The sequence below is a fragment of the Solanum pennellii genome, chromosome 3 (genome assembly GCF_001406875.1).
Source record: "Solanum pennellii chromosome 3, SPENNV200".
Taxonomy (NCBI): domain Eukaryota; kingdom Viridiplantae; phylum Streptophyta; class Magnoliopsida; order Solanales; family Solanaceae; genus Solanum; species Solanum pennellii.
This window is the reverse complement of record NC_028639.1, coordinates 27054342-27123126: the sequence shown is the minus strand read 5'-3', so window position 1 is coordinate 27123126 and position 68785 is coordinate 27054342. Positions and strand designations below refer to the sequence as shown.

Below are 68785 nucleotides of genomic sequence, written 5' to 3'. Positions count from 1 at the left end.
ATAATAGGAAAAGAATTATCAACATAGATTTAGTGTATACTATCTAATAGGCTAGTATTGATTGGTACGAGGTAATAACTTAGTCAAATATCGAATACGATGCTTAATATGAGGTAAAGATAAGGGTTAGTATAGCAACACACGTAGCTGGACCAAGGTGCGGAGTGAAATTTTCTAGATGCCGGACAAATGATTTAGAAATAAATAACTTATCACTTTGCATGCAAGATACTAGGAAAGAATTGTTATAGTTAGATTTATCAAGTTATGAACCTGTGGGGAACACGTAAACCCTAGTTACTTTCATTAATTGATTAAACTCCAACATTTGAAGCTGTTAGTTGTCTCTTTCAATTTCGCTAGTTATTTTCATTTATTTAGAAATAGAAAACCCCCCTTTTATCATTTTTGCTTTCCAAGGAAGTAATTGACTGAACAATAGTAGTAATAGATTGAAGTTAAGTCTAAACTATTTTCCTCGTTGGAACGATTCCAACCTCACTAGTTGGGTTATTTACTTGACACGACCGCTTTACTTCTTATTTGAGAAGTAAGTTTGAGCGTATCAGTAAGTGAGTTAGCAAAAAGGAGAAAAAAAATTATGGTGTATTGAAGAGTTAAAATTATTTGAAATTTCCGTCGTGGAAAGATTTTAAGAAAGGCAAAGGAACAATAATACCTCTCGTACAAACATTGGATTCGGAGGTGATGGTTGTAGCGATTTCACCTTTGAGTTTAGATATGACTATGAGATGTGAACTAGTTCGACACCTACTTACTATGGGTTTATTATTAACTTTTCTAAAATTAAGTTTTGGTTGGGTTACAATAAATGACGTATGGAAGATTATACATGGTTATGTCGAGCTAGATTGTTCAGAATGTGATTAAGTAACAAATGGATGTTAAACAGTATGGACCTATAGTTTTACATGGTTAATGAGGATTGGAGGGGATTAAAAGTATTTTGTTGACGAGACAAAATAGATTGTTATAATGTGTTAGATAGGCATTTTATGGTGAGTAGAGGTTATGAGATTACAGTATACATAAATATTGGAGTGATCAAGGGTTTCTTTGAGTTATTGCATGAGGTAAATGATGGTACAGATGGTGGTTGAAAATGGTATGTGAAAGTTTAGGTGAAGTTGACATTAAGTGTGACTTAATTATTTTACCCTAAAGGAGAAATATAGATTTGAAATTAGTGTTATCGGTCTTGGGTGTGACTTATATCTATCATGGAACGCTTCAATGGAAAGATAAGAAACCATAGTTCAAAGTCTTGGAGACTACAATGTGCTTGCTAAGAAGAATGTGATACTACTGACAGTGTGAAAGTAAGGTAAATGGTTGGTGTGGTTATGATATTTTTTAATATTAAGAGTGTTGGGTTTGATGGAGTACTGTGAGAAGTATGCGGGGTTTGGCAAATCCAGCATGTGTAAAATTGTAATGGAGATCAGACTTGTTGATTTTGGGTGGAAAAAAAATTAAATTAAATAAAATAAAATTGAGGGATGTAGTCAGATGAATGAAAATATTGATATGGGAATTATGGAGAAAGTATCTATTGTTATTCGACCTTGATACCGTATATTCTTAAGTTGACCACCTACTTCGTTTCGGACATGATTTGGAGTATGATTCATTGCATATGCCCACATTTTTTTCTTACATCTATGGGTGAATTCCTAGTGGTGGATCGGATGTACCGATCCTCTTATGTCCTCTTGATAGAGTAGGAACCTTTGACAGACTTGGTCATTTCATTTATGATAAATTTGGCGTTGTTGAAATAGTTAAAGTATCTCAATATCTCTACAGATACAACCTTGCTTATGAAAACTTACAGAAGAGCTTCCGTGAATAGTTACAGTTATTTGATAGTGTTGTTAGAGGTTCTATACGCATGAGTTTATCATTTGCTAGGTGTTTACTGGATAATTTTCTTCTTTGGGTTAGGTAAGTTTGATTTTTTCTCAATAGGTACCCGATGCTAAAAAAAATATTTTTATAACTTAGGCTCGTGAAAAGATTGTGTTGTGAAAAGGGAATCATGATAAAATATGTGATGGTATGTGCATTATGAGTGTGTGGTCGCTGATTCAGGCTCACTTTTAGTTGTATCCATTATTTATTTAAAAGGATATCTTAGTTTTGGAAGTAAAGATTCATCATAATAGTTGTGTTAAGGTCAAAATGAGGTTGAGTTGAGATGAAGTCCATGGGTTAGTCCGTGGCTTGAAAAACACTCCCAATTTGTAGATATTTCAAAGTTTGATTCGAAATTTTATTTATCATTAGTTGATCTTGATGAAATGGACTTAAGGAGAAGTCACTCAAAGATGAACACCGACTAATAGGTCATAACTGAGTTTTTGATAACATTGATTATTTTTCCTTCTTCTTTTTTATGTTCGAGGACGAACATGATTTTTAGTGGTGGATAATGTAATGACCCGGATCTAAAAGGTCATTTTTGATAATTTTGAGTAGTCATTTAACAATAGTTAATTAATTTGTGGATAATTTGTTTATTGTTAATAATAATGGGTCAAGTCTGAAATATTAAAATAGGTTAAAAAGAATTACTACTTTTAATACAGAATTAATTTAGAAAAGAAATAAAGAGAAGGAAGAAAACTAACCTGTGCATCGGCGGCACAAAAATGAAAAACATAAATTTGTCAGGTAATCTCTCAAACCTCTGTACTGTTGTATACATATATAATGATAAGATATCATAATATTATTGTATTATTATTAGTATAGTCAATTATTAAAGAAAAAAATGATTAACAACCAAATGGGTTTAAAGTTTGAGGAATTGAAAATATATTACTGTATGGCCGTCTTTTTTAAGGGAGAAAAAGGGGTGATGGCCAATCATTATGTAATGATTTAGCATATTATTAGTCAATAATGATTAAATTGGTAAATACAAAAACCTAGGGTGCTTCAATGTAAGGTTTGGAAACGGTAAGTGTTTTCTCGTTGTTTCTTTAGATTTTATTATTATTATATTATTATTATTCAAGTTTTGATAGATTGGTAATGTAATTAAGTTTTTGGTGTATGATATTATGTGAATATCTTAAGATTTATGATATTGGGAAAAAATTGAGACTTAATCCTAGGCTTGAAACATAGGAACTTCACCATAGATGTGAGTGAGTTTTTGAATCTAGGCTAGACATATTATAATATGGGCATTGTTGGATTACAAATCTTACAGTGATTAATTGTGTGAATAGATTGCATTGATTTGGAAGCTCAAGAAAAGTGGAAGACTCAAGTTTCAGAGTGAATTTTTGATTGATTGAGGCAAGTGGATTTCTAAACTCTTGTTAAGTGTATGAAATGCGTGTATTTCCTTGTGGTATATGTTTGGGAGTAATGGGATTGGTGATGGGTTGACTTGTCTAAATTTATTAATTCTAATGATGAAAAAAAAGGGATAAAAAAAAAAGGCAATGTGATTAATTGTTTGTGTGATGTGTTCATAAAGGGTTGAAGCTTGTTGAATCATTGTTGATGTGATTTCATGTTTGTGTGGTTGTGAACTGTGCAATGTTATGAAAATGCTCATCTCCTCATTATTTGTGTGAACTTGTCATCTGCATTATTATGAGGCATTGGTTGTGACAAGTGTTATGTGCATTGAGAAAGAATGAGTACTTAAGAGGATGTACCATTTCGAGGGATGTATCGCGCGCCGCGATGGATACTATATTTCGAGGGACGTATCGCGCGCCGCGATGGTTACTATTATCGAGGGTCGTGTCGTGCGCCTCGACAGATGCATGGATAGATATGTCCCCTATGGGTCCCGGACTGAGAGACAACGGGTGTGTATCACTAGGTCAGACATGCATCATTATATTTGACATTGAATTCCATTGCATTGCACATATTTATCATTAGTGAATTTGATATCGTGTATTGCTGATCTTCTGATTGTCTTTCTGCGGAACTTGTGATTGGTCAATATTGAGCTTGTTATTGCGGATATATAATTTGTTGAAGTAATGTTGTTGAGGATATGTAATTTGTTGAAGTGTTGTTGTTGATGATACATAATTGGTCTAAGTGTTGTTGTTGAGCTACGTGTTATGTAAACTGTGAGCTGTTAGGTTGGGTTGATTTTAATGCAGGTTGTAGTTGTGGAGGTTCAGTTGGGGGTGGTAGGAGTACCCGTATTTCATCCCCTTTGCTTGTGTTTAGAGGTTTACTTGTTGAGTACCGTGTGGTTTGGTACTCACCCCTTGCTTCTACAAATTTTTGTAGGTTATGAGCCTGGATTTTTGTTGTACTTGTCATTCTCTTCTTTTCCGAGGCTTCTTGGAGATATGTGAGGTAGTTGTTTCCATCTCAGCAGACTTTTTTCTCCTTAATTATGATCTTGTTCTATTCTAGAAACAAGTTCATTTGAGACTTGAGTTTTTCTTTTGAATCAATTGTAATACTTTAGAGGCTTGTACACGTGACTACCAGGTTTTGGGGATTTTATTAAGTTACTTATATTTTATTTCCGAACTTTATTGTAATGGTTGAGTTTTAGGTTGACTTGTCTTGGTGGGATAAGGTGAGTGCCATCACGTCTAATTTTGGGTCGTGACAGTTAATCTGTTACGGTAGGATTGACATCTGATGCATCGAGACACATAATTTTTACTGCAATTTCATATATATCCTCTGTATATATCATGTGCTTCCTCGATCGAGCCACTTCTTCTTCCACTTAAATCTATTTCCATGAACACACATATGCGCATGTCATCTAAAAGTTTTAAATTTTACATTATTAATGTATGTACCTCAATATACCAACCATTCAACTGGCTTGGTGAATGAGCTAGGTATGTAATATCCGAGTGATCGAGGCTGGTGTTTGGGGACTGGATGATAGTAGCTAGTACTACTGCTACTGATTGATTCTTCTTCTTCTTGTTTAATAGGTATCTAATAACTTGTCCAATGAATCTTTTCTCTAGTGATCATAAACAATACCTTGAGGTTGTGTTTCTTAACTGTTAATGAAAACAGCTTAGCTAGTATCATGTTTTATTAACTCTAAAACTGTCATTGATTATAGACGTAATTGTTCACATATTGCTTTTCAGTAACTTGACTTACAACTTTGGAAGGACTTACGGGATGTACTGTCCATGGACAACCCACATGCTTGTTGATATTTTGTTCAATATTTACACTTCCATTTGCTTTTTCTTTTGTTTTTTTGGACCCATATTGTTTCCTCAAAGTTATATGCCTAGCTAGATTTGAATGACAACCTTCCCCTTATTCCTAACTAAATTAGCATATATTTTTTTAATGCTCTATTTCTTCAACAACTCATAGTTTTCTCATTTTGTTATCAGTCTAGTATATATTACTTTTTTCCAATATGGCTGGCGTCTACTCAGCGGACACTTTTGTTGTTGACAGTGTGGATTTTGTTGCTATTTCTTGCAAACTGTCAGGTACTTAAATCTTGCAATCACACTCCACATTTACTCCTCCCATAATTATACTAAATTCATCTTTTCCTCTTATTCCAGGCATACTTTCTGGCGCTGAATAATACTGAAAGAAAGGCCAAAATGTAGCATTATGTTAATATATATACATACATACATACGCGCACACGCGTGTCTTCATGAATGCACTATCATTACACATTCAACTCGCAAAATATTGCAACAATGGGCCCGTGCTTGTACGGGCAACTCTTACCTAGTATGTATATATTAAGGTTTAACGGTAAACCATTTCCTACTAAAAAGTGTTATATTCACATTTCTAAATCACTCATTTCCTACTAAAAAGTGTTATATTCACATTTCTAAATCACTGAAGATTTTTAATTCTAGGTAAGAACGGTTAGAGACGGATCTAAAATAATTTTTATAAATTATTGAATTGGAATCGTGGTAAATTTTCACATGTTAGGGTCAAAAAACTGTTAGTTGGGTTTAATCTAGCCGATTAAATGAAGTTCAAATTATGTACCAACAAAGAAAAAGTGGATTCAAAGGGAAAAGTTTATCTTGGTAGGGGCACAACCAACAAAAGTGTGTGAGCATTATTTACCTTTTAACACATGGAGAAGTGAGTCATTTATGTACTTAACACCTAAATTGAAATAACAAAAAAGTAAAATAATATTTATAATTAATATGTATCGCATCAGATATTATATAACTCACTGAATAATTATAAAAATATAATAAAAATGACTGTAGAATCCACATTTTGTACTCGTTGAGTGCTCATTTAAGCAATTCTTTGTAAAGTTGTTTCTTAAATAAAACCATGGCCTTGTTAATTTTATTAAAAATCAAAATTACATATTTTGATGTTCAAACTGAATGTTTTTTTTTTAATAAAAAATTAACATTTTCGTTGATGTTTAAAAAAAAATTGACATCTTTGTTGGTGTTGAAAAAGAAATAAAAACTTAGTTTTTCAGATCTTGATTCTCTTTTTATTTCTAGCCATATTTAAATAAAATAACTTATAATAACACAAATCTAACAATAATCATACAATATTTTTAATAATTAAAATAAACAAGATGTACTTGAGAGAATATTTTAAATAGTATTATATAAAAAAATTCAATGATCAAATTGTAATGATGATAAAAATAAAATATAAACTATATTAAATCATACTATATCAATCATTTTACACAAATTGATCTGAAAAAACGTTATTAGGATAACGATCTTTTTTAAAATTATTTCTTTCAATAGCGATACTTTGTTTTAAAAATCATCTCCACAATAATAATATGATTAACTTTTTTTTTTCTTTCCTTCAAAAGGTCTAAGGTAAAATCAACATTTCATATCGTAACAATTAAAATAAAACGACTATATTTTAAATTCATAATAATTATGAAAGATTTTTTGATTTTTTAAAAAAAAAACATGAATACACGAAAAAAAAAATCATATCAAAATAAATTTGTCAAACTAACATACAACTACAACAACAATAATATATGTGATATAATTCCACAAATCATATATCATATATTATTATAAGTGGGAAGCTCCTAACCTCAAAGTTGAATTACCATTTTGTCCTTCATTTAAATATTCTTTTTTTATGTACAAAATAAAAAATATATTCTAATAACTAAATACAAAACTAGATATAAATGGGATCAGTTTTAAGGCATTCAAATGTGCATTATATTATGTATTAAAGATAGTGGAAGATAAAAAGTTATTTAGCGGAAGTCCAAGCATTTTAGAACTGAAGAATTATCTTGATGACACTTATTTCACATTATTATTGTCAACTTCAATGTAATTGTTAACAATTATATATATGGGATGTTTATAGATTATTTGATAAGCATAACTTGTGAATCAGTGAATTAAAGATGGAGTCAAGCCACTCAAGAATTATTTTTCCATTCTCTCTTTTATCGGTAAGTTAAATCAAACAAACAATATGTTGCTTCTATTTTCTTACATAAATATTTCATATTTATAAGCATTTTCGCATGTATTCACCATCTTGAAATGTGTATGCATGTTTACTTATGAATCATGATTTGAAACATGTAGGTTAAATTATCTCATTATTTTATATCATTTCATGAATTCATATAAAAGAATTTTAAATTCTTTAAAATAAATTTTACACATTTATAAATTACAATCAAAAGTGAAAGAAAATTCACTTTTAATTATTTTGTGTTTGTAGATAATCCTTTAATTTATTTATTTTTTATGAATGAAAATGTGGATGTAAAAAATAAAACAACAAAAACAAAATGGATGGAACATATATAAACGAAAGGGGAAGGCAAGAATTAAGTCAAAGGATACAAAATAGTAATGTTAGAGAAAACAATAATAAAGTAAGAAAAAAAAGGATAAAAAAAATTAAAGAATGATAAGAAGTATGAAAAATAACCATGATCAAACTATTGAAATTTTTGTTTATGCTACAAAGAAGAATAAACACACTATGTCATGTGAATGTAATATGAAGACAACTTATATACTTGTTACAAGTATATAGGTTAATTCAAACTTTGGTACAAATTGAGAATGGTATGTTATGTTTGTATTATCCCTTTCTTAGAGAGAAGTAACAAACTAATATATTGTAGGTTTCGACCTAATAACATAAAAAGGCAAATTATTTATCACATTAAATTTCGTTGTCCAAATTTGACAGGTTACCGAAATATCTAATTATTTGACATTTACATTTTACGACAAAGAAGTCATTTATAAAGGTTGATTGTTCATTTATTTCATTTATATATTTTTTCGTTAAATCATTTCTGAAATTCATCACAATGTGATTTTAATGTACCTTCTACAACATATTATATTTTTCTGGGTCTCACGTGCAAACCACGTGTTCAGGACTAGTGATTAAAAAAATAGCAAAGACAGATAATTTTTATATTTATTCAACTTGTCTCTCTTGTTAGTTGTAAAAAGTTGTTGATTTAAGGTAGAAAAGTACATACATAAATGACCCGCTTATTCATGTGTCAAAAATTAAATGGAGGATTCGTTTGATTTGATAAAAATTTGGGGTTGGAAAAGCGATATACTGACAACAGAAATATGGATGGCTATTGGAGCGAGCGAGTCAAAAGCAATCGTTATTACCGAACGAACACATGAAGAATAGCCCAGATCCGAACACCACTGCATTACTACTTGTCACGAAGACCAAATCAACACCATGGACGCAAAGTTGAAATTATACCACATAAACGATCTGTGTATTATTCCGGGTGACAATGTCTTCCTAGATATCATACTATTTCTCAAAGCACTGTTCCAAACAATGGTGTTATTTCATTTCCAAATGAGATCAGAATCTATTAGAATGTACATACATATAAAATGGAATACAAGTCTGAAACCTACACCCAACTCATTGAGCTTCAATTTGCTACACCAAAACTCATGCCTCCAAGCATCATGCACTTCTAAATGGAGCACATCACTACTCATGTACTGGAACACTCCAATACAGCATTAACTTCTACTCCTGGCATCGTAGATATCATCTCTAACTTCTATAGATGCATACTGTACATGTTAGTGTTACCTCTAAGTATTTACTTACATTCACAGGTGCTGCCTTAACCTGCTACTGCTTCTTCTGCCACTATTACTACTCTTCATTCCACTACCCCAATCTTCATCCTCTTCATACTCTTCATCCTCACCACCACCCATCATTCGACCAGATTTCCTGCTTCTTCTTGGAGCAGCGCGTTTCCTTTTAATGTTCGCCGTGTAGATTGCATAGTCCACTGTATCTTCCTTCAAGGCATTCTTGAATTCCTACCAACAAAAGATGAAATAAATGCTAAAAATGGAAGGTGGCGACCAATGGCACATGATCATATAAAATGCTTATCTATTTGAATAAGCCAAATTACAAACTGCATGCCCTTGATATGCAACACCAGCAAGAAACAAATAAATGCATATGCAAAATAGAGTGCAGAAATGAAAGACAAGTCTCACATATTTAACCATGACAGCTTCAAAAGTATAGGGTGGCAAATCATCTAGCAGATAAATGTGTGAATAATTTGTCAAGGCAAAATATAGCAACACATAATGGAATATGTTTGTTCTCAAGATCTGAAAACTATCAGAGAGAATCAAATATGAACGTTGGTGGAGACATAGATAGAATATGTTACTGCACTCAAATTACCTGATATCTCCGGACAAAGTCTTCATAATTCTTTGGGTGCTCAATGTTAATTTCATTCACATTGAAAGGAAGACTTTGCTTTGAAAGACTTTCCCCAGGTTTTAGGGGATCATTTGGAGAATATGCCTGATGAAACCAACCAATATGAGATAAGTATCATGAGATGCCGCCAAGGGTTCATTTACATAGTCTCATGCACAACTAACAGCCAATTCAGAAAGCCAAACCTGGCAACGGGCATCATTTAGATCATACAGAATCTTGAGGTGCCTCTTTAGCCTCAGAAGTAACTGTAAAGCACCAGCTGCCAGACACTCCACCTGTATAATACTCATATTTGTTAAACAGAAGAATCGAAAAAGAGACTTAACCAAAAAAGAACTCATCAGCTATCAGTGATGAAAGTTAGGAGGGACATGTGGCCTATAAAAAAGACAACAGTTAAGCTTGTGACATATCTCATGTGCTCTGCATGCAACGCCACACCATGCTCATTAGACTCAGTTTGATGGAGAGAGCATACCTGGATCATCTGCAAATCAGTATTTGATATGCCATGTGGATTTAATGATGCCAAATGGGGCATATATGGCTTCACTGATCCATAATCTACACCAACATGGTCACCTTCCAACACTTCCTCAACTTTTGTGCTGGCAACCATTGTTTCAGTCTGACACCTAATAGGTTGATTAGACTCTGTTTGAATGCCCCCACTTCCATTTAATTTTTGATAGCCTGCTTGTAAGAATTGTAAAAATCCCTTCATATTTGCCTCCACCGTGCCAGCCCTAACTTGAATAATCCGATTTATAGAATAGATCAAATAAAGGGGCTCATCAGGCGATGTGAATGGAAGCGAAGCAAGGATTTCAGTGCAGTATCTGGAAGAGGAAAAATACAATTCAGTATCAATAGTCCAGATTAGTACAAACAAAGTAAATATTGAAACAGTAACCAACTTCAGGTTTAGTACACCGGATTGGTGCATACATCAAAAATGGGCCCACTAAATCACCCCAGCTTGGCGTATCAAATTTGCGCACAACTGAGGCCATAAATTTGTTCCTTGAAATACGATTTCCACGGATGAGCTTGTAGATTCGAGATACCCCGAGCCTTGCATGGGTAAATGAGCCAGGCTCTGACTTTCCTGACATGATACCTGGAGCTTTGGACTGCGGTTTTAAACTTTGAGAATCACCTTTATTCATGGCCTGTATGAACATAAATGACATTTGTAGACCATCACCAAGACGACTCTCAAAGAAGGATGGATACCTAGAAAAAAAAAACAGCAACGTTAACATAAACTCATCAATATCAAGAGGTAATTCTATAACTCTAACAACAAAGAGAGTGTACTTCTCATTCATGTTCATCAACAAATGATGAGCCAGCTTTGAGTTCACCTCCTGCGGATCTGTTTCAAGAGCTATCAAAGAGGGAACACAGGTAATAGGATGAACAAGACCTTGACGCAGTACAACTTCCACAATCTGCTTGAACAAAATCAGAGGTTGATTAGAGTAGGAATCTACCCTGTAGTTCGAATGGGTAAAAGGATTGACATAACTTTGAGAATAAATAATCCATGCTTTAGAAATTAGGCATCGCATAGAATTTCCAAATAAATGAGGATCGCGTAGTCAGGTAAATGAACACCAGCAGTAAACTGACCGGCTCTTACACTAAAATGTCCCCTAAGTGGCAGTGGATGCAATCCATACAAGCAGCTTAATGAATCATTTTTTACAGGAAACGGAAACTAAAAAATTAGGGAATTACCTTAAGAGAAGACTGACGCACTTGTTCATTCACATCCAGGCATCTTTCTAAAATTTTAGACCAATACAACTGAATTATTCCCCCACAAATGTTGGTATCACCAGCCCCTGCAGCAACAGGCACACTAGGGCCACCAACTGCTGTGTTAGCAACTTCATTCTCGCTTGCATTATTTGTTCCCATTTGACTTTCAGCATCAAGAAGATACTCATACATGTTTTGCAGAGATTGCATCTGGCCGACAAATGATTCAGTATACAGCATATCATAAGTGTGAAACAAGAAGAAAAGAAGTTACCTTGAGCCGTGTATCAGTATTAGAAGAAAGTGTGGCCTCCAAAATTCTTCCTACATCCTTTTCCAGCATGCATTCAGGGCGAGCAATAAAAACATAGCCCAGTGCCTGAAAGTAACATAGTTGCATAGGTGATGATTATGACATACATGCAGGACTTGAAGGAAATAGGAAGTCTCACCTGCAATGAGCGGACCTTGATAACAAAGTCTTCGGCCTGAAGATATTTCTTAAATAGGTTGAGGCTGCTAGAAACATGTAAGTTGTTACTGGAAACAGATGCATGCAATAATGAGCTACTGTAACGTATTAACAAACCCAGGCAGAAAAGAGACCGGCCCACTTGCTGAAAGTGCTGAAAAAGAAATAAAGTAAGCAATAATGCCATACAGATCTTATAACAAAATACAAAGAGAAACATCTGTTTTTTCCTAGTAATGACCAGAAACTTCATGGGGTTTCATATACCTGCTTGTTACTGAAACCTAGGGCATCAAGGCGTTTGAAGAATAACTGGATAAGGTGTTCAACGATAGTTGAGCCTCTTCCAGCAACATTACTTACAGAGCAGAGGCACCTATAATTTTGTAAGCAAAAGCTTATAAGGAAAAAAGTGAATCATGGAATATGAAGTTGTGAAAAATATATGAAGGGAAATGGCTAGTCCCAATTTATTGAAAAGAGGGTATTAATGAAAGAGTAGATACTTGATGCAAGCATGGACAACTGTCAAGAAAGAATGCCGAACAATCATTTGCTTCAGATCTTGTTCAAGTTCTTCAGCAACACTTTCAGGAAGCTTCCTTAGTAAAGGCAAAACAGAATCAATCACAAAGATTATACTCTCCAAAAGCTGGGCAGCAACTCGATTATCAGCCTAACAGAAGCCATAAACAAAGTATATCATAAATTTGTTTGGAGTATTTAACATTTACAAGTACAGCAAAAGAAAAGTAGGAATCAGGTGGCCGTGCAGTAGCAGTGACTCAACAAGCACGTACAGTGACAACCAGGATAAATAGCTTTAGTATAGAGGTACATCCACACACTAATGCATACACTCCAGACTGATATATTCAAAGCTCTTAGTAGGACATAGTCGAACCATCTCGTGCCACCTCTCAGTTTTATCCTCTATGTGTGTTACTTGAACCATATTAATAATCATTTCTAATCTAATCCAATTTTAAATGATTGTACAACATGATTGAACAATCTCATGTGAACTCACTTTATCCTCTATGGTGTTACTTGAACCTTTTTGATAATAATTCCTAATCACGTCCAATTTTGAATGATTCATCCCAACATTGCATTTCCACGACACCCCTCTTCGGGATTTGTTGCACCCACATTACATTGTTGGTATCACAATCGTTCTACGAGACTTTTCTTCAAAGTGCATTGCAGCCTGTAACACACTCCCATGTAAGTTACCTTATCTTGATTCTGAATTCATCTTTCCCTGTAATTCTATTTTCCAAGAAGATTAGCCTGTACATCTAAATTATATGCATTAAGGCGGCATAATCTCATACAAATCAATTCAGTTTCGTTCATTGAATGAAGGCTAAACTTGCATTGCATATATTCTCTTACTTTTACTTGTCATAAAACTTATTCTCCAGAGTGTTTCTCATGATCTCCATGAGTCCAAATTTGATAGAATTCCCTACTACAATTTCATCTAGTAGTGCAACATCATTTGCAAATGGCATAAATTACCTCACCCTATGTACAATCAGTTAAGTTATCAATAACTAAGGCAAACAAATATGGCTGAAAGAATATCTCTAGTGCAACCCACGATGATGGGGAACTATTCTCACACTTATGATCACTTGCTTAGTTACTAGTACATACTCTTTCTGTTATTTTTATATATGAATTTGTTTCTTCTGTTTTTCCATCGATAATTTTTTCTCAAGCACCCAAAAGAGTTTGTTCATACATCAATCATATACTTTTTTAGGTACTATCAACATTCAGCAAAATGTAACCTTTGTAGTAGATTTACCATGCATAAATCCCAACTAGTTCTCTGTCACCATCGCAACAACTGTATGTTTATGCTCTTATCATTCTTCCCAAAGATTCATTTGCATGAATCAAAAGTTCATTACCACTACCATTACATAGTTTTGAATATCCATTGTGTTTTCTAGTATTATCTGAACCTAGATATTCTGTCTTCACTCATTTGATAATTTTCCACTTCTTAACATAAGATTACATAGCTTGTTTTCAGAAAATAGTGTAAAACATGGTTGGTATAAATGATAACACACCAGTCTTCCCTGTGCTTCTTTATAAACCAATCGATAGGTGCATTGCGCTTGGAAGTTGAAACCCAAGAGCTATTTGTACTATATCCCTTTCAAGTTAGCACATAGACAAAAACACGCATTAACCGGTATTTTGTGCTTTTTGACCGAAACGAGCCTCATGTACTATATCCATTTCAAGTTTGCTAATATACAAACTTAGTAGTGCATGCACCAGACGCATATGAACACAAAGTGCACAGCCAATCATCAGTAGAAAAGCAAATTTTCTCACATAGAAGACAATAACCTAGAATCACTGTGGAGTGCCTTAAAAGCAATGTTTCTCGGACTCTTAAAAAATGTCAACAGGTGTGTGTCGGAATCGCCAAACGTAGTGTGTTTTTGGAGAATCCGACACAGGTGTGGCATCAAAAGTGAAGAGTCCACAACTAAGCTTAAAACCAAATAGATGCACAACCTGACTCTTCAAATAAGGTTGTAGCGTGATCACAAACTGGGAAGGATCAGAAGCTGGTGCACATAGAGTAGGATCAACAACACAAAAGGCATGCAAGAGCCTCATGTATGGTAGCATAAGCACCTCTCCTTCTCCCGTATTCATCTCTATCACCTGGAAGAACAAGATACTTGAACATTCTATTTACAAAAAAGAAGTCTAAACATTTAAGAGGCACCATCCAACAAATCAAATACCTGCAGTATTTTCTCAAGTAAGCACTTGCACATCAACTCGCAGCGCCTACGGACTGAGGCAAGGGACGCGGGGTTGATACCGACAGCTTTAGCAGATTGTGAAAAGAAATCAAGGGCTAAGTTGCGTTTAATCACAGTTACAAGAAGTTGAAGACTGGGCATCCTTCTCAGCATCTGAACAATTTGCTCTGTTTTCTTAGCCACCTCAAGTGGAACAGAACTTCCATCTCCGAAATAATGATGTTGTGAACCAGAAGGTTCTTCAAACCAAAACTCATAAAATGTCTTGCAGACCAGGTCCTATATGTAAGAAAATAAAACAGAATCTAAGGATTCCTTGTATGGTTCTGGAATCTGACCAAATAAAATTGTCCACATCAAGATATAGAAAGGTGTCATCCTTTTCTGCTATAAGCAAAAGGTTGTCATATAAAATGGAACATGAAGTAACAATCTGAGGTTCTAATTTCACACTAATATAACCCAATCTTTTACTTAACCTTCACCTGTTACTATATTAATGATTTTTGTATATTTTCGATTGTATTTTTCGAAAGTAAATCTTCAATATTACACTTCTTCAGTCCTCGACTCTAAAATAAGTTTAAATACTTGAATCTTGTTAAATAAATCAAAGTTCAAAATTCTTTTAAAGAATCAGGCCACTACCCAGTCCATCCAACTGGAGCCTTTGTGGGCAGGACTGGGCCCCTACCCATGCAGAATGACTGGCTTGGGACTGGCCTATGAATCGCACCAAGAATCGTGTGCCTTGTTCTAGGTCAGCCACTTGTCAGGTCTAAAGTGTAACGATGATTATAGTCGATCATCAGAAGAACCTTGCACGTTCTACATTCATCTAGGGCAGATATTTTTATGGTCAGGGTTCTTGTATCACTATTTAACCAAAGAGAGGACAGAAGAACAAAGAGAATCAGCTCAAATGTTAAAATGGTAAGGAAATTGATATGGACTACTTCTACCTGTACACTGGATTCCTCATCATTAACTCGGGAAATAATTTCAACGCAAGCAGTAGTTAACTCTGAGAAGTTAGAATTTGAAGTGCACATGTCCCGTATGATTTTGATAGCACGCTTTCGCACGCTTACTCCAGTATCCTTTATTCTCTCCGCCAACTTCTCAAAGTACTGCGCAACCCAAAGACGCGTTAGGAGGACAAATATAGCCATCCTGAAAGTGTCACCACAAGCATGTTGGATCAATAGATCTAAATTCAATACCTTCAGACCAACATCAGGATATGAAGCAATATGCCTGCCTACAAGTTCCAACGCAGCTTCTCGGGCAGATATAGCAGAGTCACAAAACCTCCCTTCCACTGCTGTTTGGACAAGCTTATCACCCAAAACCTCTGGGTCAGCCTCAACAATGATACTAACCTGCTCTCAATTATGACACAAACAAGTAGAGCAGAAACTAAGTACTCCAGAAGTTGGAACAGAAGAAATCTAAATTTTAGAATGTTTATGCAACCCACTTACTGCTCGCAATGCCTTTGCACGAATTATTGGAGAGTTCTCCCGCAAACTTGCCTGTAAAGCATCTTATAATGAGTATAAAAGACTATGTGCTCGAGTAAAAGTGGGGAAGTGTTATTTCACCAACCAGAAGCACTTGCAGAATCTTGTCAAATCCTCTAGAAAAAGAACTATTCTGTCCCAATGCTAAAGTTATCTTTTTTGCCGACTCTCTTGTCATTAGCGAAGAAAGAGAACCAGAGTCACGCACAATTGCTTGTGACTTTAATCGTGCAACATAATACATGAACTTTTGCTCTGAATTAGGGTCATCTTTGTACCAAAGACAAAGATAGAACCTGCAATTGTTTTTCTTGTCAGGGTTATCAAAAACAGAAAGAAAAATACTAATAGCATTAAAATATCAATTTCACAGAAGCACTGACCAGCGAGTAAATAGATGTAAATCATCCACAGTTGCAGCATCACGGAGATAATTCAGTAGTAGCTGCTGAACAATCTCCAAATTTGTGATTGCCTCAGCAACTTGTGACATTTTTCCTGAGTTAGTACGGTTATTTTGCCCAGCATCATTGGACTGAGACTCGCATAGTGATTTCAGTACAAGAAGTTGCTTCTTGGAGATACACATCTGGCAATGAAAGCCGCGATTCGGAATATCATGACCCCTGATTCCAGTACAGTTAAGATGAAATAGTCTCTGACAACCATGGCATTGAACAAGTGATTTTTCAATCCTGGTATCCGAACAAACAGAACATGCATCCTTGGGAGGATTCCGGTCAATCATTTCCCCACTTCTCAACTCCTTTACTATCCAGAATTTCTCCTCCCTACAGCGGACTGCATCTTGTTTCAGCCTTGCAGCAATTGTGCCAAGAAGGTCAATGGCCATCGAACGAACAGAAATATCTTTAGATTTCAACCCAGCATTTTGAAGGAGTAAAACACAAAGAACCTGCATATAAGTGTGTCTTTAATATATAGCCAATAAAGAGGATTCGGAAATATAACCACATCTCTAATACCTCCAAAAGAGGAGCAGAGGCTGGATATTCAGGCAAATTCAAAGTAGTTAACAGATCAATGACAAGATTCTCAATCATTGTCTTCAACTCAGCTGCCTCCTGATTTTTTGTGTTTGTTAGACGTTGAAGAACACGACTCCAGAAAAGACAGCACGCTTCCGTGACTGACTCACAAGATTTGGTAGGGTAACTGGCATCAACTGAGACTTCTAGAGAAGGACTGTCAGATGATTCCCTCAAAACATCTGGAAGGTTTGAACTGCTGTGAACTATTTGAATTAAAAGAGCAGTGATGAACTGGATTTGCCTCTGCTCTTCATCAGGTAGAGGATAAGTTCTGGGCATGCGCTTAGAAGAGGGTAATTTCAAAAGAATCAGAAGTGCTTCATCCATTATAGAAGCACGATGCTGTGTGTATGCATAAAATATCTGCAAACTCAACAACACATACACAACTAAGTTCCACAGTAGATATGATTCATTTAGACTAAAAAGACAAACTTCAAGTAAATGAAGTTTCATTACCCCACTTATTAAGCTTATTGATTTCATTTGCAAAAGCTGGATGTTTTCAACCACAAATGTTGTGAAACAAGTCTTAATAAGTTGAATAACGCAACTGTCTGGTAGATGCTCTATAGTGCACAACTCCTTAAGAAAACCAAGAATCACATCAAGCTTCTGAAGTATATTACCAACAGCAGAAGAAACCCTACAAATTTGATAATACCAGCATGAGGTTATAGGACTTTTCATATAAGAGACCAAAAACACATTATCAAGGACACCAATATTTACAATCATACTTGTTTGATGTTGATTTCCTTGGTTTTGCACTCCTAGTAGATCTCTTCTTCCTATTTGGTGAAACAAAATCCCCATTGACCTCTTCATCTTCTTCACCTGGAAGCATATGAAAACATAGATATAGTCTAAGTAAAGGACTGGACTATATCTAGCATATACAAAATAGGTTTAATTTATAAGCCAATTAACAGAGACGAAACTGAACCCTTATACCTATCACACAAATGGGAATCAGAATTCACAGTTTGAAAACTACAAGATAGAACAGTGTCATAGAAGAACAGAAAGAAAGGAGTATGGTAATTGATAAAGCTAAAATGCTTTACTTCCCCAGTGATGATCCAAGCCATACTGAAACAATAAACATTAGAACTATTCCACAGGTTAACCCTTTCATATCATCGCAATTTTAGACTACAAGTTTATAACAACTAAGCCTCGGTCCAAAACAAGTTGGGCTCGGGAACGAATGGTCACTGTTCCATTTAAACTTAACTCATGTCATCATTACACCAAATAAAAATAAAGAGAAATAATAGGTTAAATATGCTTAAATAAATATAACAATAATGTAATAATATTAGAGGTCCTCTAAAAGACTAAAACCTATTCTCAACTAGTGGATATCATCTGGATCTTTTTCCTTGGTTGTGCCCTATCTTTACCTAAGTTTGCATTAATTCCAAGAAACTAAGCCAATTTTAGACTGATCTAATTAAATACTCATCAACACAAAACGATTCCAGAACATCGGATAGTTTCGTCACTTTCTCAGAAGGATTGTAAACAGTGAAAGCAAAGATCGGAAAGGTAGAGTGATGAGAGAAAAGGACCTGCAATAGTTATGGGCAGCACAGAAATTCAAAATATGGACTGAATTAGAGGTAAAATACTTCAGACTGAGGATTGATGGTTAGATCTAATTATATATACTGTATCTCCATCCTTTTTTAAGTTAGGAAAACTTCAAAACTCCTTTCTAGGGTTCCCAACCTATTTTTCAGCTCTGCAGAAGATTCATTAAACGATCTCCAATCAACTCAAAGGCAGACAATTTAATTCCAGACACCACCGAGAAGTTTCAAAATCATAAGATACCATTACACTAAAATTAGCTTTAACTTTCCTACATTTAGTATTTTGTTCAACAAGAACGCCTAGGGGTAAACACTTCTAAATTCTACTTCCTATGTATTCTGCAAGCTATAGAACTTCTCTCCATGTCATTTTATAATTTAATATGATTCTTTCGTTTACTTGACTTCACAATCATCGAGAAGTCAATTTTCTAATGACTTCAATAAATATTCAAATAGAGTCCTAGTACACTAATAATCAATAATCTAGTACTCAGAATTCTACCTTCAGGAATCCCCCTCTCGGGTGGTTTGTGCAGTGCACGGTACACGGGATCACTACCAAAGATAACATCCATAACTTGGTGCCGGGAGAACTCCACGATTCTTTCAATAATCTGGTATCAAAGACAAAGGTCAGCTTAAAAGTTAACATACTAAAAGGAGACGTGCAAAGATACCAACACAAGAATCAAAATGAAATCTGTATTTGTAATTTTCAAGATATATTCAATAAAGGAAAAAACAAAAAAGAGTTAAGAGCATACTTCTTCCTTATACAATTGCTTAGGCATCCCATTGTAAGCCATTATAGCTAAAGCTGCATGAATGGACTCTAAAGCACAGAAAATCGATGACACAACCTCTGCATCCATCTGCACAACATGGGAAAACCAAAACCTTATTATTAACTATGGCCATGACAATGTTATTACGATCGTTAACAAATTCAAAAGTGTGCCATGTTGACAAGAGCCATGATTTCCAGACAGTGGCATGACCCACTACCAGCCCATAGGTAACAAACAGAAAAAGGCCAGTTACAAGAAAATAATGGAAGCCAAAGTCAGTTTCAAAAAAAAATAATGGAAGCCAAAGTCGGTACTTGCAATTTTTAACTGGAAAGAGAAAACTATATAGGAAACTAAAGAGGCATTATCTGTACTGGAAGTCTAAAGAATAACATGAAATGCATAATTGCTAACTTACATGTTCACTATCATTAATTGATAAACCTTCTGCTCGATGAATCTGGTGATCTAAGACCCTAAGAAATCTTACTAGATTATCAACTGGAATCGAATTCAGTGCTTTCTTTGCTCGGATGGATGTGATCTCCCTCAGAACAACTTTAAGATCTGCCACAGACACTGCTAAAAATTCTCTTTCCTCCCGCTCCTCACTAAAAATTTCTGCCCTGCCACAAAAATCTTCCAACATCTCACAAAAACCTGCTGCAACTGCATCTAATGACAGGAAATATTCCCAATTCATTGAATAGCCATCTAGAGAGGTAAGGAAAAAGAAAGTGCAGTGACGAAAAGGGAACCTTGACATTCAGAAGCATCAGGGCCACTTGATAGTAAGGTGCTCTCCCTTCCTTTCTTCTTGACTTTTGGTTTCCTAGAAGATGCAGTAACATCCTGCAATCAATTGCTTGATTTTAGTAAACACAATGACTTAGCCACTAAATCGGCCGTTTTCAAACTTACACTAATAACATGGTCGTGCTGATAATTGTGGATCTCTACAGTGCCTTGTTGTGGAAGTTGGACAGCAGGTACACTCTCAAGAGAATTTGAATTAGCCTTGCGACTTCGTGCAGTCTCCTTAATGGGGCCTGAGAAACTTGAACAATGTGCTATATAGTAAACCTAAGTAACATCAAACACTTAATGAAACATCTCACTCAAATGCAGAAATAGAGAAACACTTCTACAGAACCCAAGACAATAACATGTTCTAAAGTAAATCCCATGATTAGCTTTTCTGTGGATGCTGATTATCCGTTTACAGTTTTGGAACCACCACATTTGGAATGTAAACTTTTGAAGACAATTCTTTGACTAGGAAATACAATGGCCAAGCTGCTTCATATTTTGGAAGAAGTGTCTTTGAATCGTGACACTTCAGATTCTCTGCTAGGAGGGACAAATACAGGAAGCTTTATCTTTTAAGTCTTGCTACATATGGCTAAGCAGAAAAGAAACAATTCCCAGAATTGGTTTCGATGAAAATATGCAAATCAAAAGCACAACCACACAAAGTGGCAGTTTTTGCGGGAATTGGCATATGACTCTTGCTTCATGAGGGGAATCACATTATGCGATAGACGCTACTTGTGCAGCAATCAGGAACAAAGGGAAGCCACTTTTCCTACACTGTTGGGTTGCCAATCAACTTTGGAGCATGTTCCCAAGTCTGTTCAAAGTGAATTTTCTGATGCCTCACTCTGCAATGAGCTACTGCTATGTTGACGCTCAAAGGAAGAAACAAATCACTGAGAGTATTATGGAAGACTATACCAGCTGGCATGGATTGGGTACTATGGAGAGAGGAACTCCAGAGCTTGAGGGAAAGGCAACTACTGTACTGGACTTGAAGTTCAGATGTTTATGTATGCAGTATGCTGGCACAATGGTGTAAGCTCCACTATGTGGATGATACATACAAAATGCTAGATTTTGTTACTTCGCCGTGGGACTAGAACCAACTTTTTACAGAGGTTTTCCCTCCTTTGTTTTGAGCAGGGGACTACTACTCTTATAAATCACCATCCTGGTGTCTGAGTCCTGATACTGTTAATAAGATCTCTCGCTTACTGATCAAAACAAAAAGGTAAATCCCAGGAGTAAAAGTTAAAATCAAAATCTTGTTACTGAGAAAGAATTCGAACAACCAAGCCAAAACTTTAAGGCAATGGGTGGATCTGCATAAATCGTTTTGGAAACAGTTACACTTTCATGAGATACCAACATCCAATGGAAACGTGATGACTTCAGATGGGAGTCTATCATTGTGAGCAAGGAAGCATGATATTGAGTCGATTTCAACATAGCATTTCAAACATTCTTGTCATCAAATACAACATGATTTTCTTCAAGTACAAACTCAAATCATCCAAAACAAGTAAACAACTTAACCAGAAACAAGATTTAGCCCTTGCAAAAGAATGAAGAAAAATATGGGTAAAATACTAGTTGGTGCCACAAAACAGATTAGCAAAAGGATGCTTGTACCATGAGCACAGTCAAAATGTAATGTACTTCAAATAAGAGAAAAGACTTGTACTTCTGCACAGAATTCAATTGAGCCAATTGGACATGTAAAAATCCAACACATCAGATAGAAAACAATGAAATCAACTTTATAGACCTTGTTTACCTGCATTTATTAGAGCAAAGGCTTCAGAGTTACAGTTAAGCACTTCATTATGCAGGTCAAGGTGTCCCACAAAGCCATGAGATTGTGAACTTGCATCAGCTCTAAGGTTCCTGCATATAAGGATTGATAAAGTCAAAGATACACAATGTAGAAAGTGTTCTCCTTCTACTTTTAAGGTGGGAAACTTGCATCAGCTCTAAGGCTCCTCCATATAAGGATTGATAAAGCCAAAGATACACAGAGTGGAAAGTGTTTTCCTTCTATGGTCTACTTTTCCTTCTATGGTCTACTTTTAAGGTGGGAAGGTGTGGGGTACACAAATTAGGGTAGAAGGTTAGTACTCCCTCTGTCCCTAATTACTTGTCCACTTTTTCTTTTTTAGTTGTCCCTAATTTCTTGTCCATTTTGACAAATCAAGAAAGGACAAACTTTTTTACCTATACCCTCAATTAATTACTTTGAAAAAGGTAGAACTTTTTGAAAATCTTAAGTTTTTTTTTGTGAAGGTTAATTGGTATTTTAAACAAAAGGAGCACCGATAGTGTGCTCCTACATAATTACATCAAAAGTATGAAGGAACAGCCCAAAACAAAATCTATCACCTATATCCCTTATAAATTGTCTAAAAATAGGGTCGTCCCCTATATATTTAGGTATAGAGTGGATGCACCAAAAGTTAAAGGTTGCCAAACAGTTCATCTTTATACTTTGGAAGGGAATGCTCTTGTTCTCAAAACATCTCTAGTTTCTCTCCTTCCAAATTGTCGACCAGATGCAAGCAGGGACAATCTACCATCTATCCTTGTGTCCTGACTGATTTCCATCTCTATTGTGGCAAGCAAGCATGCTACTACTTCTGAAGTATGCCTTGGCATGGCCCATCCAATACCCCTCAGATTAGTGAACCATTGCCATAATTTTTTAGTCACTTTACAATGCAGAAAAAGTTGATTTACAGTCTCTATTTCAGCTTCACAAAAAAAACATCTCGAGCATAACTGCCTTCCCCTTTCATAAGGTTGTCCTGAGTCAGGACCTCTTGATTTGCAACTAGCCAAAGTGAAACATGCCACCTAATGAGGTAGCTTCCCTTTCCAGATCATCTTCCATGGCCACCATTCCTTGGTTTCAGTAGAGATATCCAACAGCATGTAGGCTGTTTTCACAGTGAACTTGCCATCTTTGTCCAACTTCCATAACAATATGCCTTCCTCAAAATTGAGACTCTAAGCTTGTCCAAGGTAGGTATTGTAGAACTGAATCATTCTCTCCACTTCCCATGCATTGAGGAAGAATCTTCTGAAGGACAGATTCCATGTCCATTTTTGACCTCTGAGGTAGTAGCTAGCTTCTGGTGATTGAGGTTGTAGATGTCTAGAAACTGTTGCCTCAGAGGTGTTTGCCCCACCCATATATCATTCATTCCAGGTCTTTCTGCCATTGCCCTCTTTGATCACAGAATTACCCCACATTTTTTGCCACTGATTTCTGGTAGTCCTCCATACACCCTTTCCATAAGGAGTTTTCCATTTCCTGAGTAGTCCATGGTCCTTCCTTACCATATCTTGCAATGATGATTTCCTTCCATAGGCCCTGCTCATCTACCAGTCTCCACAACCATTTTAACAGAAGGCTCTTGTTTTGGGCCTTCAAATTCTTAATTCCTAGACCTCCCTCTTTTTTGGTTATAATGATAGCCTCCCACTTGACCAAATGATGCTTCTTCTCCCCTTCAGCATTAATGTTTCTCCTGATAGCATCCAACTTTTTGATGATCTTCTCATGAATGGAAAAAGAAACATTATGCTTCTGCCACCCAAAGATAAGTATTGACTTCTCCAGTTAACTAGCTTTTTTTCACACCTTTCCAACATAGAGTTCCATATGTTCATGGACTTACTCTTAGCTCCCAAAGGCATTCCAAGATAGGTGGTGGGAAGCTCCCCTATCTTACCAACTAAAATGTTTGCCAAAGTACTGATTTGTGGAACTTCATTCACAGGATGAAGTCCACAAACTGCTTCAAACGGGATGAAGATAACCCTTAGGTGTTTTAGTTGTTCCTTCCAAGGTGTCATCAACATATTGTAAATGGAAAATAGACACTCCCAGAGAATTTCCTTCATTCATAGTGAAAACCCCTGATTCTGTTATTCACATGAGCACTCTTAAGCATATCACTTAAACCTTTCATGGCCAATATGAAGAGAAAGGGAGAAAGGTGGGCTCCTTGTCTCAGCCCTCTCACGGAGGGAAAAGCCAGTTGGAGAGCCATTTATCAAAACTGAAAACTTGAAAACTTCATTGTAGTTATGCAGAACCTTATCCATTTTATCCAGGTGTTGCCAAACCCCATCCTCCTAAATGTTCTCCACATATGTCCCAATTTAAGTGATCATAAGTTTAGTCTATGTCTAGCTTGCATAGAATTCCTTGAACTTTGGATCAATATCTCATGTCCACACATCCATTAGCCACCATAATTGCATTCATAATTTGCCTACCCATTATGAAAGTCATTTGTTGCTCATCCACTAGCTTTGGCATAACTTTCTTGAGTCCCTCTGTTACAATCTTTGATATGATTTTGTAGATATTCCCAATCAAGTTAATTGGCATGGAATCTTTCAATTCAGATGCTCCCAACTTCTTGGGGATCAGGGCTATGAAAGTGGCATTGAAAGTTTTTTCGAAGTAGCCCTGATCATGAAAATTCTTGATAGAGCTACCACTTCCTGTTTTATCTCTTCCCAAAACTGTTTGAAGAAGGCCATTGTGAAACCATCAGGTCCTGGGGGGATAGCCTTATCCCCTGCACATTAAAACACACCGTTTTTAATCTCCTGCTCTTCAAATTAGGCTTGCAGAGCTGCATTATCTTCTTCATCTATCCTGGATTGACCTCTAGGGTTGAACTAAGGTCTCTATGTAAAGTTTTTGGTAGAAGGTAGTAACTTCATCTCTGACCTCAGCTAGTTTAGTCACATTGGAACCATTGATGATCAATTTATCAATGTAGTTATACCTCTTGTGACAATTAGCAATTCTATGGAAGAACTTTGTATTCATGTCTCCTTCTTTGAGCCACAAGGCCCTAGATCCTTGCCTCCAAGCCAGTTCCTCTCTCTTGGCATTTCTTCAAACTCCACTGTCAATACTGCTCTTAAATAGGACTCATCATCTGATAGGATTCTCTAATCTAGTATCATTTCCAGCTCAACTAGTTGGTTAAGGATGCTCCGTTTTGCATACCTTGGTTGCCATGTACTATTTTACTCCATCCTTTCAACTTGACTTTCAGTAACCTCAGCTTGCAAGCTAAAATATAATCCAGTTTTCCCACATAAGTTACAGAGTTCCACCATTCTTTAACTCTTTCTTTAAAGTCTTTAGTTTGCATCCCCCAATTCGCAAACTTAAAATTAGAGGTTGATCTCTCCCAATTACCACATTCCAATAACAGTGGATTGTGGTCGGAAGTTACTCTAGGTAAGATTGATTGTTTGATCTTTCTAAACGCTATTTCCCATTCCTCATATATCAGAAATCTATCTAATCTTGCTGCAATATCATGTCCATCCCCTTTCCACCCTGTGAATCTGCCATCTACAAGAGGTAAGTCTTGCAGTTAAATGTCCTCTATAAATTTAGAAAATTCTTCCATCTCCTTGTTGAATCTGCTGCAGTTTTTCTTCTCAGATGGGAATCTCACAACATTAAAGTCTCAGCCACCACCCAAGGTCCGATTAAATCGACCCCTCACTGCCCCCAACTCTCCCTATACTTCTTCTCTTTCTTCTCTACTATTTGGGGCATAGACACCTGATAAATGCCATCCCAAATCTTGTGCTTTCCCTGTGAACTAACATGTGGTGTTGTAAGCCTCTACTTCACATACTTCACCCTCCCAGATACTACTATCCCACATGATAATGATACCACCTCTTGTCCCCATGCCTCTGGGTTATGCATATTTCACCTTCCTATTTGCCCACAAATCTTTTACAATCCGACTTATATTATCATTGATTTTTTACTATTGCAAACAATATACATCTGCCCTCATGTATTCACCAAGTTTTTGATTTGCAGCCTCTTACTTGGGTCATTGAGGCCCCTTACATTCCATGAGACTATTAACCTTTGTAAAGATCATCTATAAAGCATCCCCTATACTCCCTGTACCATAGCTCACGAAATCACTTTTGGTTCCAAATTCTTGAGTTCTTTCAAGACATTTCCTACTGGAGTTATAGGAACTATTGCTCCCAAACGCCTTCTCAATAGTTTGTCTTTTACTGTCGATCGCCATAAAGAGGTCCAAAGCCACCTCTTCACATCCAATAAAATGTACCCCAAATTCTTTGCTGATTCTGATTATGTTTTATCGGACCAATTAATATGTTTTGTTGGACCCATAAAGACTTTCATTCTCCGTTGATGTATCAATTCCATGTTCATTAGAGTTCAGTGGTAAAATATCTTCAATTGTGCCTTCCCCCTCTGCCTTCTGATCCAATTTCATGTCGCTTACTATTTGTATCTCCTGATATGTTTTTTCCTTTGTTTGGATAATGGACATATCGTCATCATTATTCAGGTCGGCGACAAACACGACATTGTTTTCCTCGTCCCCCAATTCAAATAGAGTTAGGGCACCTTCTCTGCCCTGTTCCATTAGAATTCCGCAGTTTGCTTCTATTTCATCACGCAAAGGCTCAAAAAACCTTCCACTGTCACTTGGCTTCTTTTTTATTTGAGATGCATCTTTGTCTGTTGCTTTTCTGCCATCTAGGTCTCTGTTGGACTTGTTTGAAACTCCCGTATCTTGATTTCCCAGTTCCTCAAATTTGTTATTTGTTGTTATACGAGATAGTTTTGCTTGTATATCGATGTTAACTATGTCCAGACCTTGGGCTGCATTATTCTTCTGTTGTTGCCTTTTTGGGCCTGAAAAATTTGGGCCCAAATTTTCCTCTCTTAAGCTGGCCTGCTTCAGCTAATAAAGTCTCCTTTCCTTTCTATTTGCCTCACATGTAGAGTCACATGATCTCCAATTGGCAAAATAGTGTGATGGACCCTTATACTTGTATGCATTTGTATTGTGAACTCTTCTACTTACATGTTTGTCAATTAAACCCTTAAACTCAATAAAAATACAATTTAACGAACTATTCTGACCATTTACCAGACTTATGTGGCATTAGGATGTCTGAGTTGGCAAAATTGTGTAGCTACTCGCCTCAAGAGGCGAGTTAGAAGCATTTTTACTTCAAAAATTATTAAAATTTATAAAGAAATAATTTTTTCACACCATTAATTAAAAATCCTTACATCTTCACTCTCATCTCCATCCCCTGCCCATCCCTCGTTTTTTTTCTCTTTTTGTTTCCACAATCTATTGTTTTTTCTCTTTTTGTTTCCATAATTTATTGCAAAATATAACTTTCTCTTTTTGTTTCCACACCAATTTCCACTCATTATACCAATTTCCAGTCCACCACTTCACCGGCGGAGGGCTGGTGGTGCTCTCCGAACAACACTAATACGCAATAGTGTGTGTGAGAGAGAGGCGTGAATGGTAAGCAGAGAGGAGAACGAGGTGGGTGGGGTGCAAGGATCTAATCATGGCGGCAAAAATGGTGATTGCAGTCAGGATGAAAGGCGAGAATGGTGATAGTGTTCGGCTAGATCTGATGGTTGGTGTCTTAGGTTGTTAGTTTTGTGGAGGCTGAAAGAGGAAAGAAAAATGATGAAGATGTGCGGAGAAAATGAAGATATAAGTGGTATTGCCGAAAAAAATGGCGACGGCTTTGTTTGTGAAACATTGAGAATAGGGGAGAACGTAATAGAGTTTTCTGTAAAAAAAAAATATAATTAATATTTTATTATATTCCTTTAATTAAACAATTTTGATTAATAATTTAAAAATAATTATGACATGGCATCTATATATGTGATGTGGATATGACATGTCATGTATATAAAAGAGAGCAAGCTACACACATCGTTCGAGAGGTTTAAAAGACTCATTTTAATTGAGTTTACGTGTCCAGTTGACAAATGATTAAGTAGAAGGTTCACAATAAAAACGCATACAAGTACAAGGATCCATCAGACTATTTTGCCATCTCCAATTCAATCTCCTTTGGAACCATCTTTCCATCACCCTTCACCTTGATGCATGCCGTGTGATATTTGAGAGTTGTTTCTTCCTCTGCTTCGATGAAACCCCCACAGTGATCTCCGATAAGCTTGAAGACTTTCTGGGACCATAGGTTTAGGGGTAAACCCAATACTCTTATCCACACCCAGTCTCTCACTACAACTTCCAGCCAGCAACCTGTGATTGGACTCCACCACTCTAAGTTCAGATGCATCTTCTTCCAAAACCATGTTCCTGCCATGACGTGCTCTGCAGCCACTATACATGGTTCCTGCCATGACGTGCACTGCAGCCACTATTGCGGGAAGCTCGAACAGGAAGTGTCCGTTGTTAATAGCGAAAACGCCAACTACTATGGCTAACTTCCAAGAGTTGCAAGCCCACCTTCTTACATCATTGAGGGTTGGTATCTCCCGAAGTGTGCTCTGGAATTTACCGACAATACATCTCTTGAGGAGATCTGTCTTCGATGTCGATGTTACGCTCACCACATTTAGGCGGTCACCTTCCACCATTGTGTGCACCTTCTTCGTGGATTCTGTCGTCCATCTATTGTTCCTTACTGCCTCCTTAAAAGATACTCCCAGTGCCTTCTCTTTATTAGATTGTGTTTTCTCATAGGTGAATTTTGCTATTTTATGAGCAATGTTTCCCCAACTTGTGTTGTAAGATGATTCGGGTGTAATGATGACTGCTTTGTTTTGTCCTTGAATAGCAATAAACCTGATATATCTGCCATTTTCATTGTATATAAGTGTGCAAAAGAAAATTGATTACAAGTCTTTTACTTTCATCTTTTCATAGAGTCACCTTCAACGCCTCAATAAATACTAAAATCAGCCATCTCAAGACTTCAATGTGAATCTTCACTCTCCTCATTAAATTCCGGCGACGTTCAGTCCACTCGTACCATGTTTGTGCTCCTTCTTTACATCTGGTGATTTCATAAGAATTGAAACCTGCGTCATAAAAGATGGTATTTTCCCTATTGACATGATTCTGGCCAAGGTTGCCGGAAAAGGCCCCAGGATGTGAGGAAGTATGACTTGATGATGAAAGTTGGCTAACCTCAAAAATCATGTTTGAGAGCATTTTCTAAGAAATTTTCTTCTCTAATCTTGAAGATCCTAAGTTTTTAATTCATCTACTTCATAATTAATAGGGTAAAATTGTAAACTCACTATGTCAATAATCGTTTTCTTAGTAGGTGTCTCAATTCAAAAATGGACAAGTAATCATGGACAAAGGGAGAAAGTAGGAGTGCATCTATAATAGTAGGTAGAAGTGTATCGCCATACTACTCTTGTAGTTTCTTGTTATTCTATTTATGTTGCTATCTGTTGTTTTGTGTAGTTTGATTATAGGATTTTTCAGTGTGAAAAGTGACAAAAAGCGCGAAGCCTGGCAAGGAGCAAGGACTGCGCTTTTATGCTCTGCATTGAGGCGGTGCTTAAACAACAAGCGCTTCAGTAGGCGAAGCGAGAAGCACGCTTAAAGCAAAGGCGACAAAAAGCGTGCTTAAGCATTTTTAGGTTCTTTTTTTAACTTCTATATAACACACTTGTCAGCTGCAACTCAAACATTTCCCTTTTCTTCTTCTCTGACTCAAACATCTGAACATATGTTGTTGCGACTCACATGATAAGTTCTTCCTCTCTTTTCTTCTTCCTCTTTGGACTGTCTTTCAAGCTTTCAGCAACCACTTCAAGGGCTTTCTTGCCCCTGTCATGATCTGCTTTTCTTTAGTTGTTTGGTTTTGTTGTTTGCATTTGCTTAATATGTTATGATTACGAGGATTATTGACAGTCTTTTATTTACTTTTTAATTTAAGAATTGAAAGATTTGCTTAATATGTTATTTCTATTTAGTTCTTGGTTATTTCTACATGCATATTTGATATTTTTTATTTTTGTACTAAATATCGCTTTAGTAGAAAAAAAAGTGTGAGCTTCGCTTCACGCTTTGGTGAAGCAAGCCCTCGTCGCTTTTTTCGGCTTCTCACTCTCCACTCTCCAAAAGGCTGAAATTTTTGTTTTAATAATGTTCTGTTATTATTTGTTGTTTTGGTTATTATCTATTGTTTCTTGTACTTCCATTACGTCTTTTTCTAAAAAAAATCCTTGAACCAAGGACTACTGTAAACAATCTCTCTACCTTTTAGGTAGAAGTAAGGTTTGTGTACACTTTACCCTCTCCAAACCCCACTCAAGGGGACTACACTGGGTATGTTGGTGGTGGTGATGGTGGTGGTCTACTTTAAGGTAGGATGAAGGCCTAACATATTCAACTGGAATGATGTCTTCCTATTGTTTGATCTCGTATAGATTGGCTTAAAAAAGTAGCTTTTAAGTCAAAAATAAAAGTAAGGAGACCTATTTTTGGTTTTTAAATTTTTTTAAGTCATTTTTTAACTTATTTTAAGTTATTTTTAACATTGCCAAACATATCTAAACAGGCTCTTTATCTTCTCCTCTACTAGATGGTTGGTCCGTTGATCCAAAATAGCTTGTGCTTCTAAAATTAATTCTTCCTCCATTTCAATTTGCTTTTTCTACTTACCTTTTTGGTTCATTCCAAAAAGAATATCTCTTTCTTTTTTTAGCAACCCTTTAATTCCAACTTTTCACATGACATGTTTAAGGCCATACGATTCAAAAGTCCTCTTTACTTTCATAAACTCAAGTCAAAATAAGACAAACAAATTGAAGCCGTGGGAGTGACTAGTAAGAACTGCAATTTTGAGTTCACATATAATCTCTTATTCTCATTTTTCCCACTCAAGGACCTTCAAGTTTTTGGACGTCTCACATTTTCAGGCCAGCTAAAAAGATCCAGTTTTTCAATAAGTGTTCTTTGCAGCCATCAAAAAAGGGGTTAAGAAAAAATAAATTCTACTTCATCAGCAACTATTTCTCCCACCTTTTAACCTGGTCGTGAAATCTTTCTGGACAACATATGTGGATGGGAAAATAGAGAAACTGAGTTGAGCAACCCAAACTAATTACAACTTGGCAAGAAGAAGAGGTTGCTCAAACTAGGAAAATTAACTAACTTGATCATTTGCTCATAATTATCAAATGATACGGCAGAGCATCTTGATACTATAGATATAGAAAGCTTACAGATATAATAAACTACCTAGAGACCAAAAACCTTTCCGGCTATGCATGAATCCTAAAATGAGGATAAAATTTATTGGTTAAGTGACAGAACATTCAAGGAATTTGGTTTTTCATTCTTAGAATCAGGGTGTGCTTGGGTTGAAGGAAAATATTTTCCATGGAAAAAAATATTCTCCTCCATACCAAACACACCCTTAATATAGAAGAAAAGCACACTAGGAAGTTAAATATGAGGTCCATCAACTATTTGAAATGCAATTCCATTTCTGCCTATTGGTGAATTCCTATAACTCCATTTCCTCTTTTCTCTGATTGTAAAATGACCGATTTACCACAAAATATTTAAGAAATTGATACCACTTCCTAATTGCAACCCTGTAAGTTAGGATGTGAAAGTGCAATACACTCCAAAAGTTATATGAAGAACCTGAAATAATTAATTCCTAAAAGGCGGAGTCGTTCAAACTTTGAGATTTTAGATGAATAATTCTAGAGGAGGGTCACATTGATCATTTTACAGCTACTGACAACGAAGATTGAAGAAATTCATCTGCACGTTACACAAACTCAACATGTAATTCTACCAAGTCAATGTTGCAAAGCCTAAAAATTAAGCAATTTCTAAAGCCAGAGAAAAGAAGCGTTGAGCATGAGTAAAATTTAGACGAAAAATATCTTCAGAACATATGTATACAAGACTTGTATTGTGTAATTAAACTAGGTCAATATTCCAAAAGGTAAATAAATTTATCAAAAAGAAAAAAAATTACTCACAAATAAGAAATGTCTGTATTGTGAAGCAGATCAGCAATTTTGTTAGCGTGAATGAGTATGTCACTCCGATTCAACGATCTGGATTCACTCCGCTCGTCAAACAACCTAAGTTGGTGATCGAGTGCGCCGCAGAAGACAGGAAGTGACGGCAAAGGCAAAGACGGGGCAATTTCAGAGTGCACTGTATTCGATAAACTTATACCTTGAGGAACACCACTACTGCCACTTGAATTCGCCATTGGAATCGGCTTTCACACAGTCAAGTTGTAGGGAACTGAAAACAGGACAAATTGAGATTTGAGAGTATGAATCTCAGGTTTTTCAAGTTTGAGGAAAAGCAGAAAGCCCTAATCGGATAAACAAATGGCGGGGAAAGAGCAGTAGAAAAATTTGGGATTTTTTTCAGCTCAAGTAGTGGTAGTATATATTATATTATACAATACAGGACAGGAATAATAGTCTATCTTGTCAAGTTACGAAAATACCCTTTCAGTGTTCACATAAACGTTGATACTGTGTTTGCGTACCATTTCTTTTCCTTTCACCGAATTTTTGTACTAATTTGTTGGCAAAAGTTGTAATTACAATATTAATATCCGTTGGATCAAAGGGAAAAGTACAGTGCAGATTTGGAAAGAAAAATTGCTTGTGTTACCCATTCTATCTATGGTTTAGTAACTGTGTAATATATAATTGATTTAGTTTGATTATATTTTTACTTTATATTTTGTTTTTATTTACTTTCTCTGTTTCAAAAATATGATCTAATTTCTTTTTTAGGCTATTTCAAAAAGAATAATTCCTTTTTTTTTATAATTTTTTAACTTCAATTTTTTACGTGGCATATTTAAAGCCATAAGATCAAAGGTCATTTGGTACATTTGACATAATTTTTATTTAGAAACACAAGATTAAAAAGTATTTTTTTTTCTTAAACTCTGTTCTAAGTCAAACTACATCATTCTTTTAGAAATGGAGGAAATACTTAATAATCTTATTTTGATATTTTCCTTTTTTTGTATATTAGTTCTACTTCATACCCTACTTTTCTCAATAATTTATCATTTATATTGTTAATTTTTAACATTGTATAACGTAACGGAAGAACAATATAATATTTTTAATTATTATATTCATTAAAATATTACGGTACAATATGGTGCATTAGAAGAAGATAATATGTAACAAACATAGTATTGAAAGATTTTAAGAAACTAAAGGATCGGGGAAGTTAAATTGTTGTCACGAGAACAATGACGATTATGTTCACACTTTTCATGTTAGAAAACTTTCACCAATATATTATTAAATAAATCATAAGATTTAATGGTATGTATAATATGCAACTCTTATTTTTTGAAAATATTTTAAATCAAAATATGCTTAAAATGAATATAATCGGTAAAATTCATATAATTGGATCAAGCTTGTTTGGATTGAAGGCATAATAATTATTATTTTATGTAAATTGATTATTTAAAGGTAAGTAGGTCAAAATAATACCACAATTATCTTATTTACACAGTGAACGTTGATGTACCGTGGTTTCACGGTACTTTCATGTTTTTCCTTAAGATTGGTGTGTGTCTAGAGCCGTTTTGTAGTAATTTTAATATGTTTTGTCTTTGTTTTGCAGGATAGTTGTCCAAAACGAAAATACAGAAGGCTGTGAAGAATCAGTGCGGAAGTGACTCACGAAGCCATCGACGGCCCGTCCTCTCATCGACGAACCGTAGGTGGTGACTGTCGATTGAAGGTTCAGGCAGCTGGAAGCAACTCGGAGAATTCTGACTAAGTGTGGGGCTACGAAAGGATTGACGGTCCGTCGACTGATCGACGGACCGTCCTGGCAAAACGTCGATGTGATCAGAGAATTTCCAGTACCCGAAGTTGAAGAAAAGCTAAGTATGGAACGACGAGAAGCATCGACGGACCGTAGATGAATCGACGGACCGTGCTGTTGGTCCATCGATTGGATCAGAGAAGATGCAAAGTGGAGGCTGAAAAAAGATGCTAAGTGTGGACCGACGGAGGCAGTCGACGGTCCGTCGTTTCATCGACGGACCGTCTCGATTGAAGCTGCATTTTGGACAAACTTTCCTTATTTGAACTCCTTTTTAATTTAGGATTCTTTTTATTATAAATAGGGTGAAAAACCTCGTTTTGGGGGTTGAATTCTTTTACTAACTTCATAGTTTTGTTCTTCGAGATTTGTTTTTGCAATTAATTCATTTCGGATTTGGTTTTCAAGATAATTGTGTGATTTCAAGTTGAATTTCTGGATTTTCTTCGAATTTGTGAAAGTAAGTTCATGATTTATTATTTATCAATTATGAATTGTGTTCTTCTAAGCATGGGTAACTAAATCTACAACTAGGGTTGTGGGAACCATGGGTGATTAACAAAATAAACCTAGCTAAATAACAACTCAAAAATAGGTTATTGCATGCATCGATAATTCTTTTGTCTAGAAGTCTTTTTAACGAGTGCATGCGTTAGAAATCGCCGTATTGGTACTTGCCGGACCAAGGGGGTAGTTAATGGAAAAAGAATTATCGACATAGATTTAGTGGATGTTATTTAATAGGCTAGTTTCGATTGGTGCAAAGTACTAACTAAGCCAAACATCGAATATGATGCTTAATATGAAGTAAAGGTAAGGGTTAGTAACTTAGACACATGTAGGCGGACCAAGGTACGGGTGAAATTCTCTAAATGCCGGACCAAGGATTTAGAGATACATAACTTATCACTTTGCATTCAAAACACTAGGAAGGAATTGTTATAGCTAGGATTATGGCGTTATGAACCTATGGGGAACATTTACACCCTAGTTTCTCTCACAACTTAATAAACACCAATAATTCATTTTTGCTACTTGTTTGATTTTACAACATTGCAACACTTTTGTTTCACAAACCCCCCCCCCCTTTAATTACTAGTTTTCGGAAAGGACTTGACTAAATAGAGGTAACCGTACATTAAAGTTAAGTCTAAATCATTTCCTCGTGGGATCGACCCCAACCTAATATTTGGGTTCTTTACTTGATACGACCGCTTATACTTCTTTTGGGAAGTGTAATTTAAGTGTATCAAATTATGGCGACGTTGCCGGGAAAAGTGGCTTTAGATTAACTTTAATATCAATTACTGAATTTTAGTCAACAATTTCCTAATTTTACTTTTTTTCTTTTGTTTTTGTTTGTCTCAGGTCTAGCTCTAGTGTATGCCAAGTACACGGAGCCGAGAAGAACCAATCGTACCATTCGATCCTGAACTTAACCGGACACTCCACAGAATGAATGATCAACAGAATTCCGCTAATCTAGGTGATGGGATCAACCAACAACTTCCTCCGCTGGTTGATGCTCACAACTAAGTGATTATGGAGAACCCTAGTGATGGTGCTTTGAGGAGGCAACCTCCCGTCCCACGCCCTCAAGAGTTCTATAGGGGCAACATTAACATCACTGACTCTGATGGGCCTCTTGTCCTACCTCCTCTACCACAGGGTCACACATTCATGGTAACTAGTAACTTGATGTAGATGCTCACCGCCAGAGGTTTTTTTTCGGGGCTACCATCTGAGTATCCACACGCTCACATCGCTAAACTGAGGTCGGTGTGTAAGAGTTGTGTAGGGAGTCCAGACTTGGACATGGATGTCATCGGATTAAGGGTGTTCCCTCTCTCACTGAAGGGAGAAGCCGCAATATGGTTCACTGAGTTGTCCTATAATTCGATCTATACTTGGGACCATTTGAGAGATGTTTTCCTAGCACGACACTACCCAGTGTCTAAAAAGCTCAACCACAAAGATAGAGTGAAAAACTTTTTGGCATTGCCTTGGGAGTCTGTGAGTAGTTCTTGGGATAGATTCACCTCATTCTTAAGAAGTGTCCCAAACCACCACATTGATCATGAGTTGTTGAAAGAGTACTTCTATCGGGGGCAAGATGATAATAATAAGGCAGCGCTTGATACTATTGCGGGTGGTTCTTATGGTGAGTGCACATATGCAGAGATCGCGGAGAAGTTGGAGAAAATCTCTCGCAACAATAAGGCTTGGAGCACTAGGAAGTCGGACACTGGGAGAAACACCTTTGCAATGCAAGCCACACACAACCCGGCCGTAGATGAGATTCGTGAAGAGATGGCTCAAATGAGAACTGAGCTTGGGTTGATATTGAAACATGTCACTGGGGTGCAGAGAAAGTAAAAGCGGTAAATTATTTGACTAAACCACAAACACCAGTTTATGACTATTACTATGAAGAGGATTCTTATGCAGTGAATGAGCAGACGGGGGGTTTCCAACCAAACTCTCAAGGCTCCAATCAGGAGAATTGGCGTCAAGGTCAAGGAAATAAAGGTCGGAACTATGGGAATTACAACAGAGAGGGACATTATGTTCGAGATGGGAACTACAACCGCGACAACAACTTCAACTGGGGTAACTATGGTAACAGAAATGATCGAAGTGGGCCCTATGTTCCACCTCAATATCGGGAAGTTGCTCCTAGGGATGGTGGAGGTAGTATGCCGCGAATTGAAAATATGTTGCAAAAGATGATGAGGAGGTTTGATGCTAGTGATGAGCACGCCAAAGAGTTGAGAAGTGATTTGATTAATATTGGGCAAAAGGTGGATGCACATGCAATCTCAATCAAGCATTTTGAGTTGCAAATGACCCAATTGTCTACTACTGTGAAACCGCGTCAACCGGGTACTCTTCCTAGAAATACCGTCCAAAATCTGAAAAATGATGGACATTGCATGACAGTCACTAGTTGAGTGGTAAGCAAACCATTGATCCACTTATGCCATCTGGCGTGGAAGATACGATGAGAAAAGATGATGAGGTAGTGGAAGTTACTGGTGAGTTGGTAGACAAAGCAGTGAAAGAAGTAGAGATACCCCAAAAGGTGATCCCCATTCCTAGACCACCACCATCATTCCCGCAAAGATTGGTGAAGAAGACTGAGGATGGTAAATACCGGTGTTTCATTACTATGTTGAAACAGCTTTCCATCAATGCCCTTTGATAGAAGCTCTTGAACAAATGCCTAGGTATGCCAAGTTTATGAAAGAAATGGTTACAAAAAAGAGATCAGTAAGTTTTGAGGATGATGACCGAATGCAACATTGTAGTGCTATTACTACAAGGTTTCTTGTGCAAAAGAAAGAAGATCCGGGCGCTTCACTATTCCATGTATCATCGGTTTGTTACACTTTGCTAAAGCACTATGTGATCTACGTGCAAGCATAAATCTCATGCCCCTCTCTATTTACAAGAAATTCTCATGCCCCTCTCTATTTACAAGAAATTATGTTTGGGTGACCCAAAGCCCACTTCGATGCGGTTACTGATGGCTGATCGAACGGTGAAGAGGCCTATTGGGGTACCCACGATGTGTTAGTGAAGGTGGAGTCATTTATATTTTCGGCCGATTTTGTGATTCTTGACTGTGAGGTGGATTTTGAGGTGCCTATTATTCTTGGGAGGCCATTCCTTGCTACCGATCGCGCCTTGGTTGACATGGAAAAAGGGCAGATGAAGTTTCGGTTAAACAATAAAGAAGCAACTTTCAACATTTTTAGGTCCATGAAGTAGAATAGTGAGCTCCAAACGGTATCTGTTATATCCTACAGGGTTGAGAGTACGTATGAGGTACAAATTGAAGAGCACATTGGTGTTGAGGCACTAGTGGCAGTGACTATGAATTTTGAGATTGAAGAGTATGGGACGTTGGTTGCAGCACTTGATCGAGGTGAATTTTGGTTCAAACCAAAGAAATTGGAGTTAGATATGAAGCATCACGAGTCTCCACCAGCGAAACCATCTATTGAGGAGGCCCCAAAATTAGAGCTTGAGGATCCACCACCTCATCTGAGGTATGTGTTCTTGTGAAGAGATGACATTTTATCGGTAATCATTGCATCGGATTTGAATGTGGAACAAGTAGAGTGTCTGGTAGAAGTGTTAAAGAGGTTCAAACGAGCTATCGGTCGGACTATTGCGGATATTATTGGGATCCCACCCGGTATTTGTTCACACAAAATCCAACTCATGCCCAATCACAAGCCAAGTATTGAGCACCAAAGACGTTTGAAAAAATCCACCTATGAAAGAGGTAGTTAAGAAGGAGATTATTAAGTGGTTGGAAACCGGAGTCATATATCCTATCGCATATAGTAGTTAGGTATGCCCTGTTCAGTGTGTGCCCAAAAAGAGGAGAATTGCAGTGGTCCCTAATGAGAAGAATGAGCTTGTTCCAATGAGCTTGTATGGATTACCGGAAATTGAATGCATGGACTGAGAAGGACCATTTTCCTATGCCCTTCATGGATCAGATGTTAGATAGGCTCGTAGGAAAAGGATGGTAATGTTTTCTTGATAGTTATTCAGGTTACAATCAAATCTCTATTGCACCGGAGGATCAAGAGAAAACCACCTTTACTTGCCTTTATGGGACATTCTTATCACTTTGAAAATCCAAGACGAGTCTTAGAGCCTAACATAGGTTCCATGGGGTCTAATCACTGTTTTAAGACCTATTTTAATGAATATAGGTCAATTAGAAAGTTTAAGAACCAAAACGTCCAAGAACGTCCATGATGTTCGGGAACTAGTTCTAAGGGGTACTAGCGTGCCTTAGCCTATTTGACTAGCTTTTAGGAGTCAGAAATCTATGAAATTAGGTGGAAGGGTGTATAACATGTGTTTAAGGTTTCCGAGTACGACTCCCCAAGGACCAACCAAGTGTCCTTGAGGAGGACTTTTGCAAGTTGATGATACCACTGCCTAGGCAGTGTGCATCGACGAGATGCAGGCGACGGTCCGTGTATGGATCGACGGGGTGTCGTTGCCAACCATCGATCCATATTTAGAAAAATGGAGGAAGCCTCTGCCTGCACCAATATCTGACCGAGACGACGGTTGTGCAGAACGGAGAAAGGACCAACCATCGACTCACAGACGGCCCGTCGACGGGGTTCCGTCTGTGAGGGTCCATTTTTCTGCATAATTTCAGTTATGTCCAATTAAAATAATTAAGGGGTTTAGGGGTTATTTAGGGATTAAAGGAAGATTAATTAACTAATTTAACCTCCCATATAAAGACCCCAACCTTCATTAATCTAAACACAACTCACAAAATGAACTCTTTTCTTTCTCTCTCTATTTGGAAGCCACGATTGAAGACAAGCTATGGGGAGGTTTTGGGGACTGGAAAGGAATGAATTCACCATCAGATCTTCATCAAACGTTAAGGTATGAGATCTGATTCACCTTTGAGACTCTTTCCTCAAAGGGATCCTTCAAAATGGATTTCAAAAGTTGAGTTTTCATGTGGGTTTCATCCAATTAAGAAATTGATGTTGTGAACTGAGTTGTTTATGTTTTCTTTAGGGTATAATGGATAGATTAACATGTAATTTCACTTGATTATAGTAATTTGTGATGATTTGACCTAAATTGAAGAGCATGATCCTTAATCCTTAACCCTTGGTTGATCTTGATGTAAATTGGGTTGTGATTGATTCAATTGTCTTGCTTATGGGTTAAATCACTATTAGATGATGTTGTTACACCAATCATTAACAAATTAGAATGAATTGTTGTCTTTCATGCTTATCTTGAGAAAAGATCTAGGTTATGGAAATTGACCTAAGTAATCTTGTTTTAAGCATTGATTTGGTATTAAATTATGGTGTAGTGACTCTTCTAGGATTGTTATGATGTTGATTATTGAATTTTGAATTTAAACATCTAAATTGGATTGAATTGAGGTTTTCTGGTAAGGCCTAAATGATAAATCATGAAGGAGAATTGGTAAGCCTTGGAATCTCTATTTTTACTTCCTATTGTGATTAATTGTGGTCCAGTCATGATGTTATATTGGAGTATGCCTTATATAAGGATGATAGGGTGGTATGATGTTGAATTTAAATGTCTTGATCTATATTAGGATGATAGGGTGGTATGATGTTGAATTGAAATGTCTTAATTATGAATGTTAGGTTGATTGAGATGTCAATGCTAAAAGAATGGTGATGTATACCAATGTGCCTTATTATGAATTGATATGTAATCGATTAACCTCACCTATATGAATTGTGATGAAAGGATTTATGCTCATACAATTCTTATTGAGCTATTGATGATGATGATTATACAAGGGGTAGACCCTATGACCTAAATTAAGCAATGATTGATAATTAAAGGCTTAAAGACATTTCAAAAAAGGACTCTAGCTTAGCACCGAGTGAACTAGATTGAGGAGTGTCCCTTCTCACATAGGGAAGGTAGGAGCACTACATTACTCTTGAGATTGGAGACTACAATGCATGGAGTATAAAGAGGGTCCTAACTATATCTCCTAGTTCTTGAACTATGTTGCCCCCATAGGAATACTAGCTAGTGGATCCACGTAGTTGCTATGTTTTATGTTTTGGTATTACCTTGGCAAGTAGTCCGCCTTCTTTCGGTGTAGGGTTTCATGACACCGGATTCCACACTAGCTCATGTGGTCTATGTCGGTTAGGGCAAGATGTTCCCAAAAGGTAATATAAATTAAAGAATTGAACTCTAACTAGGATAACCTAAGGGTTCTAGCTTAGTCTAGGTAGGGGTATGGGACTCTACTTAAGCATTGGACTAGTTAGCCTTGAGGGGAGTCTTAGGAGGATGTATTTATATATGTTTATTTTATGATGATATATGATATGTACATGATGAACTTGCACATTGTTGATACTATATGTTGGTTAGTTCACTTATGAGTATGTATTGGGTTGTATTGTTAAAATAAGATGAAATGTATATCTAAATTTTATATTATGTGAAGTTGGACATTGGTTATGGTTTCTTGTTGAGGCTACTTGATTGAGTAAGGTTATGGGGCTTTGCTTGGTCATTACACCTGTTGACTTGATAAGGATTCATGAGTAGTTGTCTTGCTTATTATGATATGGTTAACTCTTATTGATGCTTGTGATGTTATTCCTTGATGATAGAGTTGTAGTAAATCATGGGTTCAAGTATGTTGGGATGTGACAAGCTTGGTATTAGAGCATGAGGTTGAATATCATTGAGTTATGTCCCCCTCTCTACCACGTCTATGTAGGTTTGTATTCATAATTGTGAAGCGTGCCACGCTTATGAATAGGAACCTATGTGATGCCTAGGAATCACTCTCTTTCTTGGAAATCCTATATCGTGCCATTAGAGTATACTTATGGTGTGCTTTTGCATCTAATCATATTGTTGTGCTTATAGGAATAATGAACACTCGAAGGAATGTGGTTCGAAGGCTTGAGAGAAAATTGCCAATGCGGGAGCTCCTCCCCGTGGTGAGCAAGTTCCTCCACTTAAAGAGGATGCTAATGTTGACCAAGCTCCGGCCAATCCTCTGCCCTTGACGGATGGAGATATAAGGGCTGCCCTCATTCAATTGGCTCAAGCCGCCACTATCCAAGCCCAAGCAATGACGGCCCAATCCAACCGGGAGCTTGTACCCCGTCCTCATCAACAAGTCACTACTATGAATTCCCGTCTAAGGGACTTCATTTGGATGAACCCTATTATTTTCGACGGGTCTAAGGTTACTGAAGACCCCCAAGAATTCATCGATGAAGTCTATAAGATACTATTGCTATGAGGTTGTCCACGAGTGAGAAGGCCGAGTTGTCCACTTATCAACTCAAGGATGTGGATCAAGCATGGTTTCTCCAATGGAGGGATAATATGCCCTTGAGAGGTGGTCCTTTGACTTGGGAGATCTTTAAGAAGGCTTTTCTAGATCGGTTCTTTCCTAAGGAGATGAGGGAGGCTAAAGTGGTGGAGTTCATCAACCTTCGCCAAGGAGGTATGAGTGTTTATGAATACTCTTTGAAATTCACTAAGTTGTCGAAATATGCTCCTTCCTTGGTTTCCGATCCTAGAGATGAAATGAGTCGCTTTGTGATGGGGGTGTCAGATGATTTGCAAGAGGAGTGTCATTCGGCTATGCTACACGACAATATGAACATTTCTTATCTTATGGTGCAGGCCAAGAAAGTAGAAGAGGCAAGAACTAGGAAAAAGAGTAATGATGCTAAAAGGGCAACATCTTTTGATGGAGGTTCTTCAAAGAATAGGCTTGAGATACAAGACAAGCCTAGATTTAAGAAGCGGGTTTCAAGTCAAGTCCCTTCCAAGTTCCCAAAATCTAGTGGTGATAGGGTTTCTAACCCTAAATTCAATAAAGGAAAAGGTACTAATTCACCAACCGAGAAGCCAACTTGTGGGAACTGTGGCAAGAAGCACTATGGTGATTGCCTTAAGGGGACGGATAATTGTTTTGGTTGTGGCAAGAGTGGGTACAAGGTTAGGGATTGCCCTAATGTGAGGAGTCAAGACAAGGTAGTGGTCAAGCTCAAGCAAGTGGTTCTAGTGATGCTCCAAAGAAGAACCACTTCTATGCTCTCCGCTCTAGGGGTGAGAAAGAGACTTCTCCCGATGTGGTGACCGGTATGTTGAAAGTCTTCTCTATTGAAGTATATGCCTTACTTGATCCTGGCGCTACTTTATCCTTTGTTACTCCTCCAGTAGCCAAAATGTTTGATATCTTACCCGATATTTTGCATGAACCTTTTATAGTGTCTACTCTGGTGGGCGAGTCGGTTGTTGCTAAAAGGGTATATAAAAGTTGTCCTATAATGTTGTCCAATAGAGTTTTTTATGTTGAACTTGTAGAACTCGATATGCTTGATTTTGATGTTAAATTGGGTATGGATTGGTTACATGCTTGCTTTGCTTCTATTGATTGTAGGACAAGGGTGGTGAAGTTTAACTTTCCAAATGAACCCGTTGTAGAGTGGAAGGGGGGAAACTTTATTCCTAGAGGTCGTATCATCTCTTTTCTAAAAGCATGCAAAATGATCTCTAAAGGTTGTCTATACCATATTATAAGAGTCCAAGACCTAGACTACGAAATTCCTCCCATTGAGTCGGTCCTCGTAGTGAGTGAATTTCCAAAGGTTTTTCCTAATGACCTTCCCAGTATTCCTCCCGAACGGGAAATTATTTTGGTATCGATTCGCTACCGGATACATATCTCATTTCAATTCCTCGTTATCATGGCTCCGTCCAAATTGAAAGAGTTGAAGGTTCAACTCAAAGATTTACTAGACAAAGGCTTCATAAGACCTAGTATTTCTCCATTGGTGCTTCGGTTTTATTTGTGAAGAAGAAGGATGGGTCCTTAAGAATGTGTATTGACTACCGCCAACTCAATAAAGTCACCATTAAGAATAAGTATCCTCTCCCTCGGATTGACGACTTGTTTGATCAACTCCAAGGGGCAGCTACTTTTCAAAAATTGACTTGAGATTGGGGTATCACCAACTTAGGGTGAGAGGTGAGGATATACCAAAGACGACATTCTGAACTAGATATGGTCATTATGAGTTCTTGGTAATGTCTTTCGGTCTCACCAATGCTCCGGCGGCATTTATAGACCTAATGAATAGTGTTTCGAAATTACCTAGATTCATTTGTTATTGTTTTCATAGACGATATCTTGGTATATTCAAAGAACGGGGGTGATCACATGGGTCATTTGAGGGCGGTATTGCAAACCCTTAAGGAACATCAATTGTTTGCCAAATATAGTAAGTGTGAGTTTTGGATGAAGTCGGTGGCATTTCTTGGGCATGTCATCTCTAGTGAAGAAGTTGAGGTTGATCTAAGGAAAACAGAGGTGGTGAAGAATTGGCCTAGACCATTGACTCCAACTGACATTAGGAGTTTCTTGGGTCTAGCGGGTTATTGTCGGAGGTTCGTGGATGGTTTTTCGTCCATTGCATCTCCCTTGACTACTTTGACCCAAAAGAGTAAGACATTTGAGTGGTCGGAGGCATGTGAGAAAAGTTTCCAGTTATTCAAAGATAGGCTCACTACCGCTCCGGTGTTGACTTTACCGGAGGGTACAAAGGGTTTTGTTGTGTATTGTGACGCATCTCGAGTAGGTTTGGGGTGTGTGATTATGCAACACGGGAAAGTGATAGCCTATGCCTCCAGGCAACTTAAGGTGCATGAGGGAAACTATCCCACTCATGACCTTGAGTTAGCGGTCGTGGTGTTTTCTTTGAAAATTTGGATGCATTACTTGTATGGTGTACATGTACCGACCATAAGAGTCTCCAATATGTGTTTACCCAAAAGGAGTTGAATCTCTGGCAAAGAAGGTGGTTAGAATTGTTGAAAAATTATGACATGAGTGTCCTTTATCACCCCGACAAGGCTAATGATGCCCTAAGTCGTATGACTATGGGTAGTGTATCCCACATTGATGAAGCCAAAGAAAGACCTAGTGAGGGATGTACATAGGTTGGCTAGGTTGGGGGTGCGGTTTGAAGATTCTTCGGAAGGTGGTTTCATGGTCGGTGACAACTCCGAGTCATTATTAGTAGTTGAGGTGAAGTCGAAGCAACACCTTGACAAATCATTGATGAAGTTTAAGGAAACAGTCCTCGGCAAGCTTAATGAGGCATTTTCCCTAGGGGAAATGGTATTTTAAGGTGCCAAGGGAGATTATGTGTTCCCAAGGTAGATGGGTTGAGGGACCGGATCCTAGAAGAAGCCCATGGGTCCCGCTACTCAATTCATCTGGGTTCGACAAAAATGTACCATGACCTTAGAGAGACATATTGGTGGGAAGGATGAAGAAGGATATAGCGGAGTTTGTCACTAGGTGTCCAAATTGCCAACAAGTAAAAGCCGAACATCAAAAGTCGGGTGGCTTACTACAAGAGATCCAAATTCCTACTCGGAAGTGGGAAGACATCAATATGGACTTTGTAGAGGGTTTACCTCAGACTCAAAAGTCATATGATTCCATATGGGTGGTTGTGGATAGGTTGACTAAGTCCGCTCGCTTTATTCCCGTCAAGTCTACTTATTCGGCGGAAGATAATGCTAGGATCTTCATAGATGAGATTGTGTATCGCCATGGTATTCCGTTATCCATCATATCTGATTGGGGTGCACAATTCACATCTAGGTTTTGGAGGTTATTCCAAAAAGGGTTGGGTACTAAGGTGAAGTTGAGTACCGATTTTCATCCCAAACGGATGGTGAAGCGGAACATACTATTCAAACCCTTGAGGATATGCTTAGGGCTTGCATTATTGATTTTGAAGGGAATTGGGATAAACATTTGCCTTTGGTGGAGTTCGCTCATAATAATAATTTTCATTCATCCATTTCCATGGCTCCATATGAAGCCTTGTATGGTAGGAGGTGGAGGTCTCCTATTGGTGGTTTGAAGTGGGTTGGTTTATAAGACTTTGGAAAAGGTTCATATCATAAGGAACCGGTTGCAAACGGCCTATAGTCGACAAAAGTCTTATGCCGATCATAGGAGGAGGAATTTGGAGTTTGAAGAAGGTGATAGGGTGTATTTGAAAATTTCACCAATGAAAGGGGTGGTTAAATTTGGCAAGAAAGGGAATTTGAGTCCTTGTTATGTGGGTCCCTATGAAATCTTGCAAAGGGTTGGCAAGGTTGCCTATGAATTGAAACTTCCTAGTGAATTGGCTTCAGTTCATCCGGTTTTCCATGTTTCTATGTTGAAGAAGTGTATCGGTGATCCTGAGTTTATTATTCCTATTGAGGGTCTTGGTTTCAAGGATAACCTCTCTTATGAGGAAGTTCTGGTTCAAATTCTTGATAGGCAAGTCAAGAAGATAAGGAATAAAGAGTTGGTTTCTGTAAAGGTGTTATGGAAGAATCACCTAGTTGAGGGTGCAACATGGGAGGCCGAGGCTGACATGAAGTCCCGTTACCCTCATATTTTTGATAGTTAAGGTTAGTCATTCTTTTTAACAATACGAATATTACTAGAAATTGAAGTTTTATGATTTTTGGTGAAGTCTTGCAAAAATGTGCATTTGGAAAGTTGTATTACAGTGAAGTTGCAACGAATTTGATGCCTAAGACTTGAATTTTTTCCTTTTGGTTCATTTGATTTATGTTGTGCATTTTGACATGGTGAGTCTTAGTGAAAAGTTACATGACCTATTGACAAGTTGAACTTTGTGCTAATTAACTTATGTAATGTATGTTGAGCTCATGTGTGTTGTGAGAAGGAAATACCTCATGATGACGTGTTTTGAGCATTATGTGTGATAATTGGAGTTTTGAAATTTGCCTTGTTGAAATGATATGATTTATGTTGATATGATATTGTTTATTGGTTGGACTGCTAGTCTTCAGTCTATTCCTTCCTTCAAAAGAGTTTTAGTGTCATTCGGGGATGAATGTTCCTAATGGGGGGCGGGGGGCGGGGGATAATGTAACACTTGAAAATCCAAGACGAGTCTTAGAGCCTAACATAGGTGCCATGGGGTCCAAGCACTGTTTTAAGACCTATTTTAATGAATATAGGTCATTTAGAAAGTTTAAGAACCAAAACGTCCAAGAACGTCCATGACGTTAGGGAACTAGTTCTAAGGGGTACTAGCGTGCCTTAGCCTATTTGACTAGCTTTTAGGAGTCAGAAATCAATGAAATTAGGTGGAAGGGTGTATAACATGTGTTTAAGGTGATTCGTGGTTGAAAATTCTAGGTACGACTCCCCAAGGACCAACCAAGTGCCCTTGAGGAGGACCCTTGCAACTTGATGACAACACTGCCTAGGCAGTGTGCATCGACGAGATGCAGGCAACGGTCCGTGTATGGATCGACGGGGCGTCGTTTCCAAACGTCGATCCATACATAGAAAAATGGAGGAATCCTCCGCCTGCACCAGTTTCTGACCGAGACGACGGTTGTGCAGGACGGAAAGGGGACCAACCGTCGACTCATAGACGGCCCGTCGACGGGGTTCCGTCTGTGAGGGTCCATTTTTCTGCACAATTTAAGTTAAGTCCAATTAAAATAATTAAGGGGTTTAGGTGTTATTTAGGTATTAAAGGAAGATTAATTAACTAATTCAACCCCCCATATAAAGACCCCAACCTTCATTAATCTAAACACAACTCACAAAATAAACTCTTTTCCTTCTCTCTTCTTTCTCTCTCTATTTGGAAGCCACCATTGAAGACAAGCTAGGGGGAGGTTTTGGGGGCTTGAAAGGAACGAATTCATCATCAATTCTTCATCAAACGTTAAGGTATGGGATCTGATTCACCTTTGAGACTCTTTCCTCGAAGGGTTCCTTAAAAATGGATTTCAAAAGTTGAATTTTCATGTGGGTTTCATCCAATTAAGATATTGATGTTGTGAACTGAGTTGTTTATGTTTTCTTTAGGGTATACTGGATAGATTAACATGTAATTTCACTTGATTATAGTAATTTGTGATGATTTGACCTAAATTGAAGAGCATGATCCTTAACCCTTAACTCTAGGTTGATCCTTATGTAAATTGGGTTGTGATTGATTCAATTGTCTTGCTTATGGGTTAAATCACTATTAGATGATGTTGTTACACCAATCATTAACAAATTAGAATGAATTGTTGTCTTTCATGCTAATCTTGAGAAATGATCTAGGTTATGGAAACTGGCCTAAGTAATCTTGTTTTAAGCATTGATTTAATATTAAATTATGGTGTTGATTATTGAATTATGATGTTGAACATCTAAATTGGATTGAATTGAGGTTTTGTGGTAAGGCCTAGATGCTTAACCATGAATAAGACTTGGTAAGGCTTGAAATCTCTATTTTTACTTACAATTGTGACTAATTGTGGTCCAGTCATGATGTTATATTGGAGTATGCCTTATATTAGGATGATAGGGTGGTATGATGTTGAATTAAAATTTCTTGATTATGGATGTGAGGTTGATTAAGAAATAAAAGCTATAAGGATGGTGATGTATACCAATGTGCCTTATTATGAATTGATATGTAATGTGTTAACCTCACCTATATGAATTGTGATGAAAGAATTTATACTCATACAATTCTTATTGAGCTAGATGATGATGATTATACAAGGGGTAGACCCTATGACCTAAACTAAGCTATGATTGATAATTAAAGGCTTAAAGACATTTCAAAAAGGGACTCTAGCTTAGCACTGAGTGAACTAAATTCAGGAGTGTCCCTTCTCACATAGGGAAGGTAGGAGCACTACATTACTCTTGAGTTTGGAGACTACAATGCATGGAGTATAAAGAGGGTCCCAACTATATCTCCTAGTTCTTGAACTATGTTGCCCCCATAGGAATACTAGCTAGTGGATCCACGTAGTTGCTATGTTTTATGTTTTGGTATTACCATGGCAAGTAGTCCGCCTTCTTTCGGTGTAGGGTTTCATGACACCGGATTCCACACTAGCTCATGTGGTCTATGTCGGTTAGGGCAAGATGTTCCCAAAAGGTAAAATAAATTAAAGAATTAAACTCTAACTAGGATAACCTAAGGGGTCTAGCCTAGTCTAGGTAGGGGTATGAGACCCTACCTAAGCATTGTACTAGTTATCCTTGAGGGAGTCTTAGGAGGATGTTCTTATATATGTTTATATTATAATGATATATGATATGTACATGATGAACTTGCACATTATTGATACTATATGTTGGTTAGTTCAATTATGAGTATGTATTGGGTTGTATTGTTAAAATAAGATGAAATGTATATCTAAATGTTATATTATGTGAAGTTTGACATTGGTTATGGTTTCTTGTTGAGGCTACTTGATTGAATAAGGTTATGGGGCTTTGCTTGGTCATTGCACTTGTTGACTTGATAAGGATTCATAAGTAGTTGTCTTGCTTATTATGATATGGTTAACTCTTATTCATGCTTGTGATGTTATTCCTTGTTGATAGGATTGTAGTAAATCATGGGTTCAAGTATGTTGGGATATATGTTACTTGTTTGAGTTAGTAAGCATGTTTGGTTGATTGGTATGAGTTGCTTGATTTTGCATTAGACTTTTAAAAGGGTATAATGGCATGTTTTGACTAAATGTCCCTTTTTAGCATATTTTGCTCTTATATGTGCATATGGTCTCATACTTAGTACATTTAGAGTACTAACCCCATTTTCTTCCTTTTTCCCAAACATTTTATATTCTGGTCGTTGAAGGCTCATTCGAGACGACTTGAAGAAGCTTGTATATTCTCTGTCATCCAAGTGGGTAGGTCCTCACTTTTCGACGGCGATGCCAATATCTTGCCTATGAAGTTCCTTTGTTTTTCTAAGACTTTTATGTTCATTCCACTTTTATTGTGTACGACTTGTATAAGCCTATATGTAGCTTCTTTACATTTGATGTAGGTCTATGCCCAAATTGTGATGATCGTTTAGATGGTATGAGATGAGACAATCTTTGAGACTATTTGCTATTTAAAATATATGTATGTGCAATAAAAGTAAAAGACTATGTAACCTTCCTATATGAAGGGCCTATGTATACTCGATACGACTATATTATGTGTATGTAGAGGTCTATGTAAACCTCCAAGTAGGTGTAATGAAAAGTTTTAAATTTTTCCTCATTTTCAACCTATGAGTGTAATGACATAAGACTAAGGGGCTAGTCTTAGTCCTCAAAGAGGACGACGACGCCAGTTACATCTAAGGAGTAAACTCGGATGTGACAATTCGCATTCAAGAGGATGCCTTTTGGGTTGTGTAATGCACTTGCTACTTTTCAGAGATGTATGATGTCGATATTCTCCGATATGGTGGAGGACACTATTGAGGTGTTTATGGATGACTTTTCAGTTGTTGGCGACTCTTTTGATTGTTGTTTAGTCACTTGGCCGAGGTTCTCAAAAGATGTGAAGATTACAACCTTATGCTAAATTAGGAAAAATGTCACTTCATGGTGAAAGAGGGTATTGTATTGGGCCATTGCATCTCAGAGAAGGGGATATAGGTTGATCGAGCCAAAGTTGAGGTTATAGAGAGACTTCCTCCACCCACCTCTGTAAAAGGTGTGAGAAGTTTTCTTGGGCATGCGGGCTTTTACCTGAGGTTTATTAAGGATTTCTGAAAATTTGTACATCCTTTGTGCAAGTTACTTGAGAAGGAATGTAACTTCTATTTTGATGAATCCTGTCTAAAGGAATTTGGAGAGTTGAAGGAGAAGTTGGTGTCTGCGCCCATAATTATTTCTCCAAATTGGAGTAAGCCATTTGAGGTGATGTGTGATCCTTGTGGGGTTGCTCTTGGTGTGTATTGGGACAAAGAAGGGATAAACTCCTTCACCCCATCTATTACGCTAGTAAGGCCCTAAATGAAGCACAAAAGAACTACACTGTGACTGAACAAGAGCTCCTTGCGGTGATATTTGCTTTCCAAAAATTTCGCTCCTATTTGCTTGGCACAAGAGTCATAGTGTATATTGACCACTACACTTTGAGGTATTTGATGGCAAAGAAGTATGCAAAACCAAGGTTGATTAGATGGGTGCTAGTATTGGAAGAGTTTGATTTTGAGGTGAAAGATAGAAAAAGGACAGAAAATCAAGTTGCCGATCACTTGTCAAAATTAGAGGATGAAGCCATGCGAGATTTGGATGAAAAGGATGAAATTGATGATACGTTCCTTGATGAGCATGAATTGGCCGCTTCTCATGACTTTATTCCATGGTTTGCTGATTTTGTGAATTCTGTGGCTAGTGATATAGTCCCATCAGACTTTTCCTTCCATCAGAGGAAATAGTTCATGCAATGATGTGAAAAAGTTCTTTTGGGATGAGCCTTATTTATACCGGAGTTGTGCTGATGGGCTTATTTGCCGATGTGTGTCGAAAGTTGACTTAGAGGCATGCCATTCCTCGCCTGTGGGTGGGCATCATATAGGTATCCGGATTGCCCATAAGATTTTGCAGTGTGGGTACTATTGGCCAACCATCCACCAATATGCTCATGAGTTCGCCAAGGCATGTGATAGGTGCCAAAGAGATGGAGGCATTTCGAAGAGGCAAGAGCTCCCTTTAAATCCCATTCTAGTGATCGAGTTGTTTGATGTATGGGTCATTGATTTTATGGGCCCGTTTGTGAGTTCTTTTGGGATGAAATATATTCTTGTGGCGATGGATTATGTGTCAAAATGGGTGGAAGCCATAGCACTTGCCAACAATGAAGGGAAGAGTGTCACCCCGTTCTTGAAAAAGAACATCTTCTCTAGATTTGGCACACTTAGGGACATTATAAGTAATGGGGGATCCCACTTTTGCAACAAGTTTTTCAAAGGGCTATTGGAGAAATATGGGGTTTGCCACAATGTAGCCACTCCGTATAATCCACAAACTAGTGGTCAAGTTGAGGTGTCCAACAGTGAAATCAAGCAGATCCTGTAAAAAATGGTGAATGCTAATAGAACGGATTTGTCAAGAAGGCTTGATGATGCTCTTTGGGCTTACCGGATAGCAATGTCTCCATACAACTTGTATATGGGAAAGCTTGTCACTTGCCGGTTGATTTAGTTCACAAGGTCATGTGGGCGATGAAAAAACTGAAGAAGGATTAAAATGAATCAGTGGAACAAAGACTTAAATGGTTGAATGAGCTTGATGAGTTTCGCCTAAAAGCATATGAGAGTTCAGACCTCTACAAAGAGAAGATGAAGAAGTACCATGACCAAAAGATTGAGAAGCGCGAATTTGCGGTTGGGGACTTGGTGCTTCTGTTTACTCTAGGCTGCGCTTGTTTCCGGGCAAACTCAAGTCCAAATGGACTGGTCCATTATTGATCACTAAAGTGTTCCCACATGGAGCGGTTGAGTTGGAGAACAAGGAGGGTGCAAGGTTCACGGTAAATGGGCAAAGAATCAAGATCAACCTAGGGCATGCGGAGAGTGCCCATGAAGTGGTTGAGGCATATCACATTGATAAAGTTTGAGTAATCAAGGATATTGCGTCGTGCCGCGACGTTAAATCAAGCTCTTCTTGGGAGGCAACCCAATGTGTATCCTCTAGCCAACACTAGGTTTTTCTTTTCTTTGTAGGAATATTTGCATTCTTTTGTTTCGTTTTGTTTTAATCAATTTCATGTGTTGATTTTCATTTAATTTTTTAGTATGTTGGCTAGAGAGTAGTTAGGGTCCGTGTCTAAAAAGTGTCTTGAAAACACAAAAAGAATGACTTAATGGGTGCTCAATGTGCAGGGACCGAACCACAAGAATTCTGCAGAAATTGGTCTGGTGCACAGATCTACGGACCAACCGACGGGCCGTCATTCCATCGACGGACCGTCGATGGTGCCCGTAGATCACAGGTATGTTTTAAAGTTTTGTCTAAGTTAGGGAACAATACACAGACCAGTCGACGGACTGTTAACTCACTTACGGACCGTCGACGGGGTACCATCAGTTCATAAAAACCAGTGACCCGACCCGACCGGCTATATTAAGAAACAACCATTCAGTTTCCCTCCCACACCTTTTCAAATTCCCTCCAAACCGTTTCCCTCCCCTTTTCCCCCTATTTCTACATTATCTCCCCCACTCACTTCACTCCATTCTCTTCCAAAACAATCAAACTATCCAAAAATCCCAGAATCCCCAAAACCCACGTCCCCCAGTTTCTACTCAAAACTTCATCGTTTCTCCGGACAGTGTTCGTAGGCGGCACTGATACACTCAAATTTACTTCTCAAAAAGAAGTGCAAGCGGTCGTATCAAGTAAAGAATCCAACTATGAGGTTGGGTCGATCCCACGAGAAAAATGATTTAAACTTGACTTTAACCTATTATTAGTTCTATTTAGTCAAATCCTTTTCAAGAAACAAGTAACAAAAAGGGGAGTTTTAAGCAATAAATGTAATTAGCTATTTCTAAATAAATAAGTACCATGTTCAAGGATTTGATTTTATAAAGTAATGAGAGTAACTAGGGCTTAAGTGTTCCCCACAGGTTCATAACGCGGTAATTGTATCTATAACAATCCTTTCCTAGTATCTTACATGAAAAGTGGTAAGTTATGTATCCCTAATTCCTTGGTCCAGTAACTAGGGAATTTCACTCCGCACCTTTGTCCGGCTACGTGTGTATGCTTTAATAAACCTATACCTTTACCTCATATTAAGCATCATAATCAGTGTTTGGCTTAGTTTTTACTTCGCACCAACCGACACTAGCCTATTAGATAGTATACTAAATCTACATTGATAATTCTTTTCTTATTATCTACCTCCTTGGTCCGGAAAGTAGCAATAAGGTGAGTTCTAACGCGTGCACTCGTTAAAAAGACTTCTAAACGAAAGAATTATTAATACATGCAAGACACTATTCGAGAGTTGTTATTTTATCTAGGTTTTACCCTGTTATTTACCCATGGTTCCCACAACCCTAGTTATGGAGTTTAGTTACCCATGTTAATAATGACACAATTCAAATTAATTAGATAAGAATTCATGCACTTACTTTGATGAGATTGAAGAAAATCCAGAAAATTACTTGAATTAATCAAAAACTTGCAACAAACGATTCTGGAAAATAAAGTAATTTTCACAAAATCCCAAAATTCAACACTTAGAACAATACATCTAGAAAATATCCAAGAGTCTAACCTCAAAAACGAGGTTTTACAAGTATTTATAATAATAGAGTCCTTTAAAAGAGGGAAATCTATTTAAGGAAAATCTGCCCAAAAATGCATCTGAGTCGACGACTGGAGAGACGAACCGTCGAGGTCCTCCGTCGTTCCATACTTAACTTCTTTCTCTGCTGCTTTCTTCACCAACTTTCTGTTACCATCGATGGACATGGATAACGGTCCGTTGCGTTCACAACAGTCCGTCGATGTCTTTCGATCCTCCATACTTAGAATCTTTTGAAGATGGGTACTGGGGCTACTCTTTGTTAACATTGACGGATGTGCAGGACGGTCCATCGTGGCTATGACGGTCCGTCGAGAGCCTCCGTAGCCCCACACTTAGTAAGAATTCCCCAACTACTTTTCGAAGCCTTTTTCTTCATACAACGGTGGCCACCTACGGACCATCAAGGTCACGACGGACCGTTGATGGCTCCGTAGGTCGTCACTTCTGCAATTTTCAGCACAATTTACCCACGTTCTCCTTATGGACAGATTTCCTGCAAACAAAGAGAAAACTACACAAAAACTAATACAAAAAGGCCTTAAATACACACTAAACTTAAGGAAAAAGCATTTAAAGTACCGTGAAACCACGGTACATCAGCATTTTCAACTTAAATTCGTTATTTGTCCTCAAGCGACGCACTATGACTCACCATAAAATCATTGTACAAGAGTATCCTTATTTTAGATTTTTTCAATCATAGGGCTATCAATACCGATTATTTTCAAATTAATTTATGCAGCTATCGCAATTAGGCTTGATCATGTGGATCAGACCATGACACAGTCTCACCACATACCGACACTTATCCTCTTTGATCTCTCACCAAGGTGCTAATTTCCGGTATTGCAGCTAGTGCCATTGCTTCAAAACAACATCCTCATTTTTCACAAAATGATTTCCGTTTGAGTATAAGGATTATTTTTCAACACTCGCTGGCATAACAACTTCACAGCTCATTTATAGTTATTGCCATAGGCTTGCCCTTATTTTCACTGCTTTAAGTTCACTATAATGCACTCTTAGGATCACGATAGGACTTTTTTAGCTTGTAACTTAGGCTTAGGGTCAGGTAAGGTACATTTGGATATGTTTTAGTGACTTGTTGTCCTCCTTGACATAACGGCTAAGCGTCCTACCTTTTTATCGTTTTATTCCGCCCTCTTTCTCAATTTTCTTTCACCTTGCTATTCTCCTTTCTTTTTCCTTTTGTGTAAGTGACTCTTCTCTTTTCTTGTATTTTTAAAATTTATTTATTTTACTTTTCTTTCAACTTTTCTTGAGTCACTTTTGTTTTGTTCTTTCTCTTTCTTTGTTCTTTCAACTCCATTATCCGGAGTATTCCTCATAATAGCCACCCTCAACTCATGGCTTTGCCATGAGTCAAGGTACACAATACCCAAGGTTGGTTCAGGGCCACGACAAGGTTGTTTTCTGCATTATCCTCCCTCAGCAAGGAGGGACCAGGGCCAACACATTATTCTCAGAAAAGATCTGTTGGGGTGAAAAAGAAAGGTCTATTTTAAGCAAAAATCTTTTGGATCAAGAAGGGATTAATTTCATTCAGTTTTCTATTATTTAGGCTAAAGATTGGCTATATTGAACAAGGGCCTATGATCCTTTATTACAACTTACTTTTAGTAGGACTAACCAGACAAGTTCTAGATCAGTACCAATGGTGGAATATTCAGATTTTCCTCACACTCACTTGACATCTCATTACTCTCCCAAATTATCAGAAACCTACTTCGAGTTTTAGATTTAGGGTCATGCATTGGTGTATCTCAATGTCATGCTTAAAGCCACACATTTATCAGTTACTGTGCCTAGTCATGCAACATTTTCTTTAAATTAGGATATCATTTGTTTAGCCATCATGCTTCAGATTCCATTTCTATACTATGTACAAAAGATACCAACATGCCGGTTCAACAATAAAAATAACCAGTCGCTTGGGTAAAACGAACACAGGCAAGAAAACCCCAAGAGAGGATCGTGAGTTGGGATACTCAGACTTCACCCTATCACTCACTTTCCATTTACCCCACCCCCAACAAAAAGACATGCAATTTTTCCAATGCATAAAAGTATATAAAATAGGGTGGTAGGTGAAGCAAATCTGAGGCGCAAAACGCAGGCGATCAACAAGCTCAGCAACAACAACACCATCAGTAGTGCTCCTCTCAGCCTCAACAACTCTAGAAATAGATGCCCCAGCAGCAAACTCTATAGCCCTCAACTGACGGGCCTCCTCATCAATAAGCGAGGCTCTCCTCGCAGCCTCCAACTCATGGCGCTCCTTCTTCCGAACCCGGGACTCATCCTTATCTCTAGTTTGGTGCCTCTTGGCACGCTCTCATGGGGGAGGTGGTGGCACTATGGCAGTGGAGAATAAGGTAGCCAACACTGTGTCCTCAGCGGGCTCTGCAGAAGGGGCCTCAAACTGCGGCACCCGAGCCTCTATTATAGTATCTAGGTATACTCTAGACTCTCTTCAGCATCCTCAAGAGCCGTCACATCCACTGTAGGGGATGGCCGGGAAAGAACCCGCAGCTCAGAAATGTCTAAGCGCTGGTGGACCTCCATGACCTTTCGCTCAGTGTGCTCGGCCATCTCCTCTCTAAGCGCTTCTTTGCCTTAGCAATAGACCTCTGTATCCAAGGCTGGATGTGGTGAAGAAGTGTGGCCATTTGGGCCTCAAGTTTCTGGACCCTAGCAATCAGGAACAGAGTAGCAGATGGAGTTGAGTGGGAGGAGCTCGGAGCGGTGCTACCACCCAGGATAGACTCGACCGAAGTGGTGTCGGTAGGCTCAGATGTAGACGGGTTAGCCGCTTGGGCTTGCTCTACCGTTTTTGCTAGGTTGTCACCAAGCGGCTGCACCTCCGAATGGGGCCCTCTATGGGGAGCCAACTCATTGGACTCATCCCGAATGAGGCTAATATCTACTGTTCCAGACGGGGTCTTGAGCACATCAATGTGCCACATGGGCACACCTACTAACCTGCACAAAGCAAAATGCACGGGAAGGTGTAAGTAGTAGTGTCGTTGAAAGCCCTCTCGTGCATCACCGCCTGTAGTAGCCATGCGAAGTCCACCTCGAAAACCGCAATCATCGCCACCATCAGTACCGCATGATCCCAAGTGACAATGTTGTCAGCTGCTGTGGGGGAACGACAGTGTCAGAGTAGTAACCACAAAAACATGGTTGTGAAGGTGAGGTTAGCCTTCTTGATACTTCCCTTGGGCTCCAACACCCAATCGGCAGCCTCACCATCGATTGAAAGGTACTGTGCAATCCACCGCTTGGTGGTCTCTCTCAATTCTGGCTCACGCTGGAACCGGCCATCTTTAATCAACTTCCACCGATAGTCGAACTCGACGGTGAGAGGTGTCTGGGTGGCATCAACATCCGCGCCATAGAGAAACCTACCGATGCCCGGCAAGGAAATGTCAACCCGCTTGCCGTGGAATCGGACGTAGTCCAAAGGAGCATGTTTGGCGGGGGATGCCCACCTGTCTAGCTGAGATCAGAGAGTCGCCACATAGGAGGCGTAGAACTCTCGAACCATCTCCTCACTGTAGCGGCCTACATCCCGAGCCGTCTTCTCCAGCTGATGCCTGGTGAATATTTCATGAATAGCCGGCATGGTGTGGAGACTCCCCGTAAGAACCCGCCTCTCTAGTGTCGGGGTCCGGGTCATGACCCCCTTGTCATTCGGCAGCTTGGCATCGGTGTAGACTTGATATTGCCCCTCAACAAACCATCGGTTGGGCTTATCAGCAACCGGGGTGAGGACGCTAGTCTGGGGTGCTGGAGTAGAGTCAGCACTATCAGCCTCATTAGATGAGGCAGACTAGGATGCAGTGGCGGGAGCAGAGACCTCCTCAGACCCGAAGACCTCCTCATAACCGGACACTTCCTCAGAACTGGAAACATCCTCTGAGCCAGATGCTCCCTCAGACTGTGTAGCAGACCTAGAAGGTGCGCCTGTCAGTATGCGCTCCTCTTCAGACTGGGAGGCAGTGACTCCGCCGGGCGCCACCTTTGTGGACGTGGCTCTGGTGGTGCGTGCAGCACGGGTGGGAGTGAGAGTGCCTTGTGGCACGTACTCCGGGTCGTGCTCATCGTTTGAGCCTATGACCATCCAGACGGATGGGACGACGGACTTGGATCGCCCTCGTGAGTAGACGCGGTCTTTATTTTGTGCCATTAGTACCTATAAAGAAAAGCAATTAGCACTAATATATGCAACAAAAGAAAGCAACAAAGTGGAAACAGAAATGGAATGGAAGTGCAGCAGTTGCAACACTGCATGACGGACCCATAGACGGTCCGTCAGAGGCACGAAGGTCCGTCATGGGGGTCTGTCGAGGAACACTTAGTGGAATTTTTGTATAACATCAGAAGCAAAGGTTCTGATAGTGGCAACAATTTTGCAGGACAGAACGTCGAAGGCACGACTTTCCATCATAGGGGTTCGTCGAGGGACACTTAGAGTAAACTAGGGAAGGTAGGGTTAACGGACCCCTACGATGATCCGTCGAGGGACCGATGGTCCATCGAAGGGGTCTCGTACTGACCTTCAAGGAACACAGTTTTGCAGCCAAACTTGAATACCCTATCATACTAATTTGAAGTATTCTGAGAAGACTAAGTTTACTAAACATTTACCTAGCATCCCATCATTCGTAGGGCATGAATTTTTCGAATTTGAGCATTCAATTTTTGAGAGCCTAGCAACCCTAGGTCAGAAATAGAATCAGGAAACACACGCCATTTTTTAACAAAACACCCCCATTCCTTTTCAATATCAGTGTTCTACGGGAACTTAGGACTACGGGGGTTAGTTCTAGCATGCAATAAGGGTCCAAAATTGGAGACCCACACAGTAAGACAACAAGTTTAATCAGAAAACAAAAAAAATTAACGATAGTTAATTCACAAATCAGAAGAACATACCTCATAACTGGAGTAGAGAAAGAAGAACATGAACTGAAGTAGTTGAACAGCGGCAGCAACCACCACGAACACCGATCAACAAAGGAACCGAAGAAAATGGGAGAATTTAGGAGGGAAAGGGACTGTGGGAATTTGAGGAAAATGTGGGAAATTAGAAAATGGAGAGAGAATGGGAGTTACTGGTGATGAAGTGGGGATAAATGGTAGGAAATGAGGAGAGAAATAGTTATGAGGGGTTATGTGAAGAGGTGGGAACTATAAAAGTTTAAAACTTTTAATATTCAGTCTGACGGGTCGGGTCGGGTCGGTGGGTAAAGACGCGACGATTCCCCGTCGACGGATCGTAACAGGGTCGTTGGTCCGTCATGGGGCTCCATCGAGGGTTCCCTAACTTTGAAAATTTGAAAGACATATCTGGGCATGATGGATCCCACCGACGGTCCGCCGATTATTCCATTGATGGGTGCAGTAGACCAATTTTCTGCAGATTTGTGGTGATTTGATACCTGCACATTTAACACCCATTAAGCTAATATTTTTGTATTTTTTGGACATTTTTTGGAAACGGACCCTAATTTATGCTCTATTCAACACCACTAACGAAAAAGAAAAGAGCAGTCAGACGGAACATTAAATAAATAAAAGCAAAAATAATGCAACTATGCCTAGAAAATCATGAAAAACCTATAGTTGGCTAGAGGATACATATTGGATTGCCTCCCAATCAGCGCTTGATTTAACGTCGCAGCACAACAGAGGACTCTTGATTACTTAGACTTCATCAAAATGGTATGCCTCGATCACTTCCTTTTGCCGTTTCAGCATGCCCTAGATATATTTTGATTCGCTGCCCGTTCACCTTGAACCTTACACCCTCCTTGTTCTCCTACTCAACCGCACCATGAGGGAATAGTTAGGTGATCAAATAGGGACCGGTCCATTTTGAGTTGAGTTTGTCCAGAAACAAACGCAACCTAGAATTGAACAAAAGCACCGAATCCCCAACCAAAAAATCGCGCTTCTCAATATTTTGGTCATGGTACTTCTTCATCTTTTCTTTGTAGGGGGCTGAACATTCATATGCCTTCAAGCGAAATTCATCAAGCTCATTCAACCCGTTTAACCTCTGTTCCGCAGCCTCATTCCAATCCATTTTCAACTTCTTCATTGCCCACATGGCCTTATGCTCTAATTCAACCGGTAAGTGACAAACCTTCCCATATACAAGTTGGTATGGGGACATACCTATGTGAGTCTTGTATGCTATCCGGTAGGCCCAAAGATCCTCATCAAGCCTCCTTGACCAATCCGTTCTACTAGCATTCACCGTATTTGCCAAAATTTGCTTAATCTCCCTGTTTGACACCTCTACTTGCCCACTAGTTTGAGGATGGTAAGGAGTGGCCACATCATGGCAAACCTCATATTTTTCCAATAATCCCTTAAACAACTTGTTGCGAAAATAGGATCCCCCATCACTGATAATAGCCCTTGGGGTGCCAAATTTAGTAAATATATTCTTTTTCAAGAAAGCCGTGACACTCTTCCCTTCAGTATGCGCAAGTGCGATAGCTTCCACCCATTTAGACACATAATCGACTGCCACAAGAATGTACTTCATCCATGAGAACTCACAAAAGGGCCCATAAAGTCAACTCTCCTCACATCAAACAACTCAATCACAAGAATGGGATTTAGAGGGAGCTCTTGCTTTCGCGAAATGCCACCATCTCTTTGGCATCTATCACATGCCTTGGCGAACTCATGAGCATATTGGTGGATGTTTGGACAATAGTAGCCATATTGCAGGATCTTGTGAGTAGTCCAAATACCACTATGATGCCCTCATATAGGCGAAGAATGGCATGCCTCCAAAACACTCAACATCTCAACTTCCGGCACAGAACGCCGAATAAGCCCATCAGCGCAAGTCCTATATAAGTATGGATCATCCCAAAAGAATATTTTCACATCATGCATGAACTTTTTCCTTTGATGAAAGGACAAGTCCGGTGGGACGATATCATTAGCCAGATAATTCATAAAATCTGCGAACCATGGAATCCAATCTTCGGAGGCAGCCAATACGTGCTCATCAGGGAAAGTATCATCAATCTCAGCCTTTTCACCCAACTCTCTCATTGCTTCATCTTCTAATTGGGACAAGTGATCAGCAACTTGATTTTTGGTCCCTTTTCTATCTTTTACCTCAAAGTCGAATTCTTGAAATAGTAATACCCAACGAATCAACCTCGTTTCGCATCCTTCTTTGCCATCAAATATCTCAAAGAAGAATGATCACTATTCACTATAACTCTAGTGCCAAGCAAATAGGAGCAAAATTTCTCGAAAGCAAAGACTACAACAAGGAGCTCTTGTTTAGTCATGGTGTAGTTCTTTTGGGTTTCATTAAGGGCTTTACTAGCATAGTAAATGGGATGAAGGATTTTGTCCCTTCGTTGTCCCAATACCACACCTAGAGCAACCCCACTCGCATCACACATCACCTCAAAAGGCTTGCTCCAATCCGGAGAAATGATGATAGGTGCAGACACCAACTCTTCCTTCAACTAACCAAACGCCTTAAGACAAGATTCATCAAAATGAAACTTACACTCTTTCTCAAGCAACTTGCACAAAGGATGTGCAATCTTTGAAAAATCCTTGATGAACCTCCGGTAAAAGCCTGCATGCCCAAGAAAACTTCTCACACCTTTTATAGAGATAGGTGGAGGAAGTCGCTCTATCACCTCAACTTTGGCTCGATCAACCTCTATACCCTTCTCTGAAATGCGATAACCCAATATAATACATTCTTTCACCATGAAGTGACATTTTTCCTAACTTAGCACAAGGTTGCAATCTTCACACCTCTTGAGAACCTCAAACAAATGACTCAAACACCGCTCAAATGAGTCACCAACCACTGAAAAATCATCCATAAACACCTCAATAGTGTCCTTTACCATATAAGAGAATATAGACATTATACATCTCTGAAACGTGGCCAGTGCATTACATAACCCAAATGACATTCTCCTGAACGCGAAGGTCTCATTAGGACAAGTAAAGGTGGTTTTCTCTTGATCTTCCGGTGCAATAGAAATCTGATTATAACCCGAATAGCCATCAGATAAACAGTACCACCCGTTTCCTGCAAGTCTATCCAACATAAGATCCATGAAGGTCATAGGAAAATGGTCCTTGTCGGTCCATGCATTTAATTTTCAGTAATCCATACATACCCTTCATCCAGTCACCAACCTCATCAGAACAAGTTGTTTTTTCTCATTGGGGACCACAATCATTCCCCCTTTCTTAGGTACACACTGAACAGGGCATACCCAACTACTATCAACGATTGGATATATCACTCCACCATCCAACCACTTAATGATTTCCTTCTGTACCACCTCTTGCATAGGTGGATTTAAACGTCTCTGGTGCTCAATACTTGGCTTATGATCGGGCATAAGTTGAATTTTATGTGAACAAATCCCGGGAGGGATTTTAATAATATCCGCAATAGTCCACCCAATAGCTCTTTTGAACCTTTTTAACACCTCCACCAAACTCTCAACTTGATGCACATTCAAATCTGATGCAATAATTACCGACAAAGTGTCATCTTTTCCCAAGAATGCATACCTCGGATGAGGTGGTAGAGCCTTAAGTTCTACTTTTGGAGCCTCCGCTGTAGATGGTTTCGTGGGTGGAGACTCGCAATTCTTCATATCTAAATCCAACTTCTTTGGTTTAAACCGATATCACCTCCATCAAGTGCCGCGACCAATGAGCCATACTCTTCAATACAATCACTATAAAAATTCATTATCACTGCTGCTAGTGCTTCTACACCCAGATGCTCTTCTATTTGTACCTCAAATGACTTTTCAACCCGGTAAGATATGACGGATACCGATTGGATCTCACCACTTTGCCTCATGGACCTACAAAGGTTGAAAGTCACTTCTTCATTGTTCAACCAAAATTTTATTTTCCCTTTTTCCATATCAACCAAAAATCGGTATCCGTCGGAATAATAAGCACCTCAAAATCAACCTCACAATCCAGAATCACAAAATCGGTCGGAAAAATGAATGACTCCACCTTTACAAACACATCGTGGAATATTCCAATAGGCCTCTTCACCGTTCGATCGGCCATCAGTAGCCGCATCACATTGGGCTTTGGGTCACCCAAACCAAACTTCTTGTAAATAGAAAGAGGCATGAGATTTATGCTTGCCCCAAGATCACATAATGCTTTTGCAAAGTGTAATAACCCGATTGTACATGGAATAATGTAGGCACCCGGATATTTTTTCTTTTGCACTGGAGACCTTGTAGCAATAGCACTACAATGCTGCATTCTATCATCATCCTCAAAACTGACCGATCTTTTCTTAGTGACCATATCTATATAAACTTGACATAACCGGACATTTGTTAAAGAGCTTTTATCAAAGGGACATTGATGGAAAGCTGTTTGAGCATAGTGATAAAATATCGGTATTTACCATCCTCGGTCTTTTCCTCTAACCTCTATGGGAATGGAGGTGGTGGTCTAGGCATGGGGGTCACCTTTTGGGGTACCTCAGCTTCTTTCCCCATTTTGTCTTCTAACTCACCACTAGCCTCCACTACCTCATCATCGCCTGTTATCACATTTTCTATACTAGACGACATCGGTGGGTCAATGGTTTGCTTACCACCTCGAGTTGTGACTGCCATACACTGTCCATCATTTTTTGGATTTTGAGAAATATTGCTAGGAAGAGTGCCCGATTAGCGTGGGTTCACAGTCGAAGACAATTGGACCATTTGCAACTCAAGATGCTTGATCGAGATTTTATGTGCATCAACTTTTTGCCCAATACTCGCTAAGTCACTCCTCAACTCTTTAGTGTGATCATCACTAGCATCAAACCTCCTCATCATTTTCTGCAACATATCCTCAACTCGCGCCATACTACCTCCACCATCCCTAGGAGCAACTTAACGATTTTGAGGTGGAACATAGGGCCCACTCCTATCATTTTTGTTACCATAGTTACCTCGGTTGAAGTTGTTGTCGCAGTTGTAATTCCCATCTTGGACATAATGACCCTCTCGATTGTAATTACCATAGTTCCGACCTTGGTTTCCTTGACCTTGGCGCCAATTTCCCTGATTGGAGCCTTGGGCGTTTGGTCGGAAACCCCCTGTCTGATCATTTACCGCATAAGAGTCCTCCTCATAGTAATACTCATCAATTGGCGGTGGTGGTTTAGACAAGTAGTTCACCGCATGTACCTTTTCTGCACCCCGAGTGACATGTTTCAACACCAACCCAAGCTCATTTCTTATTTGAGACATTTCCTCACGAATCTCATCTGTAGCTGGATTATGTGCGGATTGCACTGCAAAAGTATTTCTCCCAATATCTAACTTCCTAGTGATCCAAGCTTTATTTTTTCGGGAGATTTTCTCTAAATTCTCAGAGATCTCAGCATAAGGACACTCCCCATAAGAACCACCCGCTATCGTATCCAGTACTGCTTTATTAGTATCATCTTATCCCTGATAGAAGTACTCTTTCAATGACTCATCATAGATGCGGTGATTGGGGACACTTCTCATGAACGAGGTGAACCTATCCCAAGAACTACTGACTGATTCTCCCGGTAGTGCCGCAAAGTTGTTCACCCTATCTTTGTGGTGTAGCTTCTTAGACACCGGGTAGTAACGTGCTAAGAACACATCCCTCAATTGATTCCAAGTGTAGATTGAGTTATAGGAGATCTCGGTAAACCATATAGCGGCCTCTCCCGTCAGTGAGAGAGGAAACACTCTCAACCCAATTTCACCCATATACAAATTAGGCCTCCCTACACAACTCTTACACACCGACCTCACCTTGGCGATGTGAGCATGTGGAACCTCATAAGGTAGCCCCAAAAACAAAGCTCTGGCGGTGAGCATTTGCATCAGACTACTAGTTACCACGAAAGTATGGCCGTGTGGCAGGGAAGGCAAGACAAGTGGGTCGTCAGAGTCAGTAATCTTATCATATCCCCTATAATACTCTTGAGGGCGTGGAGCAGGAGGTTGCCTATGTATTTCACCTTCCACAAGATTTTCAGGTAATAATTGATCATGAGCATCAATTGGTGGTGGAATTTCCAGGTTGTGATCATCATCAAGAATACGTAAATTTTGGTTCATTCTGTGCGGTGTATGCTCCAGCTCAGGGTCGGGTGAGAGTATGAGTTCTTCTCTACTCCGCGTACTTGACATACACGGAAGTTAGATCTGCAAAAGACAAAAACAAAAAGAAAAAGGAAAATTAGGAAAATGTTGACTAAACTTTCGTAATAAGCTTAAAGTTAATCTAAAAGCCACTTTCCCCGGCAGCGGCGCCAAAATTTGATACGCTCAAATTTACTTCTCGAAAAGAAGTATAAGCGGTCGTATCAAGTAAAGAACCCAACTATGAGGTTGGGGTCGATCCCACGAGGAAAATGATTTAGACTTAACTTTAACCTATTACTATTTCTATTTAGTCAAGTCCTTTCCAAGAAACAAGTAACAACAATGTAATTAGCTATGTCTAAGTAATATAAGTAACAAGTTCAAAGATTTGATTTTTATCAAGTAATGAGAGTAACTAGGGCTTAAGTGTTTCCCACAGTTTCATAACGCGGTAATTCTAGCTATAACAATCCTTTCCTAGTATCTTACATGCAAAGTGGTAAGTTATGTATCCCTAATTCCTTGGTCCGGTAACTAGGGAGTTTCACTCCGCACCTTGGTCCGGCTACGTGTGTATGCTTTAGTAAACCTTACCTTTACCTCATATTAAACATCATAATCAGTGTTTGGCTTAGTTGTTACTTCACACCAACCGACACTAGCCTATTAGATAGTATACACTAAATCTACGTTGATAATTCTTTTCTTATTATCTACCTCCTTGGTCCGGCAAGTAGCAATAAGGTGAGTTCTAACGCGTTCGAGAATTGTTATTTTAGCTAGGTTTGACCTTGTTATTTACCCATGGTTCCCACAACCCTAGTTATGTAGTTTAGTTACCCATGTTAATAATCACACAATTCATATTAATTATATAAGAATTCATGCACTTACTTTGATTAGATTGAATAAAATCTAGAAAATTACTTGAATTAATCAAAAACATGGAACAAACGATTCTGGAAAATAAAGTAATTTTCACAAAATCCAAAAATTCAACACTTAGAATAATACATCTAGAAAATATCCAAGAGTCTAACCACAAAAGAGAGGTTTCTACAAGTATTTATAATAATAGAGTCCTAACAAAAGAGGGAAATCTATTTAAGGAAAATCTACCCAAAAACGCGTCTGAGTAGACAACTGGAGCGATGGACCATCGAGGCCCTCAATCGTTCCATACTTAAACTTCTTTCTCTGTTGCTTTCTTCACCAACTTTCTGTTACCATCGACGGACATGGATGACGGTCCGTTGTGTTCATAACGGTCCGTCGATGGCTTCCGTTCCTCCATACTTAGAATCTTTTGAAGATGGGTACTGGGCTATCCTCTATTAACATTGACGGATGTGCAGGACGGTCCGTCGTGGCTATGACGGTCCGTCGAGAGCCTCCTTATCCGCACACTTTGTCAAAACTCCCCAACTTCTTTTAGCATCCTTGGTGTTCGTACGACGGTGGCCACCTACGGACCGTCGAGGTCACGATGGACCGTCGTTGGCTCTGTATCTCGTCACTTCTGCAATTTTCAGCATAATTCTCCCACGTTCTCCTTCTGGATAGATTCCCTGCAAACAAAGAGAAAACTACATTAAAACCAATACAAAAAGGCCTTAGACACACACTAAACTTAAGTAAAAAGCATTGGAAGTATTGTGAAACCATAGTACATCAACACCCTCAACTTATATTCGTTTTTTGTCCTCAAGCTATGCACTATGACTCACCAAAAAATCTTTGTACAAGAGTATACTTACTTTAGATTTTTGCATCATCTGGTTGTCAATCCCGATTATTTTCAGATTTATTTATGTATGCTATCGCTATTAGGCTTGATCATGTGGATCATACCATGACACAGACTCACCACATACCGACACCTATCCTCTTTGATCTATCACCAAGGTGCTAATTTTCCGGTATTGCAACTAGTACCCTTGCTTCAAAACAACATCCTCATTTTTCACGCAATGATTTCAGTTTGAGTATAAGGATTATTTTTCAACACTCGCTGTCAGAACAACTTCACACCTCATTTATAGTTATTGCTATAGGCTTGCCCTTATTTTCACTGCTTTAAGTTCACCATAATGCACTCTTAGGATCACGATAGGACTTCCTTAGCCTGTAACTTAGGCTCAGGGTCAGGTAGGGTACATTTGGATATGTTTTAGAGACTTGTTGTCCTCCTTGACATAACGACTAAGCGTCCTACCTTTTTATCATTTTATTCCGCCTTCTTTCTCAATTTTCTTTCACCTTGCTATTCTCCCTTATTTTTCCTTTTATGTAAGTGACTCTTCTCTTTTCTTGTATTTTTAAATTTTTGAATTTATTTATTTATTTATTTATTGTTTTACCTTTATTTCAACTTTTCTTGAGTCACTCTTCTTTTGTTCTTTCTCTCTTTGTTCTTTCAACCCCACTTTCCGAAGCATTCCTCATAATAGCCACCCTCAACTCATGGCTTTGCCATGAGTCAAGGTACAAAATACCCAAGGTTGGGTCAGGGCCACGACAATGTTATTTTCTGCATTAGCCACTCTCAACTTATGCTTTTGGCATAAGCTGAGGTGCACATGTCCAAGGAAGGACCAGGGCCAACACATTGTTCTCAGAAAAGATCTATTTGTGTGAAAAAGAAAGGTCTATTTTAAGCTCAAATCATTTAGATCAAGAAGGGATTAATTTCATTCAGTTTTCTATTATTTAGGCTAACGATTGGCTATGTTGAACAAGGGCCTATGATCCTTTCCTAATTGTCTATTACGGCTTGCTTTTAGCAGGACTAACTAGGCAAGTTCTAGCTCAGTACCAATGGTGGAATATTTAAATTTTCCTCACACTCACTTGATATCTCATTACTTTACCAAATTATTAGAAACCTAGTTCGAGTTTTACTTATATTTTGTCAAGTCCTTTCCAAGAAAAAAGTAACAAAAAGGGGGGTTTTAAGCAATAAATTTAATTATCTATTTCTAAGTAAATAAGTAACAGGTTTAAAGATTTGATTTTATAAAGTAATGAGTGTAACTAGGGCTTAAGAGTTCCCCACAAGTTCATAATGCGGTAATTCTAGCTATAACAATCCTTTCCTAGTATCTTACATGAAAAGTGGTAAGTTATGTATCCCTAATTCCTTGGTCCGGCAACTAGGGAATTTCACTCCGCACCTTGTTATTTTATTTAGGTTTTACCTTGTTATTTACCCATGGTTCCCACAACCCTAGTTATGGAGTTTAGTTACCCATGTTAATAATGACACAATTCAAATTAATTTGATAATAATTCATGCACTTACTTTGATGAGATTGAAGAAAATCCAGAAAATTACTTGAATTAATCAAAAACTTGCAACAAACGATTCTGGAAAATAAAGTGATTTTCACAAAATCTCAAAATTCAACACTTTGAACAATAAAAGTAGAAACTATCCAAGAGTCTAACATCAAAAACAAGGTTTTTACAAGTATTTATAATAATAGGGTCCTAACAAAAGAGGGAAATCTTTTTAAGGAAAATCTGCCTAAAAACGCGTCTGAGTCGACGACTAGAGCGACGGACCATCGAGGCCCTACGTCGTTCTATACTTAACTTCTTTCTCTACTGCTTTTTTCA

At 38.4% G+C, this 68785-nt stretch overlaps 1 protein-coding gene across 5 annotated transcripts; it reads right to left on the bottom strand.

Moving 5' to 3' along the window:
• Positions 1-8745: 8745 nt before the first annotated feature.
• LOC107014471 (sister chromatid cohesion protein SCC2) lies at positions 8746-32835 on the bottom strand. Of its 5 annotated transcripts, none has more exons than XM_027915993.1 (28): positions 32425-32834; positions 22363-22472; positions 20691-20839; positions 20528-20621; positions 20188-20438; positions 19746-19853; positions 19484-19595; positions 18121-18217; positions 17840-18026; positions 17315-17743; positions 16712-17244; positions 16414-16624; positions 16290-16340; positions 16029-16187; positions 15768-15935; positions 14785-15084; positions 14549-14701; positions 12511-12680; positions 12272-12380; positions 11985-12158; positions 11807-11911; positions 11509-11742; positions 11086-11219; positions 10714-11001; positions 10244-10604; positions 9948-10040; positions 9721-9846; positions 8746-9338 (listed from the first exon to the last, which is right to left on the bottom strand). In XM_027915993.1, the coding sequence occupies exons 1-28, from the start codon at positions 32661-32663 to the stop codon at positions 9120-9122; spliced, it is 5364 nt and encodes a 1787-aa protein (XP_027771794.1). In that variant the 5' UTR covers positions 32664-32834; the 3' UTR covers positions 8746-9119. The 5 variants fall into 5 exon arrangements, 4 of the variants coding, with proteins under 4 accessions (XP_027771794.1, XP_027771793.1, XP_027771796.1 ...); XM_027915992.1 differs by having other exon boundaries at positions 20188-20444; positions 32425-32833; XM_015214394.2 differs by having other exon boundaries at positions 9120-9338; positions 20188-20444; positions 20691-20818; positions 32425-32663.
• Between the last annotated feature and the right edge of the window lie 35950 nt (positions 32836-68785).

Coding starts and splice junctions, on each gene's coding strand:
- LOC107014471 (XM_027915992.1), bottom strand. CDS start 32,663: ATGGCGAATTCAAGTGGCAGTAGTGGTGTTCCTCAAGGTATAAGTTTA. Junction 17,245..17,314: donor CCTCTGCTCCTCTTTTGGAG/GTATTAGAGATG, acceptor ACTTATATGCAG/GTTCTTTGTGTTTTACTCCT. Junction 9,847..9,947: donor TAAATGATGCCCGTTGCCAG/GTTTGGCTTTCT, acceptor TGGTTTCATCAG/GCATATTCTCCAAATGATCC.